The sequence below is a fragment of the Solanum verrucosum genome, unplaced genomic scaffold (genome assembly GCF_900185275.1).
Source record: "Solanum verrucosum unplaced genomic scaffold, falcon-dt-bn FXZP01000995.1, whole genome shotgun sequence".
NCBI classification, from domain to species: Eukaryota; Viridiplantae; Streptophyta; class Magnoliopsida; order Solanales; family Solanaceae; genus Solanum; species Solanum verrucosum.
Window position 1 is genome coordinate 40,686 of NW_026020783.1, and position 72,089 is coordinate 112,774.

At 34.3% G+C, this 72,089-nt stretch overlaps 3 protein-coding genes and 1 pseudogene across 5 annotated transcripts; 3 read left to right on the top strand and 1 right to left on the bottom strand.

Moving 5' to 3' along the window:
• Positions 1–6,947: 6,947 nt before the first annotated feature.
• On the bottom strand, positions 6,948–8,206 carry LOC125813070 (F-box protein At2g02240-like; annotated as a pseudogene).
• A 14,109-nt stretch (positions 8,207–22,315) lies between these two features.
• Positions 22,316–42,666, top strand: LOC125813074 (protein ENHANCED DOWNY MILDEW 2-like). 3 transcript variants are annotated; one of them, XM_049492562.1, is made up of 20 exons: positions 22,316–22,350; positions 23,785–24,218; positions 24,293–24,398; positions 24,908–24,961; positions 25,040–25,179; positions 27,431–27,521; positions 27,714–27,812; positions 31,203–31,450; positions 31,557–31,649; positions 31,738–31,970; positions 32,051–32,225; positions 32,357–32,504; positions 32,610–32,711; positions 36,369–36,461; positions 39,519–39,560; positions 40,168–40,278; positions 41,743–41,814; positions 41,890–41,996; positions 42,077–42,140; positions 42,220–42,666. In XM_049492562.1, the coding sequence occupies exons 2-20, from the start codon at positions 23,809–23,811 to the stop codon at positions 42,658–42,660; spliced, it is 2,829 nt and encodes a 942-aa protein (XP_049348519.1). In that variant the 5' UTR covers positions 22,316–22,350; positions 23,785–23,808; the 3' UTR covers positions 42,661–42,666. The 3 variants fall into 3 exon arrangements, with proteins under 3 accessions (XP_049348519.1, XP_049348518.1, XP_049348520.1); XM_049492561.1 differs by lacking the exon at positions 22,316–22,350 and adding an exon at positions 23,565–23,699; XM_049492563.1 differs by lacking the exon at positions 22,316–22,350 and adding an exon at positions 23,586–23,699 and having other exon boundaries at positions 24,302–24,398.
• Positions 42,667–46,441: 3,775 nt separating this feature from the next.
• LOC125813071 (uncharacterized) lies at positions 46,442–47,508 on the top strand. Its single transcript, XM_049492559.1, has 3 exons — positions 46,442–46,565; positions 46,640–46,725; positions 46,912–47,508. Exons 1-3 carry the CDS (start codon positions 46,442–46,444, stop codon positions 47,506–47,508), a joined length of 807 nt encoding a protein of 268 aa, XP_049348516.1.
• A 205-nt stretch (positions 47,509–47,713) lies between these two features.
• Positions 47,714–48,451, top strand: LOC125813072 (uncharacterized). Its single transcript, XM_049492560.1, has one exon. It carries the CDS (start codon positions 47,714–47,716, stop codon positions 48,449–48,451), a length of 738 nt encoding a protein of 245 aa, XP_049348517.1.
• Positions 48,452–72,089: the final 23,638 nt, after the last annotated feature.

The following is a 72,089-nucleotide window of genomic DNA, read 5'->3' on the forward strand; positions in this document are numbered from 1 at the left end:
AATATTAATGGGTAGAAAATAATAAGCTATAGTTAAATATTTTCTTTTAAAATAAATAAATTATAGAACGAAGTGATGAAATCATATTATATGTTATTTATTTGAAAAGTAATTTTTTAAAACTATTAGTATACTTATGATAAATGAACTGTCTTTTAACTTTTAGAATATAGAAATCTATCCATAGATTCTTAAAGAAAATTGTACAAAAAAGAACTATTATTTTTCAATTCTAATCTTATACTAATTTAAGGATGTAAAAAATATTTTGAACCTTTTTTATTCAAAGAAAACAATATGCAAAAAAAGGTCATTTAATAACATTTCATGTGAAAAGTTTGAACTAATAAATTGTTAATATGAAAAAAATATTAATTTACTAATACAACATAAAAATAATACATGACAAACGTCTAAAAGTATTTGAACTATTTTATATTTTCTGAAATTAAATAATCAAAAAATTAATATATTCGCACAACGCGCGAGTACGTATACTAGTACATCTAAATATTAAGATGTTGCATTAAGATTTGAATACTAAATTGTTAATACTGTTTGTTTTCTCAACATGTGAAATACTAAATTTATCTAATATTATAGTAATAAAATAGTTTAATTTTTCTATTACAATTGGTGGTGGTGGTGACTAACAATGATGATTGCGTGTGTCAATTTGGGATGGTGTTGAGTGATGATGGTGGTGGTAACTTGTATCTTATGGTATAGTGGTTGGCAGTAGTGATTAACTTTACTTGTTGATAGTCGCAACTGATAATTAGTAGTGGAAATATACTATTAGCTAATGGAGGTGGTGAATAATGGTGGCGGTTAATGATATATAGTGTTGACTAATGATGTTAATTATCGTTAGTGATTAGTGGATGTAATAATGGTTGGTGGTGATGATTGCACATAATGTCTAATGGTGATTCGATTGATTTTGGTGATTGACAATAATGGTGGTTTTGGTTGGATAGAGAATGGTAGGTGGTGGTGATTGTCCGTGATGACAGTTGTGGCTGAAATGAATTGTGGGAGTTGTGAAAGTAGATAGAGTAGCGATGAAATGTTATCATTGTAGAAATTCTTAAATAGACATCTTAATGCTATTTGGACTTTGCTATAGACCTTAGTCGTTCAGACTTATTCACACACATTAAGTGGTAGTTAAATAAGAAAAACAAACACTTTTCATGATTAGAATCTGAACAATTAAGATTCAGACCTTAAAACCAATGACGATATCTGAAATACTAAAATTTGCAAACAAATGAGGCCTAAGTGAGGGGAGACAGAGGATATTGAACACAGATGTTTCTTGAAAAACAATGTCTTCTGCATCTCAAATGTAGAGCAAACATGTCATCTAATTCACTAATAATTGCCAGTTTTATGAAATGGAAGAAATATTTTCTTACAAAAATGTGATAATCAACCCATTCCGGGCCTTATCTCAATTCCTTCAACAATAAGCCCTGTCTTTAGAGATGCACATTCTTTCAAATTCATCTCTATGTGATCATCTTCGTTTTCAGTATAAAATCCACCCAATTCTATCTCAAACCATCCATCATCTCTAAGTTTAGGACGTCGCATAATAAGTTGCAGGCGATTTGAAACATTCTCTAGCAAAAACGGCAACGACAAATGTTGCAATGCCAAATAAATATCATCAGATAGCCCCGGATCTTCGTCCTCTGCATCAGAGGGCAGATTAGACAGTACTGCCTCTTCATACACTTTCTTGAGCTCGTCCTGTAGATCACAGGGCAGGCTATAAATTGACTCCTGTTAAAACTAGACATTGAGATGAAAGTGATGAAGAGAAAACAAGGAGAAAATTAACGGAGAAGAAACTGAATTCTCATTGCTTCAAAACTAACTGCTATACAAGGCCGTATCTCTACATATATATACATCTATCCAACTCAATGCTAAAATATCTACTTCTAACTAACTATATGAAATTACCAATTAACCCCTAAGTTAGTTATGATTTGTTATGCCAGCTGTCTTCATTAGCTGGTATCCTGATGTTCTCAACACTCCCCCTCAAGTTGAGGGTTGGAATACATCTATCAGCCTCAACTTGTCCAATATGTAGTGATGTTGCTGACCTCCTAGAGCTTTAGTTAGAATATCTGCTTCTTAATCAGTACTAGGAACATGCAGGGCCTTGATCAATCCCTTTTGTATTTTTTCCCTTACAAAATGACAATCTATTTAAATATGCTTGGTTCGTTCATGAAACATAGGATTTCCAGCAATTTGTATGGGTGCTTTGTTGTCACAGAACAATTTTATTGGTGTCTTCACTTTCATGCCCATTTCCTCCAATATTCCTGTAAGCCAAATGATTTCTGAGACTGCAGAGGCCATGCTCTTATACTCTGCTTCAGCTGTACTTCTTGATACTGTTTCTTGCTTCTTTGATTTCCAAGATATCAAAGTTCTTCCCAACTTCATACAACAACCTGTCACTGATTTTCTTGTCACTGCACACGATGCCCAATCAGAATCACAGAAAGCTGTAAATGTATTATCCTTTTCACTGCTCAACAAGATGCCTAAGCCTGGTCTTCCTTTGAGACACCTCACCACATGAAGTGCTGCCTCTAGGTGAGACTACTTTGGATCATGCATGAATTGACTCAAGGTTTGCACTGCATAGGAAATATTTGGCCTGGTCATTGCTAGATACAGTAGTTTTTCTACCAGTTTTTGATAAGCATTTTTATCCACCAATTGTGGATCATCTTTTGCCCTTTTCAGGTGTTTGTCATACTCAGATGTAGTGAACTTCATGTGTTGTTCCAGTGGTGTTATAGCAGGTTTTGCTCCTGCTAAACCCTATTCTGAAATCAATTCTAGTATATACTTTCTCTGTGTCATCAATATCCCCTTGCTAGATCTCAAGAATTCTATTCCCAAGAAGTACCTTAACTCACCTAGGTCTTGATTTTAAAGGTTTGTTGTAGACGTGCCTGTGAATCCTTGATCAGTGTCAAATCATTTTCGGTGATCAGTAAATCATCCACATATATGAGTATCATCACAAACTTCTCATTCACTCTTTTAGTAAACAAAGAATAATTATGTTTGCTTTGATGGAAACCAAAATCAATCAATGCAGTAGTAAGCTTTATATTCCACTGCCTAGATGCTTGTTTAAGTCCATACAAAGACTTTCTTAATCTGCATACCTGTGTTGACTCCCCCTTACTACCAAAACCCTGAAGCAGCACCATAAAAGCCTTCTCATGCAGATCACCTTGAAGAAAGGCATTAAAGACATCCATTTGAAACACAGGCAAATCATGCATTGCAGCCAAAGCAAGAACACATCTGACTGTGACTATCTTTGCAACATGAGAGAAGGTATCATGAAAGTCCACACCTTCCTTTTGAGTATAACCCTTGGCCACCAGTCGAGCCTTAAACCTTTCTATAGAACCATCAGCATGGTATTTGATTTTATATACCCACTTGCAGCCTATTGGAAGTTTTCCAGCTGGTAGATCAACTACTTCCCAAGTTTTGTTTTCCTCAAGGGCATCAATTTCTTGTTTCATTGCTTGGACCCATCTGTCATCTAAGATGGCTTCAGAGTAGGAGTGAGGTTCAGTGGTTGTAGAAAATTTTGAAAGATAAACTTGATAACTAGGAGAAAGATGAGAATAGTTGACAACATGATTGATGGAATGAAAGTGTGATTTGTGATGTGGATGTGATTGAACATAATCAGATAGCCAGATGAGGTTTGGTAGCTCTAGAGGTTTTCCTAATGGGCACAGGTGATTGAGCAGGAAATGGAACTGGAGATAAAGAAAAAGATGGAGGAGATGGGTTAGAAGGATCAGGAGCAGTAGAAGATGTTGATGGAATGTCAGCAGGAATAGGAGCATGATCTGAACTGGAATGGATCTCAGAGTGAAAAAATGTTGGACTATCTGAATCAAGGAGATAAGATGGAAGTTCATTTGATATAGAGGGTGAGGAAGCATCAGAACTAGAGATAGAAGAACTCTTAAAAGAGAAGATATGTTCTCTGAAATGACCATCGCAACTAACAAAGAAAACATGAGTTTGAAGGTTATATAGTCTGTAATCTTTCTGAATAGGAGAGTATCCCATGAAAACAGCAGGTATTGCTCTTGGGGAAAATTTGTCATGAGGATTAGGATCAGTGGCATAGCATAAACAACCTAGTGTCCTCATATGGTTCAAAGAAGGAGGAAGTTTGTGTAGTTTTTTATAAGGTGAAAAACCATGAAGTACAGTGGAGGGTAGTCTATTAATGATGTAGGTTGTTGTAAGTATACAATCACCCCAAAACTTTATAGAAATGTGTCCTTGAAATCTTAAAGCTCTGGCTACTTCCAAAATATGTCTATGCTTTCTTTCAGCCACCCCATTTTGTTGTGGGGTGTAGACACATGTTCTTTGATGTACAATGCCAAAGGATTGAAACAAAGATGTGCATTGAGAGTTTATGAATTCAAGACCATTATCAGATCGGATAGTCTTAATGGTGGTGTTAAATTGAGTTTGAATGAGTTGAATGAAAGTTTAAGTGGATCAAACAGTCACTCTTGAATTTTAATAAAAACACCCAAGTCATTCGACTAAAATCATCCACAAGAGTAAGAAAGTATTTATTTCCATTGTATGTGGTATGCTTATAAGGACCCCATACATCCATGTGCACCAATTGAAAAAAATGACTAGAAACTGCATTATGAATGGGAAAAGGTATTCTAGTTTGTTTGGCAATAGGACAAACAGGACAATTACAAATTTGAGATTTATCTAGAGTATGCTTAATAGAAGATATCTGGCTGAGATTAGGAACTGGAGCATGGCCAAGCCTTTGATGCCATATAGAACTCTTGATAGAGGCAAATTGAATGGAAAAACAAACAGAAGCATTTTTCAGATTTGATGTTGTGGAAGATAATGGTGAATTGGTTGAGAGAATGTATAGTCCATCTTTGACTTTACCAATCCCCTTCACCTTGCCAGTGTAAAGATTCTGGAAAAGAAAAAAATCAGGATAAAAAGAAGCAAAACATTGTAAATCTTTAGTGAGTTTAGAGATTGATAGTAGGTTGTATTGGAACATAGGTATGTGGAGGACATCTGTAAGGAATTGATCTTTGGCTAATTGACAAGTTCTTTTATGAGTAATCTGAGCCATAGCACCATTTGGTAAGTGAACTTGATTTTGAGGAGAAGGTGGAAGTATAGAACTAGATGACATTAAGTCCAAGGATGAAATCATATGGTTTGAAGCCCCTGTGTCAACAATCCAAGAGTTGGCTTTAAAACCAGCCAAAAAACAATTAATTGTACCTGCCATGTTAGCCACATTCTCAGGGGAATCTTACTTATCAATCAAATTGAGAAGTTTCTGAAATTGTTCTGTTGTGAATCCTAAACATTGTTGTTGCTCAAAATCACCAGAGTGACTACTCAGATTAGCATTATGCACCCTGTATCCACCAGACCTGTGACCATTTGTACCTCTATATCCACTTGAGTTTCCAGAATCTCTATATCCACCTGAGTTTCCAGAATTGTAGTGTTGTTGTTCTCCTCTGAAATTATTTGTATCTCTCTCCCTATTCTTAGTGAACTTAAAATCATGAGGATAACCAATCAATTTATAGCATTGCTCTCTAGTATGACCCTTAAGATGACAAAAGTCACACTTTTGCTGCCTTCTAGTATTGTTGTGCCTGATAGCGTTCATAGCAGCTGATCCTGAAGATTCACCATCTTCATAGTAGGATGCCATTACTGATTTTCCTTTGGAGTAAGGATTAGATTTCATGACAGTAGCAGCTAATGCAGAGGATTCACCTTCCTCATAGTGTGGTCTGAGATGAGAAGTCTGTGCAGCTGCACTCAAATGTGCTATTTGACTCTCTTCATGAATAATAAGGGAACAAGCTTGGTTTACAGAAGGTATGCTAGGCATCATCAATATTTGGCTTCTTGATTGATTATATGTTTCATTTAAACCACCTAGAAACTGCATAAGCTTTTGTTGTTCCAGATTGGAGATGAAATCTCGTGACTTATCACATGAACACGAATGAGATGCTACTAGAGATTCATACTCTTCCCAAAGCTCTCTCAACTTGAAAAAATAGACTGAAATAGAAGATGTACCTTTGTGTGAGTGTTGTAATTCCTCTATGAACATGATAAATTTTCGTGGCATTCACTTTATCAAATTGCTCCTGAAGATCTGCCCAAACTTTATGAGCATTCGAAGAATACACTATTCCATTCATGAGATCCTTCGAGACTGCACTAATGATCCAGAATAGCACTACTGCATTCACTCGTTCCCATTGCTGTGCCATTAGACCTTCATCCATATCCTTCCTGCAAGTTCCATCCACGAAGCCAATTTTATTCTTCCCTAATAGGGCAATACGCATTGATTTACTCCAGATAGTATAATTTTCCATTCCTGTGAGTACGCAGTGAGCTAGATTTACACCAGGAATATCAGAATTTTGTAAAAACAGTGGATCGAAGGAATCAAACGTAGATCTATGATTAGCAGCAAGGTCAGATCTATGAACATTAGCTCCAGTAGCTTCCGATGATTCTCCTTCAATCGCCATTGCTGGAAAAAAATAAAAACGAAACTACAAACGGGAGAGAAAACAACTAAGATATTGAATTAGCTCAACACTGGATTATGATCGCCATTACAGGCTCTGATACCATGTTAAAACTAGACATTGAGATGAAAGTGATGAAGAGAAAACAGGGAGAAAATTAATGGAGAAGAAACTGAATTCTCATTGCTTCAAAACTAACTGCTATACAAGGCCGTATCTCTACATATATATACATCTAACCAACTCAATGCTAAAATATCTACTTCTAACTAACTATATGAAATTACCAATTAACCCCTAAGTTAGTTATGATTTGTTATGCCAGCTGTCTTCATTAGCTGGTATCCTGATGTTCTCAACAACTCCTCGCCTTTCTGGCACCAGAGTTGCAAATCGTTTGTCCAATTCAACACCAAAAACTCCAACTAAAACCTCTGAGGGTCGATAATTAAATCCAATTTCATCTTCAAACTTGTAAGCAAGGTAAGCTGCGTAGGATGTCCATGGTGACAGAACCCCAGCTCTTATTGTGCCCCCAATATCTACCGACCAAATACGTTTGAGCTTAGCCACCTCTGGAAACCTGATTTTACAATATGTGAAAACATAATTGTCATCTAAATGCAGATATAATATCTGTGAAAAAAGATATTTGTGTGTGACACACATTTTACTCGTGCATAGTTTAGTTTTGAAACATTGTAAAGTCAAATTAATTCACATAAATTGGAACTGAGGTAATAATATATTTGAACTACGAATCACTCACTACATTTAATGTTTCAGAATATCTTAACAAAACAAAAGTCTGAGAAAATTATAGTCAAAGATATCAACCATTGCAAACAAAGGCAAACCTGGACTCTGGCAGTGAAGTCCATTCCCAATATTGTGGTATATCAACCAATGGAATATCAAGATCCCTTGCACCTAGAAAGTAACATTTCTTTCCAGTTCATTTTTCCAGTGAGAAACTCTGTTCAACAATAGCTTAAATAAAGTAAGAAACACATAATCAATTACTTGTTCACTTTAACTTGTCTAGTATTCTAAAAATAGATTATTGTTCATTTATTATTACCTTGCGACCTACATCAATTAAGAGGGGATGACGACACAGATAAACATAGAGATCCTTTTTCAAAACAAAATCCGGGACAGAAGTCAGTGATGCAGAAATGATGGACTGATAATCAGAGGGTAGAAATCTCTCCCAAACAGAATCAGACTTAGTAATTGATTGCAGTGATTTAAAGACTAGAAAAATTCAGCAAACATCGAGAGGGCTTGTTAAAGCTATTGAAGGAGTCACTTAGATAGCTAGTTAAGTCATAAGAAGTTAGTTACAATATTAACTAACTTAATGAAAGTTAGTTAATTAACAGTTGTTAGTTAGTTAGGATTAGTGTACGTTTGAGGTCTATTTAAGATGTACTGGTAAGCCTCTTGAAGGCATTGCAATTAATGAGAATAACAAGACACCCTTTCTCAATTCTTCTTCTTCTTCCTCTCTTCCTATCTTAGTTGTTCTTCTCTACTTTACATATTTTCTCATACAACTTCATGGTATCAGAGTTGTCGACTAGTTACTCTGGTTGAAAGAATCGATCCCTATTCTAGATGAAAGAATCGATCTCTAAAGCAGATCGAAAAGTGTTCAATTCTGTTGGAAGAACTTGAAAAATTCTCTGAATATCCTTTGATGTTTCAATGACGGTGGAAGCAGGACAATCTACACAGTCGCAATCAATTGAATACAGTCAGGTATCGACTACAATCATCCTCTATTTCTTTCCCAGTCTAATGTAAGTGGTACACAAAATTACACAATTTGGTATAGATCTATGAGGGTAGCCTTGCTTGGAAGAAACAAATTGGGATTAGTTGATGGTTCTTGTAAGAAAGAAGTGTTTCCAGAAAAGATGGTGGGAAAGAGTGAATGCAGTGGTGTTGTCTTGGTTGATGAATTCAATGGAAAAAGGATTACTAGGAGGTATAATGTATGCTTCTAATGCCCAAGAAGTATGGGATGATCTATTTGAAAGGCTCAACAAGGTTGATGGTTTAAGAGCTTTCAATTTACACAAGGAAATTGCTACATTGAGTCAAGGTACTGCTACAATTTCTACATTCTTTTCTAGGCTGAAAAACTTGTGGGAAGAGTTTGAAGCTCTTGTCCCTAGTCCCTGTTGTAACTGTGAAAAATCCAAATATTTTGTAATATATCTTCAGAAGTTAAAATTGTTTCAGTTTCTCATGGGACTAAATGACTCATATAACCAAGCAAGAAATCATATTTTGCTCATGAGTCTTATGCCAACTGTTAACCAAGCTTATGGAATGATTATTAGTGATGAAGGACAAAGATCTATAGTAGCAAATTCTGGAATCTTGGGTGCATATCCTGCTTCAAGTGGTAGTAATTTTGATATGGCTATGTTTACCAGGAATGGTCCTACAAGATACAAAAAGAATTACAATGTACAATGTGATTTCTATAAAATGAAAGGACATACCAAAAAAATGTGTTACAAGTTAGTGGGATACCCATCAGATTATAACAGGTTCAAAAAGAAAGGAGTACAGACATGAAGTAATAGTTATAACTCAAGTACGAGGGCTCATAATGTGATCAATGGTGGCCACTTTCAAGAATCAGAACAGTGTGATATGATGGGTGATACATGTGAGAATGTAGCTGAAAGAAGTATGCCAAATTACAAAGGAAAAAGTGTGGCATACAAGACTAGGTCTTCTTCACAAAGTAGAGAGTCTGAGATGGGGTTGTATCCATTTACCAAGGAGCAATATAATCAAATTGTGAATCTCTTGAAGAATATAAAAGACAACAGTGCTGCTACAAACTCTATGGTAGCTTACTCAGTTAAAACATGCAAGAGTGAATAGTAGACACTGGAGCTACCAATCATATGGTAGTTGATGTAAGCTTGTTAGATAAACCTACTATAGTGTCTAGAGAAGTTTATTTACCTAATGGAAATATTGCTAAAGTCACTCATGTTGGATCTAGTAGTATTACTGCAAGGACTTCTTTGACTAATGTGTTGCATTTACCTCAATTCAAGTTCAATTTGATGTCTGTGTCAAAACCCACCAAAAATTTAGGATGCTCAGTGAGTTTCTTTCCTTAATTTTGCATGTTTCAGGATCTCTCCAATGGAATGGTGAGGGATATTGGTAGAGAGGAGAATGGTCTGTATATTCTAACTGAAAGTACAAAGTTACAATAGTCTCAAAGCAATGGTTATGTTCTTGCTGTAAAAGAAAACCATACTCATGAGAAGTCTGAAGATGTGGAACTGTGGCACAAAAGGCTTGGGCATGCATCCATAAAGTCACTAAACAAGCTTATGTCAATAAAGGCTGAGTATATAGCAAATACACTAAATAATTGTATTGTTTGTCCTTGTGCAAAACAAGTTAGAAACTCATTTCCTACAAGTAGTATACAAACTTCAGCATGATTTGATCTTGTACACATGGATATTTGGGGTCCTTACAAAGTACCTACATTTGATTGTAACAAGTTTTTTCTCACTGTGGTTGATGATTTTTCAAGGTTAACTTGGGTTTACTTGTTAAAATTAAAGTTTGTTTCTTGTGTGGTCATTAAACAATTTATTGTGTATGCTAAAACTCAGTTTGGTAGGTCTGTTAAGGTCATAAGGTCTGATAATGGAACTGAGTTTGTCAACTCAGTGTGTAAGGAATTGTTCAACAGTTTTGGCATAGTTCATCAGACAAGTTGTGCCTATATTCATCAGCAAAATGGGGTAGCTGAGAGAAAACATAGGCACTTGCTAGAAGTAACAAGGGCTCTAAGGTTCCAAGATGAGATACCTATTAGGTTGTGGGGTCTGTGTGTGTTAGTTGTTGTACAGATAATCAATAGACTACCTAGTTCAGTATTACAAAACAGGTCTCCCTATGAGGTGTTTTACAACAAGAAACCATGTATCTCACATTTAAGAGTCATTGGATGTCTCTGTTATGCAAAGGTAGAGCAGGAGCTTGATAACTAAATCCAAGGTCTAAAATGACAGTTCATATGGGATATTCAATGAAATGGTATATACTTTATGATCTAGAAACAAGGAAGTTGTTTGTTAGTAGGGATGTTATGTTTAGGGAAGATATTTTTCCTTTCAAAACAAACACTAGTGTGTCATGTAACATACTGTATGTTCCTTGTGATATTGAATATGGTGTGAATGACATACCTGAAGGAGTTGTGACACATGGAGTTACAACACCTCAAAGTTAGGTTCAAAGCTCACAGCCAGAAGAAATTAGATCAGTGGAAGTCACTATGGCACCAGTCAGTGTTACTAGGAGATCTGTAAGAGACAGAAATCCTCATGTTTAGTTAAAAGATTTTGTTTCACTAAGTGTTAATGAAACAGTAGCTTATCATATGTCCAAGTATATTTCTTATGATCATTTGGCACCCAAGTATCAGGCCTATGTTGTTGCTATTTCTGCATGCACTGAACCTAGAAGTTGTTGTGAAGCCATCAAAGATCCTAGGTGAGTGGAGGCTATGGAGGAAGAAATTAGTGCATTACAACAAAATAACACTTGGGAAGTAGTGTCTTTGCCTGAAGGAAAAAAACCATTGGATGCAGGTGGATTTACAAGATAAAATACAAAGCCACTGGTGAAGTGGAAAGGTTCAAAGTCAGGTTGGTAGCCAAGGGTTATAGTCAAAAAGAAGGGATTGATTATCAAGAAACTTTTTCTCCAGTAGTTAAAATGAAAACTGTGATATCAGGCCTTGTTATTGCAGCAACAAAACAATGGCATATACATCAAATGGATGTATTCAATGCCTTTCTACTAGGTGATTTGTTTGATGAGATTTACATGGATTTACCTCAAGGATTTCAAAGTCAGGGGAGACTAAGACAGTGTGCAGACTCAAAAAGTCCTTGTATGGGTTGAAACAAGCTCCTAGGAAGTGGAATGTCAAGTTAACTGAGGCACTTCTTAGGTTCAAGTTTCAACAAAGTCAATATGAGCATTCAATGTTTACAAAAAAAAGCACAAAAGGCATCATCATCACCACATGTGATAGTCTCAGTCTGATCAATGAGGCCAAAGGGTACATACAAGAAGCATTTAAAATGAAGTACTTAGGAGAGTTAAAATAATTCCTTGGTATTGAGTTTCCTAGGTCAAAAGAAGGTATTCTAATGCATCAAAGGAAGTATGCATTAAAGTTAATTTATGAAGCTGGTCTAGGGGCTGCAAAACCTGCTATGACTCCTATGGATGCAAATGTGAAGTTAACATCAAGGGAATATGATGATCAAGTGCTCAAAACTCAAGCTGAACCTATGGCTGAACAAGGCTCTTATTAGAAACTCATAGGGAAACTTTTGTACATCATTATGACCAGACCTGATATCTCATTTTGTGTACAGACTTTGAGTCAATCTTCACAAGCTCCTAAACAGTCTCATATGGAAGCAGCAGTTAGAATAGTTAGGTACCTGGAAAAAGAACCAGGACATGGAGTCTTACTGTCTCGCAATGAGAACATTGATATATCAGCTTATTGTGATGCAGACTGCGCTGCATGTCCTAACTCTAGAAAGTCAGTAACAAGATATGTAGTTAAGCTTGGAGACTCTCCTATCATATGGAAGTCTAAGAAACAAACAACTGTCTCCAAGAGTTCAGCAGAAGCTTGGTTTCAACCGTGGCAGAGTTGGTATGGATAATTGGATTAATGAATGAACTTGGTATGAAGGTTACTATTCCAGAAGTGTATAGTAATTGTAAGGCTGTTATACAAATAGTTGCATATCCAGTTTATCATGAAATGACTAAACACATTGAGATAGATTGTCATTTCATTAGAGAAAAGGTTATGCAAGGAATGATTTCTACTAACTACATTCCTACAAATGAACAACCTGCATATATGTTAACCAAAAGCTTGCCCAGAATGCAACATGAAGTTTTGAGTTCCAAGTTAGGTATTCAAAACATTTTTAAAGTACCAAACTTGAGGGGGAGTATTGAAGGAGTCACTTAGACATCATAAGTTAGTTACAATATTAACTAACTTAATGAAAGTTAGTTAATTAACAGTTGTCAGTTAGTTAGGATTAGTGTACGTTTGAGGTCTATTTAAGATGTACTGGTAAGCCTCTTGAAGGCATTGCAATTAATGAGAATAACAAGACTCCCTCTCTTAATTCTTCTTTTTCTTCCTCTCTTCCTATCTTAGTTGTTCTTCTCTACTTTACATATTTTCTCATACAACTTCAAAAGCCAAGATTTTCGTAGTCCAATCTTTCGGTAGCATAGACAGACAAGGTACACTTCTCTTATACTTAGCATTCCAATTCGAATTCTCCATTGAATTTTTTTTATCACTTTACTGTAATGCTTTTGATGTGTCGACAGTAAGAAAGATAACTTCCATTTTATAGGAACCTTAGTGACCAACTATTGTTTAATGTGTTACTAATTATGTGTCTTATTAATTTGGCTGAAATTAAAATTTTTAACTTATGTGTCTTATTTATTTGACTGAAGTTTAAAGTATCAGGAAAAATTAATAAGACACATAAAGTAAAACTTTAAACTTCAGTCAAAGATTATAAAGATAATATAGATATGCATATCAAATTCTAATCTGCATAATTAGTAACACATTAAACTATCCTTGGTCACTAAGGTCTCTATTCTCTATTTTACTACTGTAACACATCAAAAGCAATATACACTAAAGTAATAAAATTCAATGGAGAATTTGAATTGGAATGGTAAATGTAAGAGAAGCGCATTGCGAAGATTCTGGCCTTAACAAGCCCTCTTGATGTTAAACGCATTTATGTAGTCTATTAATCATTTCAATCCGCTGTTGAGTCCAATTCTGTTTGGGAAAGATTTATGTCCTTTGATTATCAGTTCATCAATTCTGCATCACTGACTCCCGTCCCTGATTTTGTTTCAAAGTAGGATCTCTATGTTTATATGTGTCTTCATCCCCTCTTAATTGATGCACGACGCAAGGTTTGGTATTCAAAAACAAGGATTTAATGTTAAAATCATAAAGAATTGAATGGGTAATGGAGGGTTGGGGTCAAAATCACTTGCCTAAATGTTTTATCTTTGATAAACCTCTTTCAAATTGCCACTCTAGAGTTTTCAAAGCTCAAAAATGGAAAATGGGGAAGAAACCCCGAATTTTGGAAAATTAAAATATGCCAGGTAAAACGCTCTCCGCTATCATTGTGAAGTGTGACCGAGTAGCAATCAATAAAGTTCTGAGCATGAAAGGTAACAGAGAGAAGATGTATAAGCTACGAATGAAGCACAAGTTGGATGACTTGAAAGAATGGCTGGCACCCTTGATTTATGATATTACTTCCCCGTGGTTGGTTGACGGGGTAAAAAAATTGAAAAGAAAGATATGAATGTGGTGGCCTATTTTTGGTTCGGATTCATTAGTATCAACCTCATGCCATAACAAAATGAATTGATTATCTGACACCCAAAAGCAGTATTGTTTGGGATAATCATAGACCGGGAAGAGTTGCATGTGGGTCAAATAATTAAATAAGAAATGCTCATGTGGGCTAAGCAAGAGCAAACTTCATTGCTCTTCCCCGTTTCGATCACCAATTGTGTTAGGCAGCTGGAGTTTCGTTCATAGAGAAGACAAATGTGAGAGTGACTCCTACCTCATCCAATGACATCCAGAGGATTGAGGCCGATAATTTAAGAGATGACGCAGCCAGAAGGAACCACCTGACACCACGCCGGTAGTGGACCTTGCTACCCTAGAGTTAGACATTGCTCATTTCGCTCCTACTGTGGAGCCTTTAGGTATCGCTCCCACTCTGTCTATACCTTCTGGGTATGTTGTTATCACGACCCGAGTCTACAGCCTGGACGTGGCCGGCACTCGAGAACCATTGTTGGTCCCCAAGCGAACCCTCATCCTGGCTGACTACAAGCAGAAGACTAACTCAAGCATACAAAAGCTTAAAGACTGAATTAAATTCAATAAACTCATCTTTAAGATAATCTGAACAATGCTCAATAAAAAATTCAGAGTTTGTAAAAAAAAACAACTCAAAGAAGATACATACTAAAAACTACTCAACTTTCTCTATCTATGAAACCTCTACTATTACAGAAGGATATCAGAACAAGACCCACGACATCTCAAAACTACTAACTGTAAGATAAATGTGAAGTCCTCTGAAATATAAGAAGGCTCACCAAAGCTGACTGAAACTGCAAGTGGTAGCAACGAAGCTTCTGTTGATAACCCTGAATACATGTATCTGCATCATAAAAGATGCATGCCAAATAGTGTCAGTACATGGAATGTACGAGCATGTAAGAAGAATTCTAAAGCATCAACATAAGCTTGAACTAATGGAAAAGAAACATACTTACATCTTCTTAACTCACTCAACTCAACTCAAAGAAACATAGTTCAACTCAACTCAGAGAAAATAAGGCTCAACTCATTGATAAAATAATCAACTTAGTGAAATAAGGCTCAACTCAATAATAAGATATTCGACTCTGTGAAATAAGGCTCAACTCAATAATGAGATATTCGACTATGTATGCTCAACTCTAGATACTCAACTCAATATGAAGCAACAATAAAAGATGCAATATATGGAAAGCTTTTAAAACAACAAATAGCAACTCAATGTATTGAAGCTTACAATAATAACTCAGTTTGTTTATAAAAATACAATATAACTCTGTTTGTATATTAAAATACAAAGTAAACTCTATGTATATAAGAATACAAAATATCTTTGTGGGAGTTTCTCTAACTGACAACCATCACTATGAGCTATGTGATGATACAACGTCTAGCCCACACTGCCAGAACTATCCTATACTTTGTCGGGGTATAGAACCTACTACTAAGTGGAACCACTAGTCTATGCTAAAAGCATTAAGGAATTATCTAAAAAGTATGACCCTTTCTACCCACGTTGGCTACATGGTTTACGGGGGATGTGAGTTGTATGAACTCTCCCCCATATCGGTGCTCAATACTACTACCAAAATATACTTAACTCATTATGTTTTAAAGAAAACATTTCCTCTTTCTGTGGTTTGAGATTATTACTTAAAAAATCTTTCTCTTAAAAGAGATGGTACTCATTTGCTCAAAACTCTTTTGGAAATCTCAGTTTCCTCTTTTTTTAAATGTGAAAACATTTACTCTTGGGAATACTTAGTTCCCATATATCATTTTAAAGAAAATGAACTCAACTCTACTATCCCTCAAACTCAACTGCTCAAGCCTTAAAAAAAGTTTAGAAAATTTTGTAAAAAACTTCTGAAAATAGGGTTCATGCCGAATTATGGACGTGAATGACTCAATTCAAATTTTTCAATAACCATACATAGGACTCAATACTCGGAACTCAACAACTCCAGAACTTAGGAACTTCAATGATACTACTCATTTCAAGAATGCTCAACTCAGAGGGTTCATGCTGAATTATAGGCATGAACAACTCAACTCAGGACTTCATAGGTTAATGTAATATCCCCATGATTAGGACTATAATCTCAAAAGGGTTAGGAACTCAATGCTCAAGAACTTAGAACTTGAAGATACTACTCCCCTCAAAGATGCTCAATTTATGAAGTTTATGCGAAATTTATGGGGATGAACGACTCGACTCGAAGGTTTACATAACAATATGGAACTCATGTATACGACTCTTCTCATTCTCATACTTACTTCCTCATTACTTAGTTCGAATTTATAGTTGATCTCAAAGGATTCACAATTGAACTCAAAGACATTCTTGAACTCTACTCTTAACTCTCTCTTGAATTTGAATTATGAATTTCAGAGTTATGATTCATGATATGAAGGATCTCGTGAATTCATTTTCCTCATTCTTCAACTCACTTACTCGAGCCTTGAAACAAGTTATTTGAAATTGTAAAAGACTCCTAAAACGACTCAAAAGACTTTTTCAAAATGTCTAAAAGAACTCTCAAGACTCAACTCTTAACTCTGCCTTGAATTTGAATTATGAATTAAAGGTTGTGATTAATTTTATGAATGATTTCTAGGTGTTTAGAAGTACTTTAGAGTGATTAGAATCAGCAGGGAGTAAAGGTATACTTTAGAAGAACTTAAATGGAGCAAACGACGGAAAAATGATGGGGGCAGACGATCCAGGCGCATTTCTGGCGTGGGGCACCAGCCCCTAAGTTCAGAGTCCTATTTCTGGTGCACTGTTGGCGCAATTGTGGCGCGCCGCGCCACCATTCCCCCAGACAATTTCGACAATTTTTTCTACTAGTTTTCTGATCTTATTCGACTAGAATCGAATGGTTTCTTCCTCAATCACTTAGAATCGAATATTCAACATATGTACACGATAATCTACTCGAAACAACCCTCAAAACACTAATACTTATCTCAAAAACTCATTGAAATCCCAACAATCAAGATTATGAAAGGTATTCCAAGAAAACTCAACAAGAATTCAAATCCTTCAACTTTAAGAATGAATTTTGCGCTGAAAATAACATGATTGACGTGTGGGTGAATGAACCCAACACTATGAGAACTCACATACCTCTTAGTGATCAACCCTTTGGCGAAACTCCACAAGAAAACTCAAGAATCTTGACGAACGCCTTGAACCTCTCCTCTTTTCCCCTCTTTTCCCTTCTTCAACTCTCTTCTAACACCCTAAGCGTATTGGGGATGAATGAAACTGATTTTAATCAGTTTAGACCCCTAAATTATTACTAAAAATGATTTAAGTTGAAGGAGTAAGGAAAAGACTAAAATACCCCTCAAAGAGTAGTGACGTGGAAATAAAGGTTAAATAAATTGTCATCTTATTAACTATGAAAGTAAAAAATTGTGATACTATGTTTGTAGTCACTGCTCACACATTAGTACTGTAAAACATTGTCTCAGAACTTGAAATTGTCAACGCCATTATAAAGTCGTTGAAACTTATGATACTCTATAGTATTTGACTAATACTCTAAAAATATCGAACTTATGAACTAAATGTCACTTGTCATCAAAGAGAAGATATAGAAACAAAAGGTGTCAACTGCAATGATCTCAAGATTGATGTGCTTATTATGTTTTGACACTTGAGCTCAATTATGTATTTCTAATATGCATTGATGAATTTCTAACTTTCATAAGAATGTGCATATTGTTGTTTAGAAATATTATAAGATAAGCCTCAATGAGACATGATTATGGACCATAGTTTTAAATATTTTATAGATTATGAACCTGGTATAATAAGTTGTTATGTAATGTATGAAAGGAAATATGTAGTCCAAAATTATGTATAACCGTCATAATTCACATTAGTATTTTGTCATATCATGGTATTTATGATGGACATTATAGAAGAGTTGTGTTTTATCCGCAATTAATGAATATGTCAGTAAATATTAGTGTTATGTGGTCTTTGAGCCAAGTGGAAGAATGTTAGACTTTTTATTATTTTATTTTTGATTGAATTAATGTAAAGCCCATAACAATATTAAGTTTCAACCTTTATAAGTTGATCCTCCCTCCATCGTTAGGGTTGTCAAAATGGGCTTGGCTCGTTAAGTCGGTCCAACCCAACCCTTGAATTAAGTGGGGTTGGACCTAATTTTTTTGGCCCATTTAGGAAAGAGGCTTTTTAGCCAAACCTCATTTGGCCCGCTAGCCTCGTAGGCCCAACCCACGAGCCTTAGAGGTCAGCCCCGTGGGCTATGAATGTTAAAAATATTTATTATATATATTTTAGTAGTGTTTTATTTGTAAAGATTTTATCAATAAATATTTAAAAAATATAAAATGAAGTCTAACTCCTTTGCAATTTTTTTACATTTTAGGGCCATTAGCCCACTAAAATCAAGTCTACTTTTATTTTTATGCCTAACTTTCAATTTCCCCTTTGTTGTGTTTATGAAAAAAGTGATCATGTAATATTTTTTGTTCGGATGAATCTTACGATGTTGTATCTTGGTTGTTATGTATTTTTGTAAGTATTCACTTAAGTGTGTAATTCATAAATTAATTTTGTATGTATTGATGTCGTGTTCATCAAATATCAACATTCAATACTCTTTCTAAGACACCAATATTGTTCATTTTTTGGTTGAAGGGTCGACCCGTCCCAATCTGTGGCCCGCTGTGTTGGGCTGCTATTTTATAGGCCCTTTAATTAAAAGGGTCAGGCCGTCCTAACCCATTTAACTCTCTGACCCGTTAGGATTGGGTCGGGTTGGGTTATGTCAACCCATTTTGACAGCTCTAATTAGGGTTATCATATATTATTTGCACAATTTCATCACTAGTGCCGCCGCTAGTAGCGTAAGGTTAGGGCACAAAGGTAGAAATCGATTTTCAATCAAAGCTTTCACTCATCTATGTATAATAATGCTTATGCTTCAGGTATATTCTCTGCAACGTATTCTAATAAGATTATCATTTAAGATCTTGATATACATTAAATTTATGTGATAGAGTGAACGTGTGTGCTTAAAACGGGCACGAAGGTAGAAATCGATTTCAAATTAAGGCTTCTATTTATGTATGATAATGCTTACGCTTTAGGTATGTTTTCTGCAACGTGTTCTAGTATAATTACCATGTTTAAATTCATGATATGCATTAAGTTTATGTGATAGTATGAACATGTGTGCTTAAAACTTATGTTTACATCAACATCTTCGGTTCTTCGAGTGCCACATCCATAATAAGCTCCAACTCGTTCTACTATTATAAGAAACATATTTTTCTACTTGAGCACTTTATTTGTTATGTTGAGGATTGATTGATCAGACCAAAGACTTGATTATATATAGGAAAAAAATATGCTCATATCCTGATTTTGCTTTGTGGGGTGATACCAAATGTCACATACATAATTTGAACAAACAATTTCAAATAATATTCATATGCAATATATACAAGTCTATGTAATTAAGTATTGAATTAATTTGCCAATCAAAGTTATGGTAGAGTGGTAAGTACTCCTTTATTCTTAGTCAAGAAGTCTCAGATTTGAGTCCTCTTGGGTAGGGAGTCACCTTTATTAGGAAGTGCTTTAACCCCAATGTAGGACTTTCCAGGATAAATCCGGATTTAGTCGAACTCCAATATAATTACTGGATCGAATGAGAACCAATTTTTTTTTTAATCAATTTGTTAAAGTAAATATTAATATTCCATATTTGAATTTTATTTGATAAAATTGGATTATATATGAAGTATAATTTACTAACATTTGATGGGAGGGTAAAGTTGGATTAAATATGATGTATGTATAGTTGGATTAAATGTGAAGTATACTTTTGTCTGTCTGCTTCTTTTTCAAAGTGTATAATGTACTACTAGTATCACGAAATTAAATACTTGCCATTAACATACTCCTTCAGTTCACTTTTATTCGTCACTTATTTTTAAAATAAATTTTTATTTTTACTTGTCACTTTAGAAAAAATAATTAGTATTTTTTCCATGTTTCAGCATTAAATATTCATCTTCCAAATCATTTTCCAAGGCCTAACTAAACATCATTTAATAGGGATAATTTGTTAAATACTTGTATCAATAATTGTTTTCTTAATGAGTGTGTTAAATTAAACAATGACAAGTAAAAATGAAGGAAAAATTACTGAAATACACGTCTTATGTTTCCCTTATTTCCAATATCCCCTTCTATTTCTAAAAACCTCTAAAATCCCTTATTTCTTTAATGTATCCGAGCCAGTATTTAATGTATCTGATCTACATATTATGTATCCGGTTCATTTTATAATGTATTCGAGCTACATATTATGTATCCGAGCTAGTTTTTAATGTATCCGAACTACATATTATGTATCCGGTTTATGTTATAATGTATCTGAGATACTCTTTAATGTATCCGAGCTACATATTATGTATTCGGTTTGTGTTAATTTTAAGGGATTAATGTAATTACAAACTAAAGATGGATAAATTGTAATTTCATATTAAAACTATGTGATTCCTAATCAGAGTTGTCAAATTTTTTACTTTATAGGATTTTTTAACGTAATCTTCAAATATTTAAAAGACTAATACAAGTAAGATAAATAAACTAAAACGAAAAAGTATGAAAATTACATAAATGCCCTCGGCTAGAAGCAGACATACTAACCAAGATGTGTTGACTTTTCTATATAGTAATAAAATAATAACTTCCGAAATAATAATAGTTGGGAAAAAGGACAAATATACCCCCGAACTTTCGTGAATGATATATAAATACCCCTCGTTATACTTTTAGAACGTTGATGCCCCCACTGTCTAATTTTTAGAGCGTGTATACCCTTTGGACTAACGGAGGGACACGTGTCACAATCTTAACAACTTATCAAACATTTATTTAATTTTTATTTCCAATTAAATAATCCGACTCGAATAATTAAAAACCCACCCAAATAAATCTCAAATAATTTAAGACCCAACTAATGGTGGAACAGGAAAGCGGTAGATAGAAAGCGCACGGTCCAGTGTGTAGTAATTGATTTTGATGAAACAATGCAAGTGTTCATGTTCTCATGAGCAAGATATAACAAGAGCAGTTTCTGTGAACTGTTATATAGAGAGGCAACAATTTGGAGATCCAAGCTAGAGGTGAGGGGTCTTCAATCAAATAGGAAAAGAATATTGGGAGTGGTTGCAGAGGGAGGATGCACAGACTTGTGGGGAAGACACGGTTCCATGACTGAACAGCTTCTTCTCGGGTTCGATTTGTCGGAGTTCGCTGGTTCGATTCACCGGAGGTCGTTGGTTCGATTCACCGAAATTGTTGGAGCAATAGTGAGGGAGAGATGGGTAAGTGGTGGTCAGGTTTCATGGTGGATGAAGGGTCGCTGCCTCACTAATTTCGCTGGAGCGTTGCTAGAGCAAAAGAGGTTGAGTTCGATAGCAATTAGAGGTGGTTTTGTACATGGAGCTTCGCCGGAGAAGATGGAGATGCGGCAGTGGTGTTGGGTAACTAGTTCTTGGGGTGTGTGGTCGCTGGAACTAGAGAAGAATGGAAAAATGGGATTTATTTGGGTGGGTCTTAAATTATTTGGGTGTGTTTTTAATTATCCGGGTCGAATTATTTAATTGGAAATAAAAATTAAATAAATTTTTGATAGGTTGTTAAGATCGTGACACCTTTCCCTCCGTTAGTCTTAAGGGTATACACGCTCCAAAAATTAGACGGTAGGGGCATCAAAGTTCTAAAAATATAACGAGGGGTATTTAGATATCATTTACGAATGTTCGGGGGTATATTTGTCATTTTTCCCAAAATAGTCTACAGGATAGTTAAAAGTTGGATGACTCCAAATTTTTATATAATTTAGAAATATTTTAATTTGTTAATTATTGTAATTTACGGTAATATTTTAAGTCGAATGAATGATAAATTTGTTTAATTAATTGAAGGACATTTTTGGTCATTTTTCAGTGATACGTGATCTGCCATAATGAGGAGTACCAGTACATACAAATTTCTGCAAAAGCAACTGCTCGTTTCTGTGAAAGTCTCTGTCAGTCTGCTTCCTCACCGTTGATCAAACACACCCTTCTTGTGTTGTTCTCTCTATTTTGGTTCATCATATTACTCTCTATTTTCTCACAATTTCTCTTCACAAGTTGACAAAAAAAGGTTACCCACTTCAGGTATTATGCTTTAATTTGCACCTTCTATGGAAGAAATGGAGTTGCATATCATACTCTCTCTTTCGTTTCTTCAAGTGATCAGTGTATTGTTTTCACTGCTTTTATTATACATATTTCATTTTATTTTTTGTGAACTGGGTTTCTGTTGTATACTATGTTGCGTGGTTGATAATGGATTTTTGGAAAAATAAGAAGAAGATAAACAGTTAGGGCTTTGGTGTGACTTGAGTTTTTTTTTTTTTTTTTGTGAATGATCTCACGATAATATTGCTATATTTTAGCAACACTGTATAATAGTTTAGTACTTTATTATTGTAGTTATTTTGTTGAAATGTTGGTGGTACTTCTGAAATTAAATGATGTTTCTGGAACTAGCATTGTTTTGGGGATCATATGTGTTTGTTTTTATCTTTTGAATAATATCAATTTTATGGTAGCTAAATGATGAATATTTCGGTTTGATGGACCCCCATTTGTAATGTAATTTGTGAATGGTGTTATTTTTCTTTCCCATGTAAAATATCTACTCTAATGGATACAACTGACGCCTATTATAGCTGTTCTGAATGTATTTGTTTCTGATCTGTGTTTATATTAAGTTTTTCCTGGGAAGTTATCAATGATACCTTGTTCCTGTGGTGGGGGGGAGAGGGTTTGTGAAGGGATTTTTTTTTTATTAATGTGGGGTTTTCACTGCTTTTTATTATACACATTTCATTTTTTTTTTGTTTGTGAACTGGGTTTGTGTTGTATACTATGTGACGTGGTTGATACATATGAAAAAAGGAAAAAAAATGCTGATAGTTAGGGCTTTGGGGTTTAATGACTTGAGATTTTTTTTTTGAATGATACATAACATTTTAGTTTAGTACTTTAATTATTGCAGTTATTTTGTTGAAATGTTGGTGGTACTTCTGAAATTAAATGTTGGATTGTGGGATATTCTGGAGAATGAAGCTGTAGAGATAACAAAGTAAAACTTGTCTTTTGCTATTTTCTGAACTACAAATGATCTGTTGTTGTGTCCACCTACTGTTATTAGGTCTGTGTGTCAGTTTTTAATTCTGGTATTATTTGATTTTGTACTAGTTTCTTCTTCTTCTTGTCGTTTTTTGTGTCTTTAATGTATCATGAAAAATTGTTATATGAGTAAGAGAAATCCTTTTGACACATGGGGATGACCTGTTATCCGCCAATATGTTATTTTTTGCTATGCCTTGTTCTACCTCTGCATTGTCTTTTCCGAACTGACTTGTTATGTGTTACTTGAGCCTCTCTATCTCCATGAGATAGGGGTAAGGTCTTGGGACACTCTACCCTCCCAAACTCCACCAGTGGGAATACATTGGGTATGTTGTTGTTGTTGATAAATAGCATATATGACTGTTTAATCATGTGTTATTGATGCAAGTTTTTGTTAACTATGACAAATAGGTAGACACTTCAAAATTATTGTTCATGGCATCATCGGACGAAGAGGGTGAAATTGTTCCCAACTGCATAACCAATTACCATTTTGTTGATAGCAATGGAGGAGTTGCTTCATTTTCCATTTTGCCTCTTCAGTGGGGTGAGGATGACATACTTGGGGCACTGAACTCAGAGATATTTTTGCGTGGAACTGCAGATGATGGTCTTCAGCCCATCTATAAGAAGGTTCTAGCATGGAGATTTGAACTTTCTTATGCCCTGCCAGAAATTCATGTGCTCTCCAAAGATAAAATCTGGATCAAACTTCTTAAACCCCGAGCAGGTTATGTAGATACTATCAGAACAGTACTCATCACTGTTCATTTTCTCCACTTTGTGAAGAAGAACCCAGACGCAGTTGGAGGGATTGTGTGGAATTACATTGGGAAAAGTTTAAGGTGCTGAAAGTCACACCTAAATCCTTTAAATGTTTTGTTGCCAAATTTGGTTATAATGGAATCTACTAAATCAGTTCTTTTAGTGCACATGAGGTACTACCTTCTAAAGATGATCTACTAGAGCACATGCCAACAATCAAAGAAGCTGCAAGGAGGGATAAAGATTTATCTAATTCCAAGGTTGTGATGCTTTAGTTATTGGTATAACATGTTTGTTGTCGTGTTGACTTTCTGCATAGCTATCTAATTCTTTTGGTGTGTAGGTAGCTGAATGTAGTTTCAAAGTATGTCTCTTTTCTTTTCTCAAAAAAAAAGTATGTCTCTTTTCTGTAAGACCAGTGAGAGTTTTGCACCTAAGGGTGTATCCTCATGGGTCAATGAAGTGGCTTGTAAATCATGAGGTCTCACGTTCAAATCTGTAATACTTGATGATTTCTTCTCATCTGTCGAAGCCTTGATGGCTTGAGAGTCATGAGGCTTAAGTTATGTTTCAGTGTAGCATGACTATCACTATCTGATCCTTATTTGAGTGTCAGTTACTGGTCTATCATTTACTTGCTTTTGAACTAGTTCTTCTTCTAGTTGCTAATATCCTACCTTGCTGTGCTATCACCTGCTTCTGATTTTTCACTGCGTATACATTATCATTTCCGGCATTATTCTGTACTGAAATTAACATTTGAAAACAGAGTTTTGATGCATTTATTTTGGAGACATCACGAAAGAGGATACACAGTTATGAGGTTAGATGCAATTTATATGTTGTCTCATTTTATGCTTAATCAAGAATTATCAGTTATTACTTGTGGCTTGTCTAGCAGTGCAATCAAGCAAAAAAGAGACCCCGGTTTATTATTGAGACCGATAACGATGCTGATAGTGGTGGCGATGATGATGCAGTTGAAGATGAACAATTTGATCATGTTTGTGCTCTTTGTGATGATGGGGGAGAACTTCTATGGTAACTCAACATTTCCAATATAAGCTCTCTATATCTTGTGTAGGTGTAAACATTAAACATGGGCAAAGAAAAGAAAAAATTGGTAAAAGTAATTAGAACATAGAAGGGCTAAAATTATACATAACTCAGAAAGTGTTACCCATGACTCTAGGATGAACTTGAGTTCATCATATGATCATTTGCTTTTTTTTTCCCTTTCTCTTAATTAGTTAATGGTTTTATTGATATTAAAAGGGGAAATCCCTTGTACTAGCTACTAGGTATATATACAAAAGTAAAAAAATCTCAAACAGAGATATGTTTCTCTGCTAGGAGCATCAACCATCTATACTGATTGTAATCTCATGGGTTCGCCCAAAATTTGCAAGAAGACGAAAATGCAACTTTTGAATGTAATTAAATCACTTCAATGCCCATTGATTTCTTTCTTTAGAGATAATTTATACGGGTGGCAAAGGGGCATATCCCATGCTTTATTTCTTCCTTATCATTCTGATTTCCAGCTATGGAGCATGTACTGTACCCTCGTTACCCATTCAATTTTGAACTGGTTCGAAGCAACACCCCTTAATAAATATGCTAGCAAATAATAGCTGACATCTCTTGATCCTCCCACCCCCACCCCAACGCGTGTATTAACATTAACGTCAAACCTTCTTCTTTCTACTTCTCGTGTAATTTCTCTGTTGTGAAGATGGTTTCTCAATCTGCTAAGTGCAAACCATTCAAAGAAGTGGTGCTTTAGGATTCCAGACTAAGAAGTGAGGGTAAACCACACCCTCCTTAGCAGGCTATATAGTATAATGATTTCGTTGTGAATGACTTATTTCTCTATCCTTCCAATTCCATGTATCTTGACTCGTGATTGATATTTGTTGCTTATAGAATAGCTCAAGATTTGGAGCTTCACAAAATTTGATCTTACAAATCTCTACTAAATTTTAAGTCCTTCGGAATTTCCCTTTCCTCCTTGATACTAGTTTATCTGAATAATGTTAGTAAATTGTTGGTAGGATATGTTGGAAATTGTGACCTAGTGGTTAAAAGTCCACTCTACATCACATAGGACTGGGTTCATTCCACCAAACATCTAACCTTTCCCCAATATTCACAGACCCATCCTCCAAAAGAATTTAAAGGGAAAGTTATTAGTCCCAATTGAATGCTATGGAACATAACTCCAAATAATAATTCTTCAAGTCTATGATCCCTAGCCTCCACTATACTTCCCTTCCCCTCCACCCAAGAAATATGAAGAGAAATTGATATTTGTCCTGTCAGTTCATTCTCAGAGCTAAGTAGCATGGACTCTTCACTTTTGGTGCCACATCCTGTTGACAAGACTTGGGTGTGGGATCCGTAACGGATATGGTCAATTGATTTTGGGTACTTTGATCAAAATCGATTGAGAAATATGCAACTATTTCTGAAATCAAAACAAAAGCTAGGTGAATTCATAATTTAGACATATGTTTTTTATTGCTAAAAGATATTTCAACTTAAAGGTCCGCATCAGAAGGTGCTTTAAAAATATTTACATGTCAATATCATTGTTGAATGTGCAATGAACTTAAGAAGCCTTTCATGACCTCTACATCATTTGCAGTAGCCATGTTACACCAAAAAAACATGCAAGGAGATGCATTTGTACTTAATAATAATTATATATTCAAACTTGCTGTCAGAAATTCGTGCATTCCTTCCAAATAGTCCACCATAATTTAGGCTTATTCTTTTAACTCTACATTTAAAATATTTGAAATACTTTTATCCAAATCTCCACACCCGTATCCATACCTGGATCTGTACCCCCAAATTTTAAAATTTAGATCATGAAGGACTCAAACTCTAGATCTGCACCCATGCCGGACACCTGCACCCGAGTCCGAGCAACTTAGTCTCTCAGAAGTAAGCTAGTCTGATCTAATTAACTGAGATCATAACACAAGTAACTAAAATTTATATTGGACTAAATCATCTGGCTCCTGTCTAAAGCTTAAAGATGTTAGTGAAAAAAAAAGGCTAATAGAGGAGATCAGCATTGAACTCTTTTTAAAGGAATCATCTTTTTTGTTGCTGCCTTTGGATTGTATAAATCGTTTTTGTGTATAGCATTTTTCCATGGATTTACCTTCATTCATTAGTGTGATTTTAATCCTAAGATGTTTGGGAAAAACTATGGTATATGTCCTTCAATGTTTGCAGAGTGTTGTACTGCTTGAATGTTGTCTGTCTGAATGCTGTTTGTCAGTTGTGAAGGCCGCTGCATACGATCTTTCCATCCGACCGTGGAATCTGGAGCTGAATCTTCTTGTGAATCTCTTTCTTACAGAAATCACCAAGTACGAATCTGAAATTTTTGTTCTTTGTCCTGGTTTCTCAAAATTTTGCTGCTTCTCTTTATATTTTGTCATCATTTAGGGGTTTATCCAACTGCACTAGGAAGTGCTTCAAGCTTGGTTGTTTGTAAAGTTTCAGCATGTGACTTCCCTTTAACAATAAGATAGAAGTTTTAACATATGGCTGTTTCACAGGCAATCCAGACCTTCTTGTGCAAAAATTGCCAATATCAACAACATCAATGTTTTGCTTGTGGCTTGTTGGGGTCTTCTGACAAATTAACTGGTGCAGAGGTTTGAATTTCTTGTCCTTTATACACATGAAAATCTTAAGGGTAGAATCAACAAAATGCCAAATTTTCTAATTTTCTTCTTTGACTTGGAAGATAAAATTTCACAAATCTATGTTGTAAGCTCTGTCCCTTTTTTTTTTTCTTATTTCGAAAAGGCAACACTTTGTACTATAGACCCTACTGAAACCCCCTTTACAAAAAGTAAGCAGTTAAAACAGAAAAAACTCCTCAATTCTAGCAAGATTCTAAAACTTCTAGGATAGCTTTTGCATCTAGGGGGGGGGGTACTCTTTGTACACTAAAACCATAATAACAAAATACAGTCGGTTTTAATCTTCTGTAATGTTCTACTTCTGTCTTCAAAACACCTGGCATTCCTCTCCTTCCCAATAGTCTGCCAAATACAAGCTGGAGTGGTTCTCCAGTATCTCATGTTCTTTGCACCAATCTCAGCTTCCTCCCAACTAGAGAGAGTGTCAACAACCTTGCTAGGCATTGTCCAATGTATGCCTCTGAGATTGATGAGAATCTTCCATAGTAGGTCAGCGATTCTGCAGTACAAAAACAAATGCCAACTGTCTCTCCACATAAACAGCAGTTGTGAGTTGTGACTAAGATGATATTTCTCTTTCTCAAGTTTTCATGGGTCAGTACAATCTCCTTTGCTTGCCGCCATGAGAAGCATACAACCTTCAGAGGTGTTCTGGCTTTCCAGACTTGTTTCCATGGCCACTTTGTGGTCTGTGGAAAGGTCATGTCAAGAGTCTTGTACCCTGAACTCACTTTGTAAACCCCTTTTCTGTGTCCATTCCACCATAGTCCGTCCATCCCATCCGTTAGCCCTTGAAAGGTTTCAAGTGTTTTAAGAGCTCAAGCAGTCTTTGGATTTCCCAGTCATTCAAGCTTTTTCTGAAAATTAAATCCCAACCTTGAGGAGACCACATGTCAGCCACAGTTCTGTCATGTTATTGAGCTAAATCAAACATGCCTGGAAATATCTCTAATAAACTTCTGTTGCGTAACCATGTCTTTTCAGAAGGCAGATTTGTTGCCATCATGCACTTTAATGACAGTATGGTTCTTTAAAGTAGTCCACCATTTTCTTATGGATCTACAGACAGTTACACCATAAGGATTGTTTGCCACCTTGGTAACCCAATCATCCATCTCCCCATACTTCATTCTGATCACATCACTCCACAAAGATTGTTATTCTTGTGCATATTTCCACAGTCACTTCAGTTTTAGGGCCTTTGATTCTTCAAGTTTTTAATGCCAATGCCTACTTGCTTGAGTTCTGTCCTTATTGTTGAGAAAACTGATTTTAACAAATAAACAGATTTCGTTAATGATTACATAGGATCTTTTATTTCTGTTTTTTTTTTTTTTAAATTTTATTTCATTTCATTTGGTTAATGTCTTTTGGGTTTGAAAGTTTTATTTCGTGACTCAATCTTGTTTTATATCACTCATCCCCTATCCCCTATCAATTTACGAGGAAGATAAATATTTAGTTATAGTAACCAACATGTTTTTCACATGCTCAAGTCTATCAAATGATTCAAATCATTGTCAGAGCTTTTACATATGCACAGGTTTGAAAAATCTTTAAACATTAAAGAAAACGCTAGATCTAGACAAAAGGCAAGGTATTGGAGAGTGGAGAGAAGGGGTAGCTTCTCTCTCCTATCCTGTACTCTTTTTACCGTACTGATTGTTTCATTTTTCCTAGTGTCTCTGGACCATCCCTAGATAATGTTTGAGAAGTTTTAATATCTGGTTTTGCATTATGCTTCTACATTTCTAGTCAAGCACTTCCAAAGTGGTCTTTTCAATTTTTTTTCCTTTGTAGTCCTTAGCGGGGATATTGTAGTTTTCTCTGTGTTAGAATGTCAACATAATGCACTGGATTATTCATTGTAAATAAGGGCCTGTTTAGATGTGTTATATGAAATCATGATTTGAAGTTGAAGTTTTGTTTGGACATGCAATTTGGATTTTTTAAGTTGTATTTTTTCTCATAAACATGAAAACCCCACAAGTTGTGAAAACTATCAAAATTTCTCCAACTCTTATGCATCTTATCAAATGAGCCAACCATAGTTCATAAACAAGATATCGGAATATCCTAAGGCATCGGATTAATAAATCACATATCTCCACACTCCCTTTATAAATAAATGTTTGGTTATTACAAACTTCCAAATACACATAATTTTATATAGATCCACTAGTCAACAATAGTAGTAACTAGTTACTCTTTAATATAATCCTCAAGTAAGTCCTCTCACATGGTACAATCAGTCTCTTCACGCCGAGCATGAGTCTTTTTTCTAAAAAAAAATACTAACTTATGGGTCAAGTTTTACATTTAAAAAAAATTGAAATCATGATTTGGAATCCAAATCATGTTTTTTTTAGGAGAATTTGGGATTTGAAATCATGATCCCAAATCGTATGTCCAAACGCTGTTTTGAAATCATGACTTCATATCACATGTCCAAATACAAGCTAAGACAAGAGTCTTCTCTTGTGGTATCTGTGGAATAACTATTTTCTGAATCCACACATGACTCAAATCTCGTATAACTTGAGCTGACTCTGTATCTAACTTGCAACAGTGTCATATGTCATTTTTCTTCATTCTTGTGTCCAGAGGCTTATTTTGGAGTATTGGTGAGGTGGAGGGGAGCTGCAACACTCACCGGGGGGAGGGGGGAGCTTATTAAGTAGAACTGTAGAAGGAGAGAATATTAAATAGGCTGGAGGGATGATTGAACGGAACAATTTATCAGGTTTAAGGAAAAATGGTTCTCTAATGAGGAGAGGTAGAAACCAGATCTGACTGGGGTTAAAGAAATGCAGGAAACCACTTTGTTTTAAAAATGCAGAAAATCAAGAGAGAAACCAGATCTGACTGGGGTTAAAGAAATGCAGGAGGAAACCACTTTGTTTTAAAAATGCAGAAAATCAAGAGAGAAATTAGATGGGAAAGGTGGGTGGGAGTATGCTAGGATTAAAGCAGGTAGTCACCTCAGAGTACGTCTGTCTTCTATTTCTCATCACTGGATAGTGCTAGCATGAAAATGGTAGTACATGCTACCTTCTGGAACAATGTAAATAATTTTTGTCATATAATAGAATATGCTTATTCTTCTACCTATCTGATCTGTGTTTTGCTCAAATGAAGAGAATTGGAAGATGGTTGGAATTTCTGCAGTTGAACCAGAGCCATTTCTGATTCCCAGAATATGGACGAATTGGGAATTGGATAATACTGGAGATACTGATATATGTTTCTTCTACATATTTTCCAATTCTTCATATCACTGTTATTCTATTTTGATATCCAAATTGCTCACCTATGTTTAATTTGCACAATGTCCCCAAGGTCTTCCCTTGCATTTCGGCAACTTGTGGACACTTCTTTCATCCTAAATGCATCTCAGAGTTACTTCATCCGGGTGATAAATGTCGAGCCTTAGAGCTGCAGAAGGAAATCGTAGCTGGAGAATCATTTACTTGCCCTGCTCATAAATGTTCTGTCTGCAAGCAAGGGGAGGATAAAAAGGAATATGAGTTGCAATTTGCAATTTGTAGACGCTGTCCAAAGGCATATCACCGCAGATGCTTACCAAGGTTTCCTTGATCCTATTGTCTTGATTTTGAGTGCTTTGATTAAATAATACTTGAGGACAGAAGTATTGGGAATCTCATGTTGTGTTTTCTTGTTGACTTTTCTAAGATGTATTTCTTTTGAGCCCTCCCATTATGACAAAAACATCCAGAAAAGGGCTTGGAATGATCTTTTGCCCAGACGTATCTTGATATACTGTATGTAAGTTTCATCTGCAACTTCAGGAATCATGAACCATTCATGTTCTTAATATCTGTTAAAAGAATTACCAAAACCTACCTCTGCCCAGGGACCACAAGATCATTCCTAAAATTGGGACTCCAAAAAGGGACCATATCGTGTTTCCACATATTGATGGGAAAGCAAACTCACAATCCTCAGGACTTCCATCAGGACCTGTGAGGATGCTCTCACGAAGGAGTAAGGTTCTTGGTGCTCTCACTGAAACAAGCTTCCTGCACATGAAAAGGACTTTTGAGGCGGGGCACAATGCTACTGAAGTTGGTGATTCTTATGGAAAAGGTGCTACATGGCTTATACAAGCTCTTGTTCTGTAATTGGTCAAAGCTATTAAGTCTATTAAAGATTTACATCTATGTCAGGAAAACAATTGAAGCCTCCAACACAGGAAAGAGGTAAATTGAAGGTGCCACTAAAGTTGGTCTGTGCCCCACAAAGTACTTTTAGTGGCAAGACGGTGAATGTCCGTCCAGTTATGCCTGTGATGAAGAAGACCAGCATTACACAGCAATTGGCTGATAATGAAATGAAAAAGAGGTACTCAATGGACTTCATCATGTTCTTAAAGTTGAATCATCCTTCCATTTTCCATCCAAGATATAACTTTTAATGGATGTTAAATGCATTTGGTTAACCTATTTACTTTGCATTTGATACTTGGTTTGCAGAATGATGACTTTGATAAAAAACTCCACCTCTTCGTTTAATGTGGAGGAATTTGTGAATGAGCAGTACCGGAAATGTATAGATAGTAACTCTCAAAAAAATTTCACAGACAAGGCCATTACCTTGGGAAAAGTTCAGTGTTCCGTAAAGGTACATCTACTGGTTCAGCATTGAAGAGAATGTAATCAGTTTTTCTTCTTATTTCTTCTGCAGTTTCCTCTTATATAAAACATTCCTCTTTATTTTCTGGACCAGGCTATTCAAGTAGCGTTGAAGAAACTAGACGAAGGATGCAGCATTGAAGACGCCAAAGCTGTCTGCGAGCCAGAAATTCTTAGTCAGATTTTCAGATGGAAGGTTGCTCCACAGGACCTAAAATGTTCTTACCTATAAACACAGGCTTTATATAGCTACATTCTTGCTCCTGACTTGATGTGTTATTTTGTGATTAAATTTTTGACGAGTTTCTTGCTCCAGATTTACGCTATGTTGTGCAGTATGTTCCCTTGTTGGGTGATACATAGGGAGTGCATGTCATGTCCAACAATTCTGACAAAAAAGAGGAGTGTCGAACATAGGGAGTGCATGTCATGTCCAACAATTCTGAAAGAAAGAGGAGTGTCGATATGACAACAACAACATACCTAGTGTAGTCCCACAGAGTGGGTTCTGGGGAGGGTAGGGTGTACACAGGCTTTACCTCTACCTCAGAGGTGAGGTAGAGAGGCTGCTTCTAATAGCCCTCGACTCAAGACAAAAACAATGTAGAAAAAGACGTAATGAAAGTACTAGACAATTGAAAATAACAAAAACAAGAGATATTAGTAGAACAATACTACAACAATAATCCTACAATCGAACTACAAGAAACAACAAATAGTAACATAAGTGGAAGAACATGAAACTACAAGAATAGTACTACAACAGGAGTGTCGATATGACATATCATATATACTTGGAACAGAAAGAAGGGATAAAGAAAGAACTTTTAGGGTTTAAATCATCCCTGGAAAAGCTTAACGAGGCCTAGTTCTCTTTGGAAATGTTAGCCCATGAAAAATACTTGACAAAACACCATTTTCAAGAAAGAGAGTTGGTTCATATTAGTGACATCTTTTGGTTGGAGCTAAATGAACTATATCAATAGAAATGTAGTACCTCTGCTACTTCTTTTTAACCAACAGCTGAGATTTTTATCTTGCTTGGATGGTGGTGATCTAGTTGTAGGAGTATATTAGATTATTGAACTTACTACTTGCACCAACAGAATTCTAATGCACTTCTACAAGTTTCCACATGTGATTAGCAAGATGCTGTCATAGCTACGGGTTAACCGTCTCCATGATAACATAAATTATTTTGTGCAAGAATATAATAACTCCCTTTGATGGTCTAGCTGTTACCTAGTCCAAAAATTAAACCAAAAATCTGCCTCAGCTGCTGGAAGTTCCTGCATCAATGCATGCTTGGAGCCCGATTCCTTTATTAGCTCGTGGAATAGAATTACTAGCTCTTCTTTCTTATGCACCTTTTAGATCTCTCTAGATCGTTTCTTGCTAAAGACTAGGCAAATAATTCATGCACTTGAAGGTAGTCTCTAAACTTGCATGCATTGCATCACAACAAGTTGTATATCACAACAATTAAGTTTTTTAGTTCCACCGAATGTTGTTAATTATTTTCAAGAGTTCAATCTTATTGGTGTGAGAAGAAGAAGCTATTGTATGTCAGTATTTGGAGAATCGGCACCATAAGCTTTGTATTTGTATGGAAATGTTAATTTGTTTTTCTTTTTCTTTTTCGGGAAATGTTTATTTCGTTCACCTTGATGTTCTCAATATCTCGCGTCATCTTACATAATACAATATGCTAGATATATATCTCAGTGTTAATAACCTATTCCTACACAAAGATATGGTTATCCTTTCTGTACTGGAGACTGTTATTTCTACCTTGAATAGTTGGTAAATACAGCTAAAAACTCTTCTTTGGCAGTGTTGACTGATTGCAAGAAGATTTTTTTACTGGAGGGTGTAATTGGTGATTCCTTTTGCGCCTATTGCCTTACCTATCGAATATGACCATGATATGAAAATCTAGACACATACCTTCTCAATTATGGATACTGGAAGTTCCTGCAGTTTATGGATCTTTGTTTTCTACTCAACATTTCAATCTCTGTCAAATGAATTGCCAATCATTTCTAAATTTTTTTTTTTTTTTGAAAATGGCAAGGGTGTATTCTTCAGCATTAAGGAGATGCTGGTGACCTGCAAACAGAGGGGAACAAAAGAAGAGAAAAAAAAGAAGAGGAAAAACAAAAATACTTACAAGGGTCCTAATAATTCTACAATCTGTTCTGTATCCTCTAAACCTTTCTCTTTACACCAAAAATAAAAAGAATGCAATACAATCCCATCTAACCTTCTGAATGGAATTGGACCTATCTTCAAAATTTCTACTATTTCTTTCTTTCCATACTGTCCACCAAATGCAATGTGGAATTATCCTCCACCATGCCTTTTGACTCGTGCTCCCCCCTCTTCTTATCCAACAACTCAACAAATCTGCAGTATGCTCGGGCATGGTCCTGTTTGTTTTTGTGAGACTAAGGAAGATGGCCCAAATTTGTGTTGTAAAGTTGCAATGCAAGAATAGATGCTGGTTGGTCTCTGCTGCGTTCCCGCATAATGAACACCAAGATACTATAATCTTTCCTTTTCTCCTCAGCACTTCATGTGTCAGGCAAGCCCTTCTAGCAACCAACCATGTAAAGCATTTTATCTTAGTTGGTGCTAAGGTTCTCCATACCTTTCTCCACAAACTCTGCTTAGAGTTGTGTTGCTGTGGACTTTCCATTTTGTATGCTCTGCTAACCGTGAAAGCCCCATCTTTACTATGTTTCCATCTCAAAGAATCAGGAGCATTGGTGATGCCAGGGAAGTTTTCTAATAGGTCTAGCAATTTGGCCACTCTCTCCACTTCCCAGTCATTCAAAAACCTTCTGAAGATTAGATCCCACCCTTGTGCTGTCCAACATTCATTGATATTTGCATCAGGATTACTACATAGTAAGAACAGATCTGGAAAGGATTCTTTTAGAGGAATCTGTTTGTTCCGCGCATTTGTCCAAAACTTAGTTCTCCTGCCATCTCCCACTTCAATGTACGTATTAGCTTCAAGTTTTTGCCATAAGTTTCTGATAGTTCTCCAGATCCCCCACCCCATAGGCATCAACACTAACATTACTGCACCAAGGATTGTACTCACCATACTTGGATCTGATGACTTCCTTCCATAAAGCTTACCCCTCTTCATTATACCTCCGTCCTCCATAACCACTTCATCAAAAGACTATTGTTTTGTTTCCTTAGATCTCTAATACCCATACCTCCTTTGTCTTTGCTTTTCAAGGTTATCTCCCATTTGACTAGGTTATAACCTTTAATTTCTTTGCATCCATGCCAAAGGAAGTCCCTCCTTAATTTGTCCAGCTTCTTCAGAACTTTGGGGGGTAATGGAAATAGTGACATGACATAAGTAGGAAGGGAGTCTAGCACTGAATTGATGAGAGTGTGTCTGCCTCCCATAGACAAATATTGAGCCTTCCATCTTGCTAATCTCCTTTCTGTTTTCTCCACAATGCCATCCCAAATTTGTATGCTCGTGTTCATTTTCCAAAGGCATATCTAAGTAAACTGTTGGCATATTCTCCACTTTGCACCCCAAAATATCTGCCAGATTCAAAATGTTTGTCACCTCCTTGATTGGAAATAAATTGCTTTTTCCCCCAATGCACTTTCAAACCCGAGGAAGCTTCAAAAAACAGTAAGATTGTTTTTAAGAATCTTATTTGGTCCTCCCGAGGTTCACAAAAAATGATAGTGTCATCTGCATATAGCAAATGACCAATCATTTCTATTATTAAGCTGTATTTGAGCCTTCAATGGTTGTTTTTGATTGACTATCTGATGAATGAGTTGCAAATATTCATTTCTCTCTTGTATGTTACAGAAGAAGCTTGGATCTTATCTTGCCCCTTTTCTTAATGGGATGCGCTATACATCTTTTGGTCGCCACTTCACGAAGGTGGACAAACTGAAGGAGGTATGTCCTGTTTTTGCATTTTATTATTAGTTCTTGTATCTTGATGGATATGTTGTTGTTGTATCTTGTATCTCAATGGGAGTGATAATATAGCTACATCTCACTAGTAAACCCTGTCTTACATCTTCAGAGTTTTTCTAATCGATGCAACTTTAAAACAAACTCAACAAAGCCGGTATACTAGTCAACCCTGTCTTCCATCGTCATAGCTTTTCTATTCGATCCAAGGCTAAAACGTACCCCAGAAACATTACATGAGGAAACAGATTAATACCCTGGAATTTTGTATGCATGTTTTCAGTTTTCTAACAAGGTTTGCCCAAAAAAAATAAAAACAAGGTTTACCAGAAGTGCTTCCTGAAAGTAAATAGAGCTGTATAGTTTCTGAATATGATGTAGAAGTTGCAATAACAAATTTCAAACTCTCTCATTTGGCTAAGCCTAAATAAAAGTCAAGATAATCATTCAGAATATTGTAATAGAATATTATTGATGATTATGTCTTTGTTGAAAGTCAAGAGAGCTATTAAGCTAGCGTTTGGTCATAGATTCCCAAATATTTTTGGCCAGTCATTTTTGGGTGAAGTTTCACAATGTGTTTGACCATAGTTTTTGGGAAAAATATTTGACTTAAAGAAATATGATTTATATCCATAAGTTTTAAAAACTATTAAAAATACTCATATAAGTTCGTATTATCATTTTTTGATGAACATGCTCTGTGACAAAAATTAAACTCATAAATTATAAGCTCCAACCTTCTTATAAAAAATATTTCCAATTTTTATATTTACGTTACTTTTAACAAGTTCTATGGAACAATACCATTACATACTTGAGTGTCAGATAGCAACAAACACATCATAAACATAAATACAATACATAAGTTGAGTGAGTGCCTTCATGGTGCGTTTCTCAAGCTTGTCAAGTTGGGATTAATAAATGTTGGGGTGTTATTATAAAATATAAAAGTTTGGGGTAAACTTTAATTTTTTAAAAGTTCCAAAAAAATAAAACTTGGCCTGAAAACTAGTTTTTTTTTTTTATATAGTTTTTGGGAATTTGGGTTTTTCGCCAAAAATTGTCATGTTATATGGCCAAACTCTTTTTTCCAAGTTTTATTTCCAAAAACTACTTCTACTCTTTATGGACAAATGGATCCTAAGTATGGCTTTGCATAATCTTTGAGTTGAAGTTGAAATATAGGATTTGAAGTTGGAAAATGGTCTGTGGAAGTCACGTTTGGACATGAACTTGGATGGCAAGTTGAAGATTTGAAATGTTTTGTTTGAAATGCTCATTCAGACTGCTATTTCAATATTTCTCTTGAAGTTCAAATAATATTTTACTTGAATTTCAAATAATTTTTCACTAGAAACCCAATATTTCATGGCCAACCATTATTTGCAAATATTTTTCAATACGTAAACTTTTGACATAATTATTTGATGGACAAGCAAGCCATTAAGAATGTTGTGTGGAATATCTAATGATTATGTCATGATAATTAGGAATCTTTTTGTATATAAGGGCTTGTATTAGTTATGTTGAGATTATTTCCTATGCAGTGTTTGGTTTGGTGTATTAAAAATAACATGCATTGTATAGTTTCTAAAAAAATATTTATTTACAAAAATACCCTCCTCAAATATGGGGAAAGGATGTGGAAAAGGGTTTGAGGGGCATTTGTGTTTTTAATCATGGCATGCATTAAAACCCTCTTCATTACTAATACAATGGATTTCCATATTAGTTATACATACCTTCAATATCAATTAGAGTGTATTACTAATGCATACATAGGTGAAAAAGTGTACCAAACAAGGTATTAGTAATACACAAAGCAAAGCTAATGCATGCATTATTTTTTCTAATGCACTCTACCAAATGACCTATAAAGAAAAGAGAAAGAAGAGATATTGGGGAATGAATAGCTTAATTATTCCCTCAAGCAAGTTGGGACTTTTGTAATGGTTACAAGTAATCCAAAAATGGAAATGAGAATAATTCCTATTCCTAATTTACACTATTACAAGGATTGTAAATCATTTCCAATACAAGGAATGATCACTTAGCTTGTTTACTTGTTCCAAACGTTAACTTTCTTAACTCCCTCGCAAGTTGGAATTATAAAACGGTGTTGTCAAAAGCACAATTAAGCCTAGAAGCGAGGCTCAAAACATGTTGAGCGCTTCGCCTCACCTCACTAAGGATGTTGTTTAGTGTCGTCTTTAAGGTTTTAAGACAAATTTCCCTTGCGAACGAGCCTCTCCTAAAGAGGCTACACTAAGCAATTGTTATTTCATTTTATCGTTTTTTTTTAAATTTCTTTGTCCATATATTTATTATTCATTGCTTATATTTATTAGTCTTGGACTAAACATATACTCCATAATTTTGAGTGTATTTTTTTTTTCTATTTTCGCCTTTTCTCATTAAAGCCCACACGTTATTTGCTCTTTGCACTTAAAGCCCCAACAGGCCTTAGAGCTTTTATGTACTTCTTATAACATTGGTATAAAATGTACATTAACATTCTTAGTACTCACTCTCTAGTTGGGATGTATACAATGTATGCTCCTAACTTGATACACATTTGCTTAATACTACGGCTGCAAATCGGTTTTGTAAGAATATACGCCACAAACTGATCATTCAAGTTGATGAAACATGTCATAATGCAAATACTTGTTTGACCATCAGTATTTGAATATACTGAATTTTGGTGTTCAAATTACTGGTATAGTATTTAAATACTAGTTTAAGGAGTAGTTAAAGTGAAATAATGGTTTCCATTTACAAATATTCGACTTTCACATACTTTGTGAGATAAAGTTCATTTCCAAACACAACTGCAACTTCCAAATACTCCTTTTCAACTTCAACCAAATTTTCCCAAATGCCTACGTTATATTTTAATATATAACCTACTTGTATTTTGCACTTGCAGCACAGACATTATATTCTATCCCACTATTTTTTTGTTGCCCGTAGTTATAAATTGTATCAGACTTATTATGTGTTTTTATGCAAATTAGAGACTGAATCATTGTGCAGGTAGTTGACAGACTAAGATGGTATGTGCAGGATGGTGACACGGTAAAAAGTCCTTATGAGTTTGCTTCTTTATTTCCTTGTAGTTGTCTCTCTTCTTGTATTAACATCATAACCTGCCTATCTTTTCTTTTTTTCTCTTGCTTCTTTATTTCCTTGTACTTGTCTCTCTTCTTGTATTGACATCAAAACCTGCCTATCTTTTCTTTTTTACTTTTGATGTGGAGGGTGTACATTGTATTTTGTTGACTTAAAAGGTGATTTCTGAATTTCCAAAAATTTTCAGTCTGCCTAATTTTTGTTAAATTCAGATTACAAATTCAGTTAAACAGATTCTTTTACTCCTTCAATTTTGTCATTGATAAGTTTTTTCTCAGAACCTTTGATATTTTCAGTTAAACATCTCTTGTCATGCACTTGTTTGCTTTGTTTTTTTTATTTCTTCTTCTTCCTTCTCTTCCAAGGGTCTATCAGAAAAAACAACCTCTCTACCCTCACAAAGGTAGGGGTAAGGTTTGTTTATACCGCGCCCTCCCTCACCCCACTTGTGGGACTATACTGGGTATGTTGTTGTTGTTCTTCCTTCTCTTATCTTGTTCAAAGGATTGCAGCTTTACATACTTCCTTGAATGCTGATACGTTTCTTGTTCAGATAGTCGATTTCTGCTGTGGATCCAATGATTTTAGCTGCTTGATGAAAGAAGAACTAGACAGAATGGGGAAAACATGCCAATTCAGAAATTTTGATCTTGTACAAACAAAGGTAAATTATTTCATAACAATCATATCAACTACCTTCATTTTGATTATCTGAATTGGAGGTGAACCAGATTACTGCTGGGAATTCTGTTTTTTTTTTTTTTGGGTAAAACACGGTAAATTAGAGTTTTCCCTAATTTTTCCTCTTTCAGCAACTGTTCTTGTGTGATTGTTGGATCAGTCAATTGAGTAGGGGCCCTTCATGTTACAACTAGCTAGTCTTTTTTGCTCCAGTCAAACAATACCTTAAGATTTGTTCATTAGCCAAATGTTACAACGTAGCACTCGATAACCAACATGTGGTATATTATTACGCAAATAAAACGTGATGGGTTGTAAGTAGAATGATGAAAGAGAATGAAAATATGTAGTATGGTCTTTTCTTTATCATTGGTAATTGAGGGATGAGTTATTCTTTTAGGGTATGGTGAAGTTTCTACGTGTGTGAATACTATTTAGCTTCAGTCTGTGTTGTCAGACACAACATAGGTTGAGCAGAGAGATGCTCCAATTTCACTTGGAAAATGCCTCATAGACACGAGAGGTCACCAATTTAGTAAACAATTTCTACTTCTGGACAACAGACCATCCTTGACAATTAGGTTCTTCGCCACTTATAATGCTCCATCAAGTGAGAAGATTTGCTTGTTAAGAACATTGCTTTAAAATCTGACTGAACTTAACACATCTAACCTAGTCAACTCGACTTCGTTAAATAGTTTGACTCTTGAAAAAGACTATGATCAGTCATGATTAAAGCTCAATCTACTCACCAGGATATAGGGAGTATTTAGTTTATCGAGCCAACTCAAAAGCACATTACTATTTAGTACAAGTTATTCACGACATCTGAGATGCTAGAGAGTCGGTAGTTTCATATAGTTATGAAAGTATTACCATACATATTCCTTTTATGAAAGCATTATGAGCAAGGTTTAAATTTTTAACTAATCAGATCTTCAATTTTTCTCAACTCACTGAGTAATACGGTCCAGTCTATAGGTTTCTGTCTTTAGACTGTTGTTTAACTAAATAATCTGTGCGCTTTGATGCTTCACAATAACACACATCTGATTGGTTTCTGGAGATTGATATAGATATTACTCTTTTTTATTTATTTTATTTTATTCTGATTTTGCAACTATTGCTTGAACTAATAGGGGCATTATGAACCATTATTCTATAAATTACAGAAAAACAGGCTGTCTTGGATGTTTTTTGATAGATTGAACGGTAGAGGGAAGGGAAGGGATAGAGTTAATGCATTTGTACACCTATGTTAGTCTCCTCTTGTGTACTTCCTACGCAAACTACGAATATGAAACCTTCCTCCCACTTTTGCTCTATTTCCTTAAAGTCCACACTTGCCCCTGTAAGATCGTTTGCTTTGTATTCATTAACTTAGTGCCTTGTCTAATTGTGTCTTTTAAGTTAATGAATAACTTCTTGAGATTTCACAACTTTCCAGAATGATTTCAACTTTGAGAAGAGGGATTGGATGACTGTTGGTTTAAGAGACTTGCCAGAAGGATCCAAATTGGTATGTTGGAAATCCTCGGCTTTGAATAACTTGACATTGTTTTGAATAACCCATCTTATCTTGTGCCTTGAGTAGATCATGGGGTTTAATCCCCCTTTCTCCACGGCAAATGAATTTATAAGCAAAGCTCTCACATTCAGACCGAAGCTTTTAATTATTACTGTTCCGAAAGAAACAAAAAGGTGAAGATTTATATTATGAAAGCAGCATGTTCAGTTATTTTCTGCTTACCGCTTGATTTATCAATCTTCTGCCATTGCAGACTTGATAAAAGAAAGAATCCTTATGATTTAATTTGGGAAGATGACGTTATCTTGGCTGGCAAGGTGCAAAAGATTGAAAACCTAAGATTTTTACTGCCTCATTTTTCTCTTTACAAATGATATGACTCGGTTGTTATGCCAGTCCTTTTACCTGCCAGGATCAATTAATGTGCATAACCAGCAGATGGAGCAATGGAACATCGTGTCCCCTCCATTGTATCTGTGGAGTCGCCCAGATTGGACTGCTAAGCACAAAGCAGTAGCTATGCAGCACGGGCATATTAGAAAGTCTGAAGCAGAAGGAAACATAGTAAATACAGGGATCACAAATTACTTGATGCAAGAAACGCATGATTGCTATGGTGACTTTTCCGACATCCTGACCAGCTGTGGTGACATTAGTAGCTTGCTGGATGATATTCCTGAGATTTCTATTGATGCTGAATATAATCAAAATCAACATTTTGGAGTTCCTGAGCAGGATATGTGCTACCAAGGTAAGGATGAAAATGAAACGTCACCAGCTGAGGATATGTGCATTGACATGGATCTGTCAACTCCAACGAATTCCCCACTTCACTGAAAGATCAAGTCTAGGCCTTCGTCATGTCTCAACTTTTGGTAGTGTCGCTTGAAATTTTCATTTTTAATGATAAGGTTACTGTACAGTAGAATATCCACAGATAATATTACAAGTAGATTTGGTAATCTACTTGCTCTGCAGACTTCCAAAAACTGAAACCATAATATATGTTGCAGAGTGAAGGTTCCAGGGCAACATGCATGGTCCCTTTTTGGAGCTAAATCTTATGAGGTAGTGGATGGTTAAGCCTAAAATGAAAAATTAATATGGAGAGCAGACCATGGTGCTATCCAATAGAATATCATAATTAATTTGAATACCAACATATATGATCCATCCATGATTTATCAAAAATTTAAGTGAGCCTAATTTTATTTGAAATTTGTTAAAATTCTAATAATTATAGTCCCTTGTATGAGTTTTAAGTAATATTCAATATTTTTTTAAAATAACTATAATTTATTATTTTTTTATAAAAAATATGCTCAAATTTAGAAGCATAAGTAACTAGAGTTGTTCATGGTTATGGTTAAAAAATCAAATTGAACTGCAATCCGAACCATATCGATTAAAAATATTGATGTTTGGTTTGATTTTAAATTTTGAAAATTGATATTATTTGGTTTGATTTTGGTTTTACTAAAAACAATTGCAAAAATAACCAAATTGAATTGATAAATTAGACATATGTTATAAAATAATATATTGTGGATGTCCATTGCATCAAGAAGTTACTCCATTACTTTCCTCCATTATGAAGATAACCATAACCTCCATAACCTCCACCTTTATAACCATTATTCTTGTAACATTTCACTTCCATAACCTCCCCATTATATTCATGTTAATGTCATGTTTATGACTAACCTTTTGTATGCCTCTATGTTACACTATAAATAGAGGCATAAGGGTTCATATTGTATATACTTGAAGATTTGGTGAACACTTGAATACTATGAAGAATAAGAAAAACTATCATCTCTTGTTTTCCTATTCTCAACACCACTATTTATAGGATTACATTGAGGAATACCAAAAGGTGTCATAAACATTACATTAAACCTTGAGAATTACTACCCATTAAGGAGGAAATAAACCTAGGAGTTATGGTCATCCAATTAACCATATTATCAACAACATTACTACCAATAAAGGATGAAATTAACCTAGGAGTTATGGTCATCCATTTGACCACATTATCAACAACATTACTACTCATAAAGGAGGGAAATTAACCAAGGAGTTATGGTCATCCATTTAACCACCAAAATGATTTACAACACTCCCCCTTGGATGACCATTGATAGATAATATGCCTCGTTAAAACCTTACTAAGAAAAAAAAAAACCTGTGGAAAAAAATAATCTTAGTGAAGGACAAAAGAGTACACATATCTTGTAATACACTTTGTTTGCTGCCTCGTTAAAAACCTTGCCAGGAAAATCCATTGGGATAAAACCTAGGTCAAGGGAAAAAGAGTGCAGCGCGTAGTTTACTCCCCCTGTTGCGAACATCATTTAATTTCTTGGAGACGACGCATTCCAATCTTGAATACCAACTTTTCAAATGTTGAGGTTGGTAATGCTTTAGTGAAAAGATCCGCTAAATTATCAACTGAGCGAATTTGTTGAACATTTATTTCACTTTTTTTCTCAAGATCATGAGTGAAAAAGAATTTTGGTGAAATGTGTTTTGTTCTATCTCCTTTGATATATCCTCCCTTCAGTTGAGCTATACATGCAGCATTGTCTTCGTATAATGTAGTTGGAATATCTTTTTCCATAGAAAAACCACACATTTCTTGAATATGTTGAGTCATTGATCTCAACCAAACACATTCCCGACTCGCTTCATGGATGGCTATTATTTCGGCATGATTTGAAGAAGTAGCAGCTAATGTTTGCTTCATTGAACGCCAAGATATAGCTGTGCCTCCATATGTAAATAAATAGCCTGTCTGAGATCGAGCTTTATGTGGATCAGACAAATATCCAGCATCTGCATAACCAATCATTTCTGACTTGGATTTATTAGAATAAAATAATCATATCAATGGTTCCCTGAAGGTATCTTAATATATGTTTGACTCCATTCCAATGTCTCTTTGTTGGAGACGAGCTGAATCTTGCCAATAAAGTTACTGCAAAACAGATATCTGGTTGAGTATTATTAGAAAGATACATAAGCGCCCCAATGGCGCTAAGATATGGAGTTTCATTGCCAAGAAGCTCTTCATCATTTTCTTGAGGTCGAAATGGATCTTTATGTATGTCAAGCGATCTCACAACCATCGGGGTACTCAATGGATGTGATTTATCCATGTAAAATCACTTTAAAACCTTTTCTGTGTATGTTGATTGATGAACAAATATTCCATTTTTCAAATGCTCAATCTGTAGGCCAAGACAAAATTTTGTCTTACCAAGATCTTTCATTTCAAATTCTTTTGTTAAACACTCAACGGCTTTTGAAAGCTCTTTAGGAGTGCCAATGATATTTAAATCATCAACATATACAACTATTATAACAAAATCAGATCCAGACCTTTTTATAAAAACACAAGGACAAATAGGGTCATTTCTGTACCCTTTCTTTAGCAAAAATTGGCTAAGACGATTGTACCACATTCGCCTTGATTGTTTCAATCCATATAAGGATTTTTGAAGCCTTATCGAACAATTTTCTTGCGAATTTTTATATGCGTCAGGCACATTGTATGCTTCAGGAACTTTCATGAAAATAATCTGGTCCAATGAGCCGTATAAATAGGCTGTGACAACATCCATTAGACGCATTTCAAGCTTTTCATGAACTGTCAGATTTATTAGATACCTGAAGGTAATTGCATCCACTACTGGAGAATATGTCTCCACATAATCAATGCCAGGCCTTTGCGAAAAACCTTGTGCCACAAGTCGTGCTTTATATATGACGACTTCACCTTTTTCATTTCGTTTTCGCACAAAAACCCATTTGTACCCCACTGGCTTAACACCTTCAGGTGTTTGGACTATTGGTCCAAAAACTTCACGTTTTTCAAGTGAAGTCAATTCCGCTTGAATTGCTTCCTTCCATTTTGGCCAATCATTTCTCTGTCTACATTCATTGACAGATTTTGGTTCAAAATCCTCACCATGTTGCATTATTTCAACAGCAACATTATAAGCAAAAATATTGTCCACCACAATACTATTTCGATTCCACATTTTTCTCGTCGAGACATAACTTATTGAGATTTCTTCATTCTCATTATTTTTAGTTTATATTGTTCCTCTTGTCTTATAGTCTTCTTCTCTTCCTCTTTATATTGTTCTTTTGTCCTTAAGTTTTACAAAACGTTATCAGCACGAAACTCTGATATCATTTCGATTTTTCCAAGTTAAGCTTCTAGTATGTATTCATATACTTAATTCTCATTATTAATCACTCTAATATAATATACTATATATTATGAAACGATTAGGTGTTAAACAATGTGTGTATATTTTTGGTAGTTAAACAATGGAAATATATAAGTCCAAAAAGTTTATGTTATTTTAAATTAGTTAAATTTTAATTTTGTCTAGAAATTTTTCTAGAAATTATTTAAGTTATATGTTAGGCAGAATGTTCATTTAAATTGCTCGGAAGTTTGATACTAACACATTAAGTTACTAATTGATGTTACTTTATACAATAACATGTGTCATGTTAATTTCATTGAAAAAAAAGTTTTGTTAATTACTTGTGTACTCACTATTTATTTTAGTCTAATTTAATTATTTTCTATGATAGTTTTATCATGTCGAACTTATCAAAGCTTGAGTTCGTGGCACTTGACATTTCTGGAAATAATTACTTGTCATGGGTACTCGACGCTGAAATTCACCTTGACGCTAAAGGTCTTGGGGCCACTATTACCAACGGTAATACAACGTCGAGTCATGACAAAGCAAAGACAATGATTTTCCTTCGTCATCATCTGGATGAAGGATTGAAGGATTGAAGGTTGAATACCTTACGGTGAAAGATCCACTTGAATTGTGGACTGGTTTGAAGGAAAGGTATGACCACCTTAAGGCAACGGTATTGCCAAGGGCTCGTTATGAATGAATTCACTTGCGGTTACAAGATTTTAAAACTATATGTGAATATAATTCTGCTGTATACAAAATTACTTCCCAATTAAAATTATGTGGGGAAGATATAAAAGATGAGGACATGTTGGAAAAGACTCTCACAACTTTTCATGCCTCAAATTTGGTATTACAGCAGCAATACCGTGAAAGGGGATTCAAAAAGTATTCTGAGTTGATCTCATGCCTTCTTGTGGCTGAGCAACATAATACTCTTTTATTGAAAAATCTTGAGGCCCGTCCCACGGGAACTACTTCGTTACTGGAAGCAAATGAGGTTGAAGCACATGGCCAGTCTGAAAGAAGAAAAAATAAAAATCAAGGCCAAAATAATGTGCGTGGACGTGGCAATGGTAGAGGACGATATAATAATCGTCGTGGTGGTGGTCGCCACAAAAGGGAGAACAATATGGGTTCTCAAAGCAATCCTTCAAGAGGCAATTGTCATCGTTGTGGCTTGAAAGGGCATTGGAAGAATGAATGTCGAGCAGCTGAGCATTTTGTTAGGCTTTATCAAGATTCCTTGAAAAGAAAAGGAAATAAAAATGGTGCATCTTCTTCTAATGCTCGGGTGGAGTCACACTTGACTTATAAAAATTATGCCGAGGCAGGGCCTTCACAAAAATATGATGACAATATTGAAGCAAATTTGGCTTTAAAAGATGATGATTTTGGTGACCTTGATGATATTACTCATTTGGAAGTTGAAGACTTCTTTGGAGATCAAAATTAATATTTGATCATTTGATTGGGGAAAATAACTATGTTGTTTTATTTATGTGTTTTTTATTGTTATGTTTTTCCTTATGTTGTTTTTATATTCAGAAAAAAAAAAGTACTTTTATTTTCTTGCAAAGTTGTTGATTTTTCATATTTCTTATGATGTACTTTTATTTTATGAAGATAAATAAAATTCCCCAATCTTCAATTGGTTCAAGATGAGTAATGGAGATATGTGTCTTCTTGATAGTGCTACAACTAACACTATTTTAAGAGAAAAGAAATATTTCTCTACTTTAATTGTGAAAAAGGCTTATGTTAATACAATATCTGGTAGTGCAAAACTAATTGAGGGCTCTGGAAGAGCGGCCTTACTACTACCTGGGGGAACGATATTAACTATTGAAAATGCATTGTACTGTAGTAAGTCTCAAAGAAACTTATTAAGTTTCAAGGTTATTCGCCAAAATGGCTATCATGTTGAGACTGCCAATGAAGGAAAGATTGAATACCTTTATATTACTACAATAAAATTGGGACAAAAATATGTGCATGAAAAATTACCCGCATTTTCTTCTGGATTGTACCATACAAGTATTAGTATGGTTGAATCACATGCCATAGTAAACAAAGGGCTTTCTAATTCTAATGATTTTATCATTTGGCATGACCGGTTGGGCCATCCCGGTTATAATATGATGCGCAAAATTATTGAGAATTCACATGGGCATACTTTGAAGAATCAGAAAATTCTTCATTCAAAGAAATTCTCTTGTGCTGCTTGTTCTCAAGGAAAATTGGTTATTAAACCATCAGCAGCTAAGGTTGGGATTGAAACCCCTGCATTTTTGGAACGTATACATGGTGATATATGTGGGCCAATTCACCCTCCATGTGGGCCATTTAAATATTATATGGTCTTGATAGATGCATCTACAAGATGGTCACATGTGTGATTATTATCAACTCGCAATATGGCTTTTGCGAGGTTGTTGGCTCAAATAATAAGATTAAGAGCACAATTTCCAGATTATGCAATAAAGACAATTCATTTTGATAATGCTGGTGAGTTTACATCGCAGGCCTTTAATGATTATTGTTTGTCCACTGGAATAACAATTGAACATCCAGTTGCTCATGTTCACACTCAAAATGGTCTAGCGGAATCTTTGATTAAGCGTCTCCAATTGATAGCTAGACCATTGTTAATGAGGACAAAGTTGCCTGGTTCAATATGGGGACATGCTATTTTGCATGCAGCAGCATTGGTGCGCATAAGACCAACTAGTTATCATGAATTCTCTCCATTACAGTTGGTTTTTGGTCATGATCCAAATATTTCTCATCTTAGAATTTTTGGGTGCGCGGTATACGTTCCAATTGCCCTACCGCTACGCACAAAGATAGGTCCCCAAAGAAGGTTGGGAGTGTATGTTGGGTATGAATCTCCTTCTATTATCAAATATTTGGAACCTATGATAGGAGATATATTTATGGCAAGGTTTGCTGATTGTCATTTTGATGAATCAGTATACCCAACATTAGAGGGAGAACATAAACAGTTGGAAAAAGAGATAGATTGGAATTCATTATCTCTATCTCATTTGGATCCTCGAACAAATCAATGTGAGCAAGAGGTTAAAAAGATGATTTGTTTGCAAAATGTTGCAAATCAATTGCCAGATGCATTTACTAACCTTCCAAGGGTTACTAAATCTTATATTCCAGCTGCAAATGCTCCAGTTCGAGTTGATGTCCCGATAGGACAAATTGTTAAAGCAAATGAGTCTAAATCACGTTTAAAACGTGGTAGGCCAATTGGTTCAAAAGATAAAAATCCTCGAAAAAGAAAAGGAACAAATGATTATGAAGATCATACCATAGAGGAAATTGCTCAAGAAGAGCCCCGAGACATAACAAATGATAAGACCACAAAGAAGGTTCAAATAACTGAAAATAATGAGAATGAAGAAATCTCAATAGGTTATGTCTCGACGAGAAAAATGTGGAATCGAAATAGTATTGTGGTGGACAATATTTTTGCTTATAATGTTGCTGTTGAAATAATGCAACATGGTGAGGATTTTGAACCAAAATCTGTCAATGAATGTAGACAGAGAAATGATTGGCCAAAATGGAAGGAAGCAATTCAAGCGGAATTGACTTCACTTGAAAAACGTGAAGTTTTTGGACCAATAGTCCAAACACCTGAAGGTGTCAAGCCAGTGGGGTACAAATGGGTTTTTGTGCGAAAACGAAATGAAAAAGGTGAAGTCGTCAGATATAAAGCACGACTTGTGGCACAAGGTTTTTTGCAAAGGCCTGGCATTGATTATGTGGAGACATATTTTCCAGTGGTGGATGCAATTACCTTCAGGTATCTAATAAATATGGCAGTTCATGAAAAGCTTGAAATGCGTCTAATGGATGTTGTCACAGCCTATTTATATGGCTCATTGGACCACGATATTTTCATGAAAGTTCCTGAAGCATACAATGTGCCTGACGCATATAAAATTCGCAAGAAAATTGTTCGATAAGGCTTCAAAAATCCTTATATGGATTGAAACAATCAGGGCGAATGTGGTACAATCGTCTTAGCCAATATTTGCTAAAGGAAGGGTATATAAATGACCCTATTTGTCCTTGTGTTTTTATAAAAAGGTCTGGATCTGATTTTGTTATAATAGCTGTATATGTTGATGATTTAAATATCATTGGCACTCCTAAAGAGCTTTCAAAAGCCGTTGAGTGTTTAACAAAAGAATTTGAAATGAAAGATCTTGGTAAGACAAAATTTTGTCTTGGCCTACAGATTGAGCATTTGAAAAATGGAATATTTGTTCATCAATCAACATACACAGAAAAGGTTTTAAAGTGATTTTACATGGATAAATCACATCCATTGAGTACCCCGATGGTTGTGAGATCGCTTGACATACATAAAGATCCATTTCGACCTCAAGAAAATGATGAAGAGCTTCTTGGCAATGAAACTCCATATCTTAGTGCCATTGGGGCGCTTATGTATCTTGCTAATAATACTCGACCAGATATCTGTTTTGCAGTAAGTTTATTGGCAAGATTCAGCTCGTCTCCAACAAAGAGACATTGGAATGGAGTCAAACATATATTAAGATATCTTCAGGGAACCATTGATATGGGATTATTTTATTCTAATAAATCCAAGTCAGAAATGATTGGTTATGCAGATGCTGGATATTTGTCTGATCCACATAAAGCTCGATCTCAGACAGGCTATTTATTTACATATGGAGGCACAGCTATATCTTGGCGTTGAATGAAGCAAACATTAGCTGCTACTTCTTCAAATCATGCCGAAATAATAGCCATCCATGAAGCGAGTCGGGAATGTGTTTGGTTGAGATCAATGACTCAACATATTCAAGAAATGTGTGGTTTTTCTATGGAAAAAGATATTCCAACTACATTATACGAAGACAATGCTGCATGTATAGCTCAACTGAAGGGAGGATATATTAAAGGAGATAGAACAAAACACATTTCACCAAAATTCTTTTTCACTCATGATCTTGAGAAAAAAGGTGAAATAAATGTTCAACAAATTCGCTCAGTTGATAATTTAGCGGATCTTTTCACTAAAGCATTACCAACCTCAACATTTGAAAAGTTGGTATTCAAGATTGGAATGCGTCGTCTCCAAGAAATTAAATGATGTTCGCAACAGGGGGAGTAAACTACGCGCTGCACTCTTTTTCCCTTGACTTAGGTTTTATCCCAATGGGTTTTCCTGGCAAGGTTTTTAACGAGGCAGCAAACAAAGCGTATTACAAGATATGTGTACTCTTTTGTCCTTCACTAAGATTTTTCTTTTTTCCATAGGATTTTTTTTTCTTAGTAAGGTTTTAACGAGGCATATTATCTATCAATGGTCATCCAAGGGGGAGTGTTGTAAATCATTTTGGTGGTTAAATGGATGACCATAACCCCTTGGTTAATTTCCCTCCTTTATGAGTAGTAATGTTGTTGATAATGTGGTCAAATGGATGACCATAACTCCTAGGTTTATTTCCTCCTTAATGGGTAGTAATTCTCAAGGTTTAATGTAATGTTTATGACACCTTTTGGTATTCCTCAATGTAATCCTATAAATAGTGGTGTTGAGAATAATGTTGAATACACTTGAAAGAAAGAATGTTAGTCTATATTGTTCCTCTTGTCTTATAGTCTTCTTCTCTTCCTCTTTATATTGTTCTTTTGTCCTTAAGTTTTACAACACGCTTTCACTTCCATAATCTCCCCATTATATTCATGTTAATGTCATGTTTGTGTGTATGCCTCTATGTTACATTATAAATAAAGGCATACGGGTTCATATTGTATACACTTGAAGACTTGGAATAATAAGAAAAGCTCTCATCTCTTGTTTTACTATTTCTATTGCTATCATCTTTTATATTTCCTGTCTTGTTTTACTTTAGTTTTACAACACGTTATCAGCACGAATGTTCTACCATTGCAGGATTGAAGCAAAGTAAATAAAAGAAGGTAAATTAATTGTGTTTATTTTTCTCTCGGAAACAAGGTAAATTATTGTGGAATCTATTTTATATTTTACTTGTGAAAAGGTGAATGATTAATATAATTGTTAATGTGCATTTCTTTTTCCACCTATATACTTTCTTTTGCATGTGAAACTTATTTTATATTTTACTTTTGATTATGCATCATTAGTTTTCTTACCATCTCAAAATCATATGAGTCCAGCAAGTTGCTTTTACTTTGAGCAAACTTTAATTTGATCACTTATATATTTAAATAGTAAAATTAGTTTTGTAAGTTAAAAATCTGTAAAGAAATTGTTCTTTATGATCTTGTTTTACTAAAAGATAAGTTATTGAGTTATGTGGCATATACATATTGATTGGATTATCATTATTGGTTACTTTTGTACCTCTTTATTTTTCTTTATCTAAACATTTACTTTTTGAGTTATTAATATTATTTGTACTAACAAAGTTTGTTTTGTGGTTATTTTAAAATGGTTAGTAAATTATGTTAAATCTTCGTAACAATATTGAGAAGGAATGTTAAAAGGTTTTAATTCATTTTAACTTGGGACTTTTACATGATTCCAACATGTTGTTCTAATTAATTAGTTTTGTTCATTATAACTCAATTTTAAGTCAAATTCAGATTATATTTATGGTATTCAATATTTATTTTTTTGGTAATGCATTTGGTTTATTAAGACATTGATTGAGGGTAAGACGGTGAATTCAAGTTTCACCGCACCGAGTGGGTAAGACATCGAGTAAAGTCTCGGTGCTCCATGATAATAAGAAGTTGGGTTCAAGTCCCATTGATTTATGACCAAAGGCGTCTTTATATGGGTAAGACATTGGGTTTAAGTCCTAATGCACTATAATGATGATATATCAGATGACTAACCTAAAGTTGTATACTTTTGACTGAAAGTCATGAAATTTGCCCAATTATTTTGTTCCATTCTCTAATGTGAATGTGGTAGCAGTGCATATTATGTCTGAAAAATGACAAGTGGTTGAATGTATGAATATGGGTGTGGTAAAATGTTAACGGTCATCATTGTGGTATGAAAGGTTATTGAGCACATTGTTTATTAAGATGGTCCTTCAATTGTGAATGTAATTTTTATCCATCAAAGTGGTATGAAAAGATATTGGGCACATTGTTGTTGATGCAAGCCAATTTGAAAAGTTTTGTAAATCCTCCATCAAAATAAATGAATACAAAGTGGTTGTACATTTGGTACATTTGACCCCTTAAAGTGATGTTGAGGTGAGTCACATAAATTTGATAATGCCAAAGCATGACAATGAGTTTCTAATAAAAACTTATGGAACATGTACAAAATGGTTATGTTCATTTCTTGAAGAGAATGTGACTTGTGTTCATATGGATAAGGACATGTTCATGTATGGTTGGATAATTGCCACATCTCACCTCTACGGGAGGTTTGAGATATTGAAAGAAAATATATATTTTGACATAAATGGTCATTTTGGTCATATACTTTGAGTACTACACAAATATTGTGGAATGTTTTATTATGAACAATTGGAGGACAAAAAGAAAGAAATAATTATTTTCTATAAAGGTTATGGTCATGACCAAAATAAATGTTATTGTGTGGCAACACAAATTTGTTATTGGTTATCAAGAAATAAGTCTTGTAGTAATAATTTTAACCATGACAATAATAATAATTTTCTCTTTGAAGGAGATGGTCACCATAAGAATGGTGTTGTGAAATTTTTGGCATTACACAAAATTAATTGAAAGTTTCGGAAGGACTAATTTGTTACTATCCAGAAAATGAAATAGTTCATAATATTGAGGTTGTAGTAAGTCTCAAAAGAAACTTTTTAAGTTTCAGAGGAATTGAAAAGAAAAATTGTTATATTGAGACTGTAAATTATTGAAAGATTAAATTAAATATCTTCAAATTACTACAATCAAAGTGGGTTATGAATACTTACATAAAAGGTTGCCCGCTTTTCTCTTGTTTGTTGAATAAAAATATGGGCATGATGAAGGAATCACATGCAAAAGTAAACTAGAAGTTTACTAGAATAAATATCAGTTGGCATAATCGGTTGGCCATTCCGATTCAAATGTGATGCAAAAGAAATTGAGAATTCATGTGACTATATGTTTGAAGAAATAAAAGATTCTTCAAGAATTCTATTGTGTTGCTTGTTCTCATGATAAAATGATCACTGTATCAACTAAGGTTGGGATTGTATCCCCTGAAATTATTTGGAACATATAGAAAGGTGAATATGGGCCCGTTCACTTGCCATGTGGACCGTTCACTATTACGATTTAATAGATGCATCTATGGTATGGTCACATGTGCATTTATGTCAACTTACAAATTGGTTTTTGTAAGGTTGTTTGCTCGAATTGTTAAATTAAGAGCACAGTTCCAAACTATAAAATTATGTTGATAATGTTGGTTGGTTTAGCAGAAATTGTATGTCTCCAATTATAGCTAGACCAATGATTATGAGAACAAATCTCTCAAATAAAATTTGGTATGAGATGAGTTTATTTAACGTGTATGCATCAAGCCAACAAGGTTCTCCCATCACAATTGGTTCAGGGTCAGGAACCAAATAATTTCCATCTAAAAAAAAAAATTTGATGTGTGCACATATGATTTTATTGCTCCACCACGCACAAAGATGGATCTCCAAATGAGGTTGGGGGTGAATGTTAGATTTCCTAACATTAGGGGGAGATATGTTTAGCAGCTGAAATTATGTGTGGGGTGAATTATCTAGATCCTCGTTAAAAAAAAAAAAAAGTGAACTTGAAGTTCAAGAGATAATTCATTTGCAAAATGTTGCAAATAATTTGCCAGATGTATTTGCTGACCTAATATTTTAATTAAGCTGCAAATGCTCCAATAAATAGTCCTTGAAGGACAGAGTCTATGGTACGCCAAAAGTGTGATAGACCAATCGATTCCAAATGTAAAACTCATTGAGGAAGGAGATGAGCAAATTATCAAAATGGTCATGATAATGAGGTAAGTGCTTTGAAAGAGCACTATGACATAACACTTCATAAAACCTTGGCAAAGGTTCAGATACCTGAAAATGATGAAAAATGAAGAGATCTCGATAAGTTATGTCATATTGGAATCAAGTCAAATGACCGTCGACGATATCTTTGATATGAAGTAACACTCAATGCTATAAGTGGTTACGAGGATCTTAAATTCGAATCTGTCATATAATGTGGACAGATAAATGATTGGCCAAATAAAATGTACTATTCAAGTATATTTTGTTTCACTTAGAAAAGTGATATTTTTGAACTTATAGTTCATAGATCAAAATATATGTCAGTGGGGTACAAATGAATCATTGTGCGAAAGTATAACCGTAAGATATAAAGTTTTGTTTGTGCCTCGAGGTATAAAGGGTTTTCGCAGAAGTCCTGACATTATTAAATGGAGATATGTTCTCCAGTGGTGGATGCAATGAGACTTATTTCAGCCTGGCAATAGATAAAATACTTGAATATGTATAATAACTGATTATCATGTCTAACTAGACGATGAAGGTTATATGAAAATTCTTGAAGGATTTAAAAGGTCTTAAAACAATTCCATTGAGTACCCAATGGTTCTGAGATTGCTTAACACAGAGAAAGAATCTTTTCAACCTCATGAAAATGATTTAAAATGTCATGTATTAGTGCAATTGGTGCACTTACAGATTGCTGGTTATGCAAGTGCTAGAAGATTATTTGATATACATAACGAAAGTTATGTGAAAGGATTGTCATATTATCATTCAAGTTATGACAGGAAACAAACATATCAAGTGACTCAATGCATAGAAGATGTGTGACTTTCTTTCAGAAGAAAAGACGAGCTTCAATTTTTACTTTCGTTATGTATATCAAATAATCTTCTAGCACTTGAATGTTCTACCATTGCAGGATTGAGGCAAAGTAAATAAAAGAAGGTAAACAATTGTGCTTATTTTTCTCTCGAAAACAAGGTAAATTATTGTAGAATCTATTTTATATTTTACTTGTGAAAAAGGTGAATGATTAATATTATTGTTACTGTGCATTTCTTTTTCCACCTTTGACTATATATACTTTATTTTGTATGTGAAACTTATTTTATATTTTATTTATGATTATGCTCACAGTTTTTGTTATTGCATAAGCTTTTAATTTATTTTGTTTTGTTTGTGAAATTTTTTGGGTTCACATGGAAATTGAAAAAGGAGTGGTGTTAGTGAGCAGTTTTATTTTAGTGTAATTGGAATTATTATTTTTTTAGTTTGCAATTGATTCTTTGATTTATAACGGTAATTCACTAGCTTAATTATTGTGCACCAAACATAATATAATATAATGGTATATGTAACTCATTGTTTTTGAAAAGTTTAAGATAGTAGTACATACTTTATTGAGAATATTTTTATTGTGTTTCTTTTATACTATATTTATTTGTGCATGTTAACCACAAAGTGACAATATTTTTTTAAGGCTCAATGGTGAGTCATATTATATTTGGCTTATTATGTCATTGATTGAGGGTAAGACGAAGAATTCAAGTCCTATCGCACCAAGAGGGTAATACATCGAGTGAGAGTCCTGGTGCATCATGATAATAAAACGTTGGGTTGGGTCCCAACAAATAATGACCTAAAATGCCTTATTATGGGTAAGACGTTGGATTCAAGTCCCATCGTTATATAATGACGATGTAACAATGATTGAGCAAATTGATATGCTCTTGATAAAAGTCATGAAATTTGTCCAATTGATTTGCTCCATTCTTTTATGTGAATGTGGAAGCAGGACATAATGTGTCTAAAAAGGACAAGTGGTTAAATGTATGAATATGAGTGTGGTAAAATGTTAATGGTCAATTGTGGTAATTAAAAGGAAGAACAGTATGGGTTCTTAAGATGGTCCTTCAAATGTGAAGATAATTTTTGGTCATCAAAGTGGTATGAAAGGTTATTGGGCACATTGTTGTTGGTGCAATCCAATTTGAAAAGTTTTGAAAATCCTCCATCAAAATAAAGAAATACAAAGTGGTAGTACATTCAGTACATTTGACCTTTTAAAGTGATGTTGAGGTGGGTCACATAAATTTGATAAAGTCAAAGCATGACAATGAGTTTTTAATAAAAAATTATGGAGCATGTACAAATGGTAATGGTCCACTTCTTGAAGAGAATGTGACTTGTGTTCGTATGAATAATGACATGTTCATGTATGGTTGGATAAATGTCACATCTCACCTCTACGGGAGGTTTGAGATATTGAAAAAAATATATTTTGACATAAATTGTCATTTTGGTCATATACTTTGAGTACTACACAATTATTGTGGTATGTTTTATTATGAACTATTGGAGGACAAAAGAAAGAAATAATTCTTTTCTATAAAAGTTGTGGCCATGACCAAAATAAATGTTGTGTGGCAACACAAATTTGTCATTGGTTGTCAAGAAATAAGTATGTAATAATTTTAACCATGACAATAATAATTTTCTCCTTGGAGGAGATGGTCACCATAAGAATGGTGTTGTGAAATTTGTGGCAGTACACAAACTTAATTAAGAGTTTCGGAAGAACTAATTTGTTACTATCCATAAATAAAAATAGTTCATAATATTGAGGTTGTAGTAAGTCTCAAAAGAAACTTTTTAAGTTTCGGAGGAATTGCAAAAAAAATTATTATATTGAGACTGTAAAGTATTGAAAGATTAAATATCTTCAGATTACTACAATCAAAACGGGTTATGAATATTTACATAAAAGGTTACCTGCCTTTCTCTTGTTTGGTGTATACAAATATAGGCATGATGATGAAATCGCATGCAAAAGTAAACTAGAAGTTTACTAGAATAAATATCAGTTGGCATAATCGGTTAACCATTTCGGTTCAAATGTGATGCAAAAGAATTGAGAATTCATGTGGTTATATGTAGAAGAAATAAAAGATTCTTCAAGAATTCTCTTGTGTTGCTTGTTATCATGATAAAATGATTATTGTACCAACTAATTAAGGTTGGGATTGTATCCCCTGAAATTATTTGGAACATATAAAAAGGTGAATATGAGCCCATTCACCTGCCATGTGGACCGCTTACTATTATGATTTAATAAACTCATCTATGGTATGGTAACATGTGCATTTGCATCAACTTACAAATTGGTTTTTGTAAGGTTATTTGCTCAAATTGTTAAATTAAGAGCACAATTTCAAACTATAAAATTATGTTGATAATATTGGTTGGTTTAGCAGAAATTGTTTGCCTCCAATTTTAGCTAGACCACTGATTATGAGAACAAATCTCTCAAATAAAATTTGGTATGAGATGATTTTATTTAACATGTATGCATCAAGCCAACAAGGTTCTCCCATCACAATTGGTTCCGGGTCAGGAGCCAAATAATTTCCATCTAAAAATTTGATGTGTGCACATATAGTTTTATTGCTCCACCATGCACAAAGATGGATCCCCAAATGAGGTTGGGGTAAATGTTAGATTTTCTAACATTAGGGGGAGATATGTTTAGCAGCTGAAACTTATGTGTGGGGTGAATTATCTAGATCCTCGTTAAAAAAAATTGTGAACTTGAAGTTCAAGAGATAATTCATTTGTAAAATGTTGCAAATAAGTTGCCAGATGTATTTATTGACCCAATATTTTCATTAAGCTGCAAATGCTCCAATAAATTGTCCTTGAAGGACAGAGTCTATGGTACGCCGAAAGCGTGATAGATCAATCGATTCCAAACGTAAAACTCCTTGAGGAAGGAGAGGAGCAAATTATCAAAATGGTCATGATAATGAGGCATGTGCTTTGAAAGAGCACTATGACATAACACTTCATAAACCTTGGCAAAGATTCAGGTACCTGAAAATGATGAAAAATGAAGAGATCTCGATAAGTTATGGCGTATTGAAATCTAGTCAAATGACCGTCGACGGTCTTTGATATGAAGTAGCACTCAATGCTATAAGTGGTTACGAGGATCATAAATTTGAATCTGTCATATAATGTGGAAAGATAAATGATTGGCCAAATAAAATGCACTATTCAAGTATATTTTATTTCACTTAGAAAAGTGATGTTTTTGAACTTGTAGTTCATAGATCAAAATATATGTTAGTGGGGTACAAATGAATCATTGTGCGAAAGCATAACCGTAAGATATAAAGTATGATTTGCGCCTCGGGGCATAAAGGGTTTTTGCAGAAGTCCTGACATTATTAAATAGAGATATGTCTCCAGTGGTGGATGCAATGAGACTTATTTCAGTCTGGTAATAGATTAAACACTTGAATATGTATAATGACTAATTATCATGTCTAACTAGATGATGAAGGTTGTATGAAAATTCTTAAAAGATTTAAAAGGTCTTAAAGCAATTCCATTGAGTATCCAATGGTTTTGAGACTGCTTCACACAGAGAAAGAATCTTTTTGATCTCATGAATGATTTAAAATGTCATGTATTAGTGCAATTGGTGCACTTATAGATTGTTGGTTATGCAAATGCTAGAAGATTATTTGATATACATAACGAAAGTTATGTGAAAGGATTGTCATATTATCATTCAAGTTATGACAAACAACTAACAAAGCAAGTGACTCAATACATAGAAGATGTGTGATTTTCTTTGAGAAGAAAAGATGAGCTTCAATAAAATTGAAATGATCAATCTCCGAGTCAGAAATGATTTGATTATGTAGATGCTGAATATTTATTTGATCCGCATAAAGCTTGATCGCAAATGGAGTATTTATTTACATATGGAGGCATAACAATATCTTCACATTCAAATAATCAAACATTAGTAACCACATCTTCAAATCATGCAGAAATAATATTGATTTATAAACTAAGTCGGGAGTGCGTTTGTTGGCATCATGATTTATCATATTCACAAAATATGTGATTTTCTTTTGAAAAGAATATTTCAGCCACCTATACGAAAATGATATATAGCTCAATTGAAGGGAGGATACAATCAAAGGAGATCGGACAAAGTATATTTCACCAAAAGTCTTTTTCACACGTGATCTTCAACAAAATTGTGAGATAGACATTCAAAGACCCATCCAAGTGATAATCTTGTAAACTTATTCACTAAGGATTGTCAACATCAATATTTGAGAAGTTGTAATATAAGATTGGAATGCATTGTCTCCGAGATATCAAGTAAAGTTTTTATCAGGGAGGGAAAAATACACGTTGTACTCTTTTCCTTAACCATGGTTTTATCCCAATTGGGTTTTCCTGGTAAGGTTTTTAACGAGACAACATTCAAAGCCTATTAGAAGATATGTGTACTCTTTTTCCTTCACTAAGATTTTTTTCCACGAGGTTTTTTCCTAGTAAGGTTTTAACGAGGCATATTATCTATGGACATACAAGGGGGAGTGTTATAAAATAATATATTGTGGATGTCCACTACATCAAGAAGTTACTCCATTATGAAGATAACCAAAACCTCCATAACCTCCACCTTTATAACCATTATTCTTGTAACCTTTCACTTCCATAACCTCCCCCATTATATTGATGTTAATGTCATGTTTATGACTAACCTTTTGTATGCCTCTATGTTACACTATAAATAGAGGCATAAGGGTTCATATTGTATATACTTGAAAATTTGGTGAACACTTGAAACAAAGAAAGTGGAAAAAAAATGCACAGTAACAATAATATTAATCATTCACCTTGTTCACAAGTAAAATATAAAATAGATTCCACAATAATCTACCGTGTTCCCGAGAGAAAAATAAACACAATTATTTTACCTTATTTTATTTACCTTGCTTCAATCCTGCAAAGTGCGTGTTGTAAAACTTAAGAACAAAAGAACAATATAAAGATGAAGACAAGAAGAATATAAGACAAGATGAACAATATAAGATAACTTTCTTTCTTTCAAGTGTTTCTCAAATCTTCAAGTATGTACAATATGAACCCTTATGCCTCTATTTATAGTGTTACATAGAGGCATACAAAAGGTTAGTCATAAACATGACATTAAACATGAATATAATGGAGGAGGTTATGGAGGTGAAAGGTTACAAGAATAATGATTATAAAGGTGGTGGCTATCTTCATAATGGAGGAGGTTATGTAGTAACTTCTTGGTGTAGTGGACATCCACACTATATTATTTTATAACACTCCCCCTTGGATGTCCATAGATAATATGCCTCATTAAAACCTTAGTAGGAAAAAACCCCGTGGGAAAAAATCCTAGTGAAGGAAAAAGAGTACACATATCTTTTAATACGCTTTGAATGTTGTCTCGTTAAAACCTTACTAGGAAAACCCAATTGGGATAAAACCATGGTTAAGGAAAAGAGTACAACACGTATTTTTCTCCCCCAGATAAAAACTGATAGCTCGGAGACGATGCATTCCAATCTTATATCACAACTTCTTAAATATTGATGTTGACAATCCATAGTGAATAAGTTTACAAGATTGTCACTTGAACGAGTTTTTTGAACGTCTATCTCACCATTTTGTTGAAGATCATGTGTGAAAAAAGAATTTTGGTGAAATATGCTTTGGCCGGTCACCTTTGATTGTATCCTCCTTCAATCGAGCTATATATTATTTTCGTATATGTTGGCTAGAATATTCCTTTCCAAAGGAAAATCATATACTTCCTGAATATGATAGGTCATGATTCCAACCAAACACACTCCCGACTTACTTCATAATCAATGTTATTTTTACATGATTTGAAGAAGTGGTTACTAGTGTTTGATTCTTTGAATGTCAAGATATTGTTATGCCTTCATATGTAAACAAATAGCCCATTTGTGATCAAGCTTTATGCAGATCAAATAAATATTCAGCATCTATATAATCAAATAGTTTCTGACTCGGAGATTGATCATTACAATTTTATTGAAGCTCATCTTTTCTTCTCAAAGAAAATCACACATCTTCTATGTGTTGAGTCACTTGATTTGTTAGTTTCTTGGCATAACTTGAATGATAATATGACAATCCCTTCACATAACTTTCGTTGTGTATATCAAATAATATTCTAATATTTGCATAACCAACAATCTGTAAGTGCACCAATTGCACTAATACATTACATTTTAAATCATTTTCATGAGGTCGAAAATATTCTTTCCTTGTGCTAAGCAATCTCAGAACTATGGGGTACTCAATGAAATTATTTTAAGACCTTTTAAATCCTTCAAGAATTTTCATAAAACCTTCATCGTCTAGTTAGACATGATAATCATTCATTATACATATTCAAGTATTTTATCTATTGTCAGACTGAAATAAGTCTCATTGCATCCACCACTGGAGAATATATCTCCATTTAATAATGTCATGACTTTTACAAAAACCCTTTATGTCTGAGGCACAAATCGTACTTTATATCTTACGGTTATACTTTCGCACAATGATTCATTTGTACCCCACTGACATATATTTTGATCTATGAACTATAAGTCAAAAACATCACTTTTCTAAGTGAAACAAAATATACTCGAATAGTAAATTTTATTTGGCCAATCATTTATTTGTCCACATTATATAACATATTTGATTTCAAGATCCTCATAATCGTTCACAACATTGAGTGCTACTTCATATCAAAAATACCGTCGACGGTCATTTGACTCGATTCCTATACGACGTAATTGTCGAGATCTCTTCATTTTCAATATTTTTCAGGTACCTGAACCTTTCCCAAGGTTTTATGAAGTATTATGTCATATGCTCTTTTAAAGCACTTGCCTCATTATCATGACCATTTTGATAATTTGCTCCTCTCCTTCCTCAAGGAGTTTTATATTTGGAATCGACTGGTCTATCACGTTTTTAACGTACCATAGACTTTGTCCTTCAAGGACCATTTATTAAAGCATTTGCAGTTAATTAAAATATTGGGTCAGCAAATACATCTGACAAATTATTTGCAAACGAATTATCTCTTGAACTTCAAGTTCATATTTTTTTAATGAGGATCTAGATAATTCACCCCGCACATAATTTTCAGCTGCTAATCATATCTCCCCCTAATGTTAGAAAATCTAACATTTAACCCCAACCTCACTTGGGGATCCATCTTTGTGCGTGGTGGAGCAATAAAATCATATGTGCACACATCAAATTTTTAGATGGAAATTATTTGGTTCCTGATCCTGAACCAATTGTGATGGGAGAACCTTGTTGGTTTGATGCGTGCATGTTAAATAAACTCATCTCATACCAAATTTTATTTGGGAGATTTATTCTCATAATCAATGGTCTAGCTATAATTGGAGGCATACAATTTCTGCTAAACCAACCAACATTATCAACATAATTTTATAGTTTGAAACTGTGCTCTTAATTTAACAATTTGAGCAAATAACCTTACAAAAACCAATTTGTAAGTTGATACAAATGCACATGTGACCATACTATAGATGCATCTATTAAATCATAATAGTAAGTGGTCCACATGGCAGGTGAACGGGCCCAAATTCACCTTTTTATATGTTCCAAAAAATTTCAGGAGATACAATCCCAACCTTAGTTGGTACAGTGATCATTTTATCACGAGAACAAACAACACAAGAGAATTCTTGAAGAATCTTTTATTTCTTCAAACATATAGCCACGTGAATTCTCAACTTCTTTTGCATCATATTTGAACCGGAATGGCCAACCGATTATGCCAACTAATATTTATTCTAGTAAACTTCTAGTTTACTTTTGCATGTGATTCCTTCATCATGCTCATAATTTTATTCAACAAACAAGAGAAAGGAGGGTAACCTTTTATGTAAATATTCATAACCCGCTTTGATTGTAGTAATCTGAAAATATTTAATATTTCAATAATTTACAGTCTCAACATAATAATTATTTTTTTTCAATTCCTCCGAAACTTAAAAAGTTTCCTTTGAAACTTACTACAATTTCAATATTATGAACAATTTCATTCCGGATAGTAATGAATTAGCTCTTTCAGAACTCTCAATTAATTTTGTGTACTACCATAAATTTCACAACACCATTTTTATGGTGACCATCTCCTTCAAGGAGAATTATTATTATTGTCATGGTTAAAATTATTACATGCAAGACTTATTTCTTGACAACCAATGACAAATTTGTGTTGCCACACAACAACATTTATTTTGATCATGGCCACAACCATTATAGAAAAAAAGATTTATTTCTTTCTTTTGTCCTCCAATAGTTCATAATAAAACATACCACAATATTTATGTAGTACTCAAAGTATATGACCAAAATGACCATTTATGTCAAATATTTCCTTTCAATCTCTCAAACCTCCTGTAGAGAGGGTAAGACGAAGAATTCAAGTCCTATCGCACCAAGAGGGTAATACATCGAGTGAGAGTCCTGGTGCATCATGATAATAAAACGTTGGGTTGGGTCCCAACAAATAATGACCTAAAATGCCTTATTATGGGTAAGACGTTGGATTCAAGTCCCATCGTTATATAATGACGATGTAACAATGATTGAGCAAATTGATATGCTCTTGATAAAAGTCATGAAATTTGTCCAATTGATTTGCTCCATTCTTTTATGTGAATGTGGAAGCAGGACATAATGTGTCTAAAAAGGACAAGTGGTTAAATGTATGAATATGAGTGTGGTAAAATGTTAATGGTCAATTGTGGTAATTAAAAGGAAGAACAGTATGGGTTCTTAAGATGGTCCTTCAAATGTGAAGATAATTTTTGGTCATCAAAGTGGTATGAAAGGTTATTGGGCACATTGTTGTTGGTGCAATCCAATTTGAAAAGTTTTGAAAATCCTCCATCAAAATAAAGAAATACAAAGTGGTAGTACATTCAGTACATTTGACCTTTTAAAGTGATGTTGAGGTGGGTCACATAAATTTGATAAAGTCAAAGCATGACAATGAGTTTTTAATAAAAAATTATGGAGCATGTACAAATGGTAATGGTCCACTTCTTGAAGAGAATGTGACTTGTGTTCGTATGAATAATGACATGTTCATGTATGGTTGGATAAATGTCACATCTCACCTCTACGGGAGGTTTGAGATATTGAAAAAAATATATTTTGACATAAATTGTCATTTTGGTCATATACTTTGAGTACTACACAATTATTGTGGTATGTTTTATTATGAACTATTGGAGGACAAAAGAAAGAAATAATTCTTTTCTATAAAAGTTGTGGCCATGACCAAAATAAATGTTGTGTGGCAACACAAATTTGTCATTGGTTGTCAAGAAATAAGTATGTAATAATTTTAACCATGACAATAATAATTTTCTCCTTGGAGGAGATGGTCACCATAAGAATGGTGTTGTGAAATTTGTGGCAGTACACAAACTTAATTAAGAGTTTCGGAAGAACTAATTTGTTACTATCCATAAATAAAAATAGTTCATAATATTGAGGTTGTAGTAAGTCTCAAAAGAAACTTTTTAAGTTTCGGAGGAATTGCAAAAAAAATTATTATATTGAGACTGTAAAGTATTGAAAGATTAAATATCTTCAGATTACTACAATCAAAACGGGTTATGAATATTTACATAAAAGGTTACCTGCCTTTCTCTTGTTTGGTGTATACAAATATAGGCATGATGATGAAATCGCATGCAAAAGTAAACTAGAAGTTTACTAGAATAAATATCAGTTGGCATAATCGGTTAACCATTTCGGTTCAAATGTGATGCAAAAGAATTGAGAATTCATGTGATTATCTTAATCAGCACGATTGTTCTACAATTGAAGGATTGAAGCAAAGTAAATATAAAGAAGGTAAAAATATTTGTGTTTATTTTTCTCTCGGGAACAAGGTAAACTACTATATAATCTATTTTATATTTTACTTTTGATTAAGCATCATTAGTTTTCTTACCATCTCAAAATCATATAAGTCCAGCAAGTTGCCTTTACTTTGAGCAAACTTTTAATTTAATCACTATATATTTAAAAGGTAAAGTTAATTTTGTAAGTTAATAATTTGTAAAGAAATTGTTCTTTATGATCTTGTTTTATTAAAAGATAAGTTATTGAGTTATGTGGCATATACATTTTGATTGGATCATCATTATAGGTTACTTTTGTACCTATTTATTTTTCTTCATCTAAACATTTACTTGTGGAGTTATTAATATATTATTTGTACTAACAAAGTGTATTTTGTGGTTATTTTAAAATGATTGAGGGTAAGACTATGAATTCAAGTTTCATCGCACCAAGTGGGTAAGACATCGAATTAAAGTCTGGGTGCTTAATGATAATAAGAAGTTGGGTTCAAGACCCATTGATTTATGACCAAAGGCGTCTTCATATGGGTAAGACATTGGGTTTAAGTCCTAATGCACTATAGTGATATGGTGATAACTAACATACAGTTGTATACTTTTGACTGAAAGTCATAAAATTTGCCCAATTGATTTGCTCCATTCTCTTATGTGAATGTGGTAGCAGGACATAATGTGTCTCAAAATGACAAGTGGTTAAATGCATGAATATGAGTATGGTAAAATATTGATGGTCATCATTGTGGTAATTAAAAGAAAGAACAATATAAAGAGGAAGAGAAGAAGAATATAAGACAAAAGGAACAATAAACTAAAACTTTCTTTCTTTCAAGTGTTCACCAAATCTTCAAGTGTATTCAACATTATTCTCAACACCACTATTTATAGGATTACATTGAGGAATACCAAAAGGTGTCATAAACATTACATTAAACCTTGAGAATTACTACCCATTAAGGAGGAAATAAACCTAGGAGTTATGGTCATCCAATTAACCATATTATCAACAACATTACTACCAATAAAGGATGAAATTAACCTAGGAGTTATGGTCATCCATTTGACCACATTATCAACAACATTACTACTCATAAAGGAGGGAAATTAACCAAGGAGTTATGGTCATCCATTTAACCACCAAAATGATTTACAACACTCCCCCTTGGATGACCATTGATAGATAATATGCCTCGTTAAAACCTTACTAAGAAAAAAAAAATCCTATGGAAAAAAGAAAAATCTTAGTGAAGGACAAAAGAGTACACATATCTTGTAATACACTTTGTTTGCTGCCTCGTTAAAAACCTTGCCAGGAAAACCCATTGGGATAAAACCTAGGTCAAGGGAAAAAGAGTGCAGCGCGTAGTTTACTCCCCCTATTGCGAACATCATTTAACTTCTTGGAGACGACGCATTCCAATCTTGAATACCAACTTTTCAAATGTTGAGGTTGGTAATGCTTTAGTGAAAAGATTTGCTAAATTATCAACTGAGCGAATTTGTTGAATATTTATTTCACCTTTTTTCTCAAGATCATGAGTGAAAAAGAATTTTGGTGAAATGTGTTTTGTTCTATCTCCTTTGATATATCCTCCCTTCAGTTGAGCTATACATGCAGCATTGTCTTCGTATAATGTAGTTGGAATATCTTTTTCCATAGAAAAACCACACATTTCTTGAATATGTTGAGTCATTGATCTCAACCAAACACATTCCCGACTCGCTTCATGGATGGCTATTATTTCGGCATGATTTGAAGAAGTAGCAGCTAATGTTTGCTTCATTGAACGCCAAGATATAGCTGTGCCTCCATATGTAAATAAATAGCCTGTCTGAGATCGAGCTTTATGTGGATCAGACAAATATCCAGCATCTGCATAACCAATCATTTCTGACTTGGATTTATTAGAATAAAATAATCCCATATCAATGGTTCCCTGAAGATATCTTAATATATGTTTGACTCCATTCCAATGTCTCTTTGTTGGAGACGAGCTGAATCTTGCCAATAAACTTACTGCAAAACAAATATCTGGTCGAGTATTATTAGCAAGATACATAAGCGCCCCAATGGCACTAAGATATGGAGTTTCATTGCCAAGAAGCTCTTCATCATTTTCTTGAGGTCGAAATGGATCTTTATGTATGTCAAGCGATCTCACAATCATCGGGGTACTCAATGGATGTGATTTATCCATGTAAAATCGCTTTAAAACCTTTTCTGTGTATGTTGATTGATGAACAAATATTCCATTTTTCAAATGCTCAATCTGTAGGCCAAGACAAAATTTTGTCTTACCAAGATCTTTCATTTCAAATTCTTTTGTTAAACACTCAGCGGCTTTTGAAAGCTCTTTAGGAGTGCCAATGATATTTAAATCATCAACATATACAGCTATTATAACAAAATCAGATCCAGACCTTTTTATAAAAACACAAGGACAAATAGGGTCATTTCTATACCCTTCCTTTAGCAAATATTGGCTAAGACGATTGTACCACATTCGCCCTGATTGTTTCAATCCATATAAGGATTTTTGAAGCCTTATCAAATAATTTTCTTGCGAATTTTTATATGCGTCAGGCACATTGTATGCTTCAGGAACTTTCATGAAAATATCGTGGTCCAATGAGCCATATAAATAGGCTGTGACAACATCCATTAGACGCATTTCAAGCTTTTCATGAACTGCCAGATTTATTAGATACCTGAAGGTAATTGCATCCACCACTGGAGAATATGTCTCCACATAATCAATGCCAGGCCTTTGCGAAAAACCTTGTGCCACAAGTCGTGCTTTATATCTGACGACTTCACCTTTTTCATTTCGTTTTCGCACAAAAACCCATTTGTACCCCACTGGCTTGACACCTTCAGGTGTTTGGACTATTGGTCCAAAAACTTCACGTTTTTCAAGTGAAGTCAATTCCGCTTGAATTGCTTCCTTCCATTTTGGCCAATCATTTCTCTGTCTACATTCATTGACAGATTTTGGTTCAAAATCCTCACCATGTTGCATTATTTCAACAGCAACATTATAAGCAAAAATATTGTTTACCACAATACTATTTCGATTCCACATTTTTCTCGTCGAGACATAACTTATTGAGATTTCTTCATTCTCATTATTTTCAGTTATTTGGACCTTCTTTGTGGTCTTATCATTTGTTATGTCTCGGGGCTCTTCTTGAGCAATTTCCTCTATGGTATGATCTTCATGATCATTTGTTCCTTTTCTTTTTCGAGGATTTTTATCTTTTGAACCAATTGGCCTACCACGTTTTAAACGTGATTTAGACTCATTTGCTTTAACAATTTGTCCTATCGGGACATCAACTCGAACTGGAGCATTTGCAGCTGGAATATAAGATTTAGTAACCCTTGGAAGGTTAGTAAATGCATCTGGCAATTGATTTGCAACATTTTGCAAATAAATCATCTTTTTAACCTCTTGCTCACATTGATTTGTTCGAGGATCCAAATGAGATAGAGATAATGAATTCCAATCTATCTCTTTTTCCAACTGTTTATGTTCTCCCCCTAATGTTGGGTATACTGATTCATCAAAATGACAATCAGCAAACCTTGCCGTAAATATATCTCCTGTCATAGGTTCCAAATATTTGATAATAGAAGGAGATTCATACCCAACATACACTCCCAACCTTCTTTGGGGACCCATCTTTGTGCGTAGCGGTGGGGCAATTGGAACGTATACCGCGCACCCAAAAATTCTAAGATGGAAAATATTTGGCTCATGACCAAAAACCAACTGTAATGGAGAGAATTCATGATAACTAGTTGGTCTTATGCGCACCAATGCTGCTGCATGAAAAATAGCATGTCCCCATATTGAAACAGGCAACTTTGTCCTCATTAACAATGGTCTAGCTATCAATTGGAGACGCTTAATCAAAGATTCCGCTAGACCATTTTGAGTGTGAACATGAGCAACTGGATGTTCAATTGTTATTCCAGTGGACAAACAATAATCATTAAAGGCCTGCGATGTAAACTCACCAGCATTATCAAGACGAATTGTCTTTATTGCATAATCTGGAAATTGTGCTCTTAATCTTATTATTTGAGCCAACAACCTCGCAAAAGCCATATTGCGAGTTGATAATAAGCACACATGTGACCATCTTGTAGATGCATCTATCAAGACCATATAATATTTAAATGGCCCACATGGAGGGTGAATTGGCCCACATATATCACCATGTATACGTTCCAAAAATGCAGGGGTTTCAATCCCAACCTTAGCCGCTGATGGTTTAATAACCAATTTTCCTTGAGAACAAGCAACACAAGAGAATTTCTTTGAATGAAGAATTTTCTGATTCTTCAAAGTATTCCCATGTGAATTCTCAATAATTTTGCGCATCATATTATAACCGGGATGGCCCAACCGGTCATTCAAGGGGGAGTGTTGTAAATCATTTTGGTGGTTAAATGGATGACCATAACTCCTTTAAGATAAGTTATTGAGTTATGTGGCATATACATATTGATTGGATTATCATTATTGGTTACTTTTGTACCTCTTTATTTTTCTTTATCTAAACATTTACTTTTTGAGTTATTAATATTATTTGTACTAACAAAGTTTGTTTTGTGGTTATTTTAAAATGGTTAGTAAATTATGTTAAATCTTCGTAACAATATTGAGAAGGAATGTTAAAAGGTTTTAATTCATTTTAACTTGAAGACTTGGAATAATAAGAAAAGCTCTCATCTCTTGTTTTACTATTTCTATTGCTATCATCTTTTATATTTCCTGTCTTGTATACACTTGATTATTTGGAAGAATAAGAAAACTCTCATCTCGTCTTCCTATTTTTATTATCATCTTCAATATTTCTTGTCTTGTTTTGCTTTAGTTTTACAATACGTTATCAACACGAGTTGCTTATTCTATGTCAAGAATCAATGGTAGGTATTTCTTGATTCTTATGAATTATCCAAGTAATTCTTTGGCTGCAAGGTATACTTCATATCCTATATACTATTTGTACTAACAAAGCTTGTTTTGTGGTTATTTAAAATGGTTAGTAAATTATGATAATCTTCATAACAATATTGTGAGGGACTATTAAAATGTTTTAATTTAATTTTACTTGGGATTTTTTTTTATGGTTCCAACATGTTGTTCTAATTAATTAGTTTTGTTCATTTTTATTTAATTTTAAGTCAAATTCAGATTATATTTATGGTATTCAATATTTATTTTTGGTAATACATTTGGTTTATTAAGACATTGGTTGAGGGTAAGACGGTGAATTCAGGCTTCACCGCACCAAATTGGTAAGACATCGAGTTAAAGTCTCGGTGCACCATGATAATAAGAAGTTGGGTTCAAGTCCCATTGATTCAAGACCAAAGGCGTCTTTATATGGGTAAAACATTGGGTTTAAGTCCTAATGCACTATAGTGATAATATGATGATGAATAACATAAAGTTGTATACTTTTGACTGAAAGTCATGAAATTTACCCAATTTATTTGCTCCATTCTTTTATGTGAATGTGGTAACAGTGCATAATATGTCTGACAAATGACAAGTGGTTGAATGTATGAATATGAGTATGGTAAAATGTTAATGATCATCATTGTTGTAATCAAAAGGAAGAACATTATGGGTTCTTAAGATGGTCCTTCAAATGTGAAGGTAATTTTGTCCATCAAAGAGGTATGAAAGGTTATTGGGCACATTGTTTCTTAAGATGGTCCTTCAAATGTGAAGGTAATTTTTATCCATCAAAGTGGTATGAAAAGATATTGGGCACATTGTTGTTGATGCAACCCAATTTGAAACGTTTTGTAAATCCTCCATCAAAATAAAGGAATACAAAGTGGTAGTACATTTGACCTATTAAAGTGATATTGAGGTGAGTCACATAAATTTGATAATGTCAAAGCATGACAATGAGTTTCTGATAAAAACTTATGGAGCATGTACAAATGGCTATGGTCCATTTCTTGAAGAAAATGTGACTTGTGTTCGTATGAATAAGAACATGTTCATGTATTGTTGGATAAATTTCACATCTCACCTCTACGGGAGGTTTGAGAGATTGAAAAAAAATATTTTGACATAAATGGTCATTTTGGTCATATACTTTGAGTACTACACAAATATTGTGGTATGTTTTATTATGAACTATTGGAGGACAAAAGAAAGAAATAATTCTTTTCTATAAAGGTTGTGGTCATGACCAAAATAATTATGAACTATTGGAGGACAAAAGAA

Bases quoted from the DNA above. Each gene is read 5' to 3' on its own strand.
- LOC125813074 (XM_049492562.1), top strand. From the start codon at position 23,809: ATGGCATCATCGGACGAAGAGGGTGAAATTGTTCCCAACTGCATAACC. The intron at 31,650-31,737 runs GTAAGTTTCATC...ACCTCTGCCCAG, and splicing joins CGTATCTTGATATACTGTAT to GGACCACAAGATCATTCCTA. The intron at 32,505-32,609 runs GTACATCTACTG...TTTCTGGACCAG, and splicing joins AAGTTCAGTGTTCCGTAAAG to GCTATTCAAGTAGCGTTGAA.
- LOC125813071 (XM_049492559.1), top strand. From the start codon at position 46,442: ATGTCGAACTTATCAAAGCTTGAGTTCGTGGCACTTGACATTTCTGGA. The intron at 46,566-46,639 runs GTAATACAACGT...GAAGGATTGAAG, and splicing joins TGGGGCCACTATTACCAACG to GATTGAAGGTTGAATACCTT. The intron at 46,726-46,911 runs GTATTGCCAAGG...TTGGTATTACAG, and splicing joins ATGACCACCTTAAGGCAACG to CAGCAATACCGTGAAAGGGG.
- LOC125813072 (XM_049492560.1), top strand. From the start codon at position 47,714: ATGAGTAATGGAGATATGTGTCTTCTTGATAGTGCTACAACTAACACT.